This window comes from Rutidosis leptorrhynchoides, chromosome 8 (assembly GCF_046630445.1).
Source record: "Rutidosis leptorrhynchoides isolate AG116_Rl617_1_P2 chromosome 8, CSIRO_AGI_Rlap_v1, whole genome shotgun sequence".
Classification (NCBI taxonomy): Eukaryota; Viridiplantae; Streptophyta; class Magnoliopsida; order Asterales; family Asteraceae; genus Rutidosis; species Rutidosis leptorrhynchoides.
Window position 1 is genome coordinate 365,480,906 of NC_092340.1, and position 72,089 is coordinate 365,552,994.

Genomic DNA, 72,089 nt, shown 5'->3' on the forward strand with positions numbered 1-72,089 from the left:
TAATTTTACTAACAATGATGTTTTCAATAAAAATAATAGTTTTGTTAATAATGATTTACTAATAATAATAATAATAATAACTTTATTAATAATGATAATAATTATAACAAAAATGATAAAGATAATTCTTAATATTAATGATAATAATGTTAATAACTCTATTAGTGATAAAAATAATGATATTAATAATAATAATTGTAAAACTATAAATTTTACGGTTAATGTTAGTTATGATAATAACTTTAGTAATTACATAATAATAATACTAATAATCATACTAATAAAATAGTGATAATATTAATAATAGTATTTATGATAATAATAATAATCTTAATATTTAGAAAATGATACCAATACTAATATTTATGAAAATAATAATAAGTTGTTTTGTTTTTATAATAATAATAATAACAATAATAATAATAATAATAATAATAATAATAATAATAATAATAAAGTGGTAACTAATACTTTTACTAGTATTAATACTAGTTAATACTAGTAATAATAACAAAATTTTAATTGTATCAATAATAATAATAATAATAATAATAATAATAATAATAATAATAATAATAATAATAATAATAATAATAATAATAATAATAATAATAATAATAATAAAAGTAAATGAGAAAGGAAACTACCTTATATATAGCTTTTCTAAAAAATTATGGCAGAGATGGGGCTCGAACCCGTGACCTCTCGCTCACACGACACCCCTTTTAACCATTTGATCTGTTCTATCTTTCTGTTATAACCCATGCCCGTTTTTAATTAAACCTTTTATTTCTGTTTCACTTCCTTCTTCTTCTTCAATACATCGACTGGAACAAATCCCATTATAACAACAAAACACCTAATTTGTTTTGGACTTAATTAACCAAACGGAAATGATTTAGGAGATTTGATTTAACAGAAAAAAATAAAATAAAAGAAAAACTGATGCTGCTGTCGTCGAAGAAAAAAAATAAGAACTCAATGATTTAGGCTGTTTCAGATCCTATTTTCTACATGAAATATATTACAAATCTTTTTTAAAAACTTTATGAATCATCAATTTGACTTAAAACATCAACACAAGAACGAATTTCGTGATGAATACAGAGTTGACTTTTTTTGTAAAATATCTTTGACTCGTGAATTGAAGCTTGATATAATGAATTGGAACCTAAGATTTTACAGATAGATCGAGTGCATTATTACTAACAATATAGCATCAACACATTTTGATAAACGATTTGAATTCGAGTTTTTAAAAAATTAAACCATAACAGAGTCGTAAAAAATATATATATATTTCTGTTTTCAAACTCGAATTGCAGCTGCTATTAGTAATTACAATTGATAATGCTAGTTGAATGATTTATTTCTAATGAGATAACTACTTGTTTTATAGCAGAAGTGATCGACAAGAATCAAACCAGTAGAATAAATAAATATATCACGTTCACTAAAATTAAAAGCAGGTTAATCACGATAGATTTAAGAAATATAAAGCAGATCACGATGGGTTTAAAAATTAAAAATAGATAATAAAAAAATAGAATGAAGATATGGAAATCACGATTTGTAAAAAAAATCAAAAGCAGTTAGGGATAATACCTAATTTAGGTATTTGTTGTCTTTTTCATTTTATTTTTAAATATTATTATTATTAAATAAATACATTAATAATAATAATACCAATAATAATTATATTAATAATAATTATAATAATAATTATACTAATAATAATAATACTTTTATTATTATTTAATAATACTAATACTTTTAATATTATTAAGAGTAATAAAAATACTAATCAAAATAATACTAAAATTAATAATAATAATAATAATAATAATAATATTGGTAATATTATTTGATAAAAATAATAATCAAGATAAAATGATATCAATAATAATAATTTTAACAATAAGAATAATAATGCTTTTAATATCATTAATACTAATAAAATGATAACTAATAATAATATTAGTAACAATAACAATAATACTTAAATGATAATACTAATAATAATGATATAAATTATGTTAATGATATTACTAATCATATTAATCATAATAAATGATAAATGATAATAATTTTGATAATAATAATAAAATATTATTTGACAATACTGATAATGATAATTGTAAATGAAAATGTTAATATTGTTAAATATTATATTAATAATAATAATATTAATTAGTACTAATGTATTATTATTAAAAAAAATTGTTCGTGAATCGTCGGAATTTATCGAAGTTAGGTTTAAATTTAGTTGAAATTTTCCGGGTTGTCATAGTACCTACCCGTTAAAAGAAATTTCGTCCCAAATTTTAGTTGTTGCCATCAATCGGCGTTGTTTGTAAACAAGTGAGGACATTTTCGTTTTATTTGGTCTTTACGTTCCCAGGTATGCTCGGGGCCTTGCGTGAATTCCAACGGATAGAATATTATTTTGTTTCAAGAGTTTAAATCATACGAACCATAAATTCTACAGGTTCTTCGATGAAGTACATTTTATCATTAATGCAGAGGTTATCTAAAGGATTAACAAGAGTGTCATTTGACTAGGTTATCCTCAAAAGGAATGATGGTGCTATACAAGCATTTCAGTAAACTGAACACATGAAATGTGTTATGAATAATATTGAGCTTATTTAAAACTTTGAGCGTTTATGCCACAATATTAGGGCAGACAAAACAGAGAGTAGTTCATAAAAATTATAGTTATGAAACTTGATAGATATCATCATTGTTTACAACAAGAATATTGTAATGATGAATATAAGTTGAAAAATAAAGTTTTATCACTGTTGAATAATATGGATAAAACGATTCGATTATAGGAAGCGTATAAACGAAGCTATCGTAAAAGAGTGAATGAGAAAATTAAATGTTCGCCTTAACTTTTGACGTAGTCATGATTGATTTCCGGAATTCAAGGGATTAAAGGAAATCTTCGTAATCTATAAGATTTGATTATCCGGTATTTACGGAATTTTGAGATTTCTTTGATTAAATGCGGTGAATTGCCTCGATTGATGTGTTTGAAAATATTGCTATAAATTAGCTTCTTCCGTTTCATTATCTTCACCACTTCTATACTTTCTTCCTAAATTCATACTTCCAAAAGATTTGTTAATATGCTCAATCCTGTATTGATACTTGTTATTATATTGACCATATATGCAGTCATTCTTCTTTTTCTTTTACCACCAGAAGAATCTGTTTACTTCTACTATGCTCTTGGGGTTATAGTGTTTTTAATTCTCCCGTGTCTTTATGTTGCTATACGCATTGATATACACGGTTTGTAATTTCCATGTTGTTATCGGACTTTATATTTTCCCTTATATGTCGGAGCTCTTTACCTTTTTATTCTCCTCTCGACTCTAAGTAAAGCGAGTAATGGTCCAGAATTTGTAGGTATGAAGTTTCGAAAGGTCCTACTGTTCTAAGCGTAATATCACGATTTGATTTAGTAAATTATCAGAATTACTGAGGATGGAACTATCAAGAATATAGTTTCTTGATATGTTCAGAGGTTAAGTAGAATGTAAGAGTCGTGTAACATGGCAAATGATGATTATAAAGTATATGAATCATCATCTTACATTAAAAATTTAGCATGTCTTACTGTAATATAATCATGTTGGCCTGACGTCATTATATTATACTAACTCATGCTTCAATTCTCAACACTTCTTCAAAACATTTATAATTTAAACTTGAATTTTACAGAATATAGAAACTAAAACAGTTTCCTTTATGATGTGATAAAGATATCGCAAAGAGATAATTAATTGCGAACAAGAATGGTTATGAAGATATCTACAGAAATATAGAGGATATTTATAACGAAAGATATGATGATATCTTAGAATTTCTAAGATCGAATGATAATGAGAAAAATTCTTCTGTAAGGATTTAGAATGCGTAAGGAGATTATATGTCTTCTGTAATTTCCATCAGAAATTGAATCATCTGGATTCCTTGAGTGTAGGTTTAGTCCTTGTGATTTCTCCACAGCCTCCTTCATAGTTTGCTCAATCTTTTTTCCAGTTCCAAATCTGAGCTTATACCATTCTTTATTATCAAACTTTTGGCACTTAAGACCTTCTAAAATTTAGTTGTTTTCTCTGCATTTAATGCAGCCATATTTGAATCATCAGTTATCAATCCAAGATAGTTTCAAGAAATTTCGTTTTTAGATGATTAAACGCTGATTGTGGTCGTCAAGATACAAAGGATGTTTTCAAAAATTTTGAATTTGAGTGTTGAACGCTGGATGTAAGCGTTAACATACATTTAATGTTCTAGAATTTTAAACTTGAAGTGTTTAAGCTTAAGATGTATCCATCAATGGATCTAACTGTTGACGAAGAAATGTTGTGATTTTCAAAAGTAAGGAATGATAAGTTTGGTGGTTTGATGTGATAATTCATCATAGAATACGAATGAATATAATTCATGAATGTAGTGATCTTTAGGAGGATAACACCTGCTAAAGCTTTACTTGGATTCTGATATGTCAAAATCAGAATATGTAATTGAATTTGTATAAAATTGATTGTTCTTTGGTGAACGGATACATATATCTTGTGAATGTAAGTAGGATAGTTACTGATTATTGAATTAGAATTGAAGAATGTATAATGTAACATATTAATGTGAAATATAAATATTTCTCGGGTATTACCTACTCGTTAAAATATTTTCACAATTAACAATTTGTACAAAAGAGAAGATATACGTTCATATATGTATTCTTCAGATATAATATAGATTTAATGAGTTAATATAATATTAAACTCATTTGATTTGCGGTTGAAATGAGAATAAATAATCTCCAAAACCTTAGAGATATCATAATTGTCGCGAAATATTTCGCTAATGAAGTTATGAATCAATACTTCATCGTTTGTTGTTATTGATATACCTTGGTATATGATGTTGGTACTCGTGGAATCCTTGTGATCTTCGCAAGGCACGAATAATGTTTTCTAGAAAATTTCGAGTACATCGAAAATAGAAGTGTAAATTCAAACATGTATTTGAATAATACACTTAGTTTATTATGAAATGGAATTTATTGTGCTGAAGCAGTGATTAACGATTGTTAAGTCATTAACGAAGGATCTACATCATAGCATATTAGTGATATGAATTAAGTAGTACATACTAGTTAAGATTCACACGTAATAGCTTAGTACGAAAAGATTTATTATTGTTCCAAACCATATATATATATATATATATATATATATATATATATATATATATATATATATATATATATATATATATATATATATATATATATATAAAGTATACATATATAATTCTTCAGGAAGAATGAGTCAATACATCTTAACTCATTATTACTAATATTCCTTGGTATCTATGGGGCGTATGATGTTGATGTTTGAGGTACTGAGTGTGATGTTGAGGCGTGGAATGCAGATGTTGTTGTTGGTGAAGCTGATGCTGTTGGTGGTGATGCTGATGGTACTGGTGGTGCTGGTTATGCTGCTGGTACTGCTGATGCTCTTAGTTTTCGCACCATATTCTCCAGAGCCACTACTCGAGCGCGAAGCTCGTTGACTTCTTCTATTATTCCGGGATGATTGGCGGTTCGGACAAGCGGATGAAGAAGATCTAGAATTTTTGATATTATATATTCGTGACGGGATATCCTGGAAATGAGGGTGAAAATAGTGTTCCGAACGGGTTCGCCGGTAAGTGCTTCAGGTTCTTCGCCAATAGGACAATTTGGTGGGTGAAAAGGATCTCCTTCTTCACTTCTCCATTGATTAAGTCGACTACGAACCCATCCCCAATTCATCCAGAATAGATGATGGTTGATTGGTTCGTTTGTTCCGGTTACGCTGCCATTGGAGCTCGAGGATTTCGAAGAATCCATATTATGTGATTGGAATTAGGGTTTGATATGAAATAGGTGTTGAATATTGAATGATATATTCGTCTCCTTGAATAGTATATATAGCAAAAAGATTTTCGTAATTTACGGAGGAAATTTAGGAAAAGTGTTAGACAGAGTCTATTGAGATAGATATGATAAGATATAATAAGATATGATGTGTCTATACTCCAATAATGGCAGTATGGCGTGTCAAGATCATAAAATGATAAGTATGTAATCTGATAATCTTTCAATCTAAAGACTTTCAATTCGTAATGGCCTATTCAGGTCTAGGGGATCATAAAATGATAAGTATGTAATCTGATAATCTTTCAATTTAAAGACTCTCAATTCATAATGGCCTATTCAGGTCTAGGGGCTTGAGCTATAGGATCCTTTGTGACACCGCTGATTTTTTTTTTTTTTTTTATAAATACGTGGCGGAAGCATTAACGTTAATTAAACCATTATAATAATATACACATATCATAATTACATAACCAAAATAGTTGACAACTAGCATTTAACTAATACATATGGTGTCACGTGACGTTTCAACAAAAGTTTAGTTTTATAGGAAAAGACACATCAGAGTTGGCTCCTGTCAAACATAACATCAGCATGCCCCGTCTTCTCCCCAAAAGCATCATCTCTACGAAAGCTAATAACCTGCAGGGAGGAGATGGAGGGGAATTAGCACGAAGCTAAGTGAGTACGACTAACCACAGGCAATAGTATACAGAACAGTTATACTAATCATGTCACAAAGAGCTAACACACAAACATCACCCAAGTGCCGTCTACAGAGACTCTGGCGGCTCGGCCAAACCATTAACCACCAGTTGATCTGGCTGGGGCTTACCAGAAGTTCCTCCACCACCGTATGTATATACATAATCCACACGCGACGGACGCGTCGTTCACATATATATACACCACGGCTGTCTAGGCTACCACAGAGGAACCCAACCCGCAGGTTGATCTCTCCTACCGAGGCTACCACACAATAGGGACGCACTGGGCTCCAGCAGACAAGCATCAACTAACATGCAGTCATCACAATAAACTAACTAACTGTATCAATAAGTACAACTAACTAGCATGGCAGTCATAATATAACATGCTACTCTATACTATATTCCACAGTCAGTCCCACTCACCGATTACCAGCAAACGAGAAGGTGTTCAGCTATCTAATCACTGAACCTTCTCTTTCTCCTTTTCTCCTGAGAAATACATATACACGAGTTAGTTTATGTCCATAAACACCAAATAACACAAATATAGAAATTTTGTCAGAAAATCTGTCCGCTAAAATTTTTCTGTTTAACACTTATGCACTTTTGAAATTTTCATCAAAATCTCAAAATACAAACGGGCAGCATAACGGCTAGAAATCAACACTTGGTAAAAATTTCACTGTCTAAGACCATCGGTCGATCGTCAGAGACTATCGGCCGATCGTCACTACTCCATCGGCCGGTGGACTACACCATCGGTCGATCGTTAAATTTTCAACCGTTCGTCGAAGGACTTCCACCATCGGTCGATCGTCTAGTCCGTCGACCGATCGTCTCACTCCATCGGTCGATGGTCAGAGACCATCGGCAGAGGGTAGTTCATCTGCAGTAGCAGCTACCAAAGTGACGGGTTTCAACCAAATTCATCCAATTCTCGATCTAGAGCTCGTTTTTAACCTCAAAACTTACCAAATCTGATACACTAATCATCAAGAAACATAAACCCACAAGATTTGGACTCAAACAACATCAAATCAACCCATTTTGACCCAATTTATACTTTTAATAAAAACTAACACAAAAGCTTCAATTTCTCAAAGATTAGATCAAGAAATGATACAAACCTTACCTTAAAAGAATCAGTAAATCGTAGAGAACACAAAGCTATGAACGATTTGAGCTCTAGTACAAGAATTTGGAATTAGGGTTTGATAGGTGGAGAAGGTGAAGTACGGGTTATTTTGGGAAGGATCTGGAAACGAGAAGAGAGAGACAGCACACTAGTCACTTAATGGGTTTAATTCCCACACTGTGTGGCACACGGGTATTTATCAGTTATCTAATATCTTTCGTACATCATTTGGCGACCCAAACGAAGTCCAAATTAAATAAACAAACCTGTTCTGTGACCCTTGTCACAAACTGGTCCTAACCTCATCATTAATTAATAATAAACATTAAATAAAAATAAAAGCATATAATAACGCAACACCAACTTAAGGGCAATCTAGTAATCTTACATCTAGGCCCACTTGAGGATGTTACATCCTTTAAATCGGTAATCCAAACCCTTCCATTCTAGAGTTTCGTAGACGCCATCCGTAAAAAAAAATTCAATGATCAAAAATAACGAGAAATCAAAGATTTAAAAGTAATGAATATGAGTAGTTATGACATTATAATGTCCTTGAGATTCTCAATAACCCAATGACATTTTCTGGTTCACAAACCGATGCATAAAGGCATAAGGCATATAGGTACGTGATATAACAGGGAGTTATATACGTTTGAGTATGAATAGTAAAAAATATAGGAGTTTCAAAATTCATGGATAATATTTCATGTAATACATATGTAATACACAAACCATGATAGATGACTTAAGAATGTCAAGAATTTCAGAAATCATAGTGTCACATTTAGATGCGGTGGCGTAATTGGATAATACTTAGGGGAATTAGCAGAGTTCTTAGATTGGCTCGGCATTCTAAGATAAGTAAAGTTCCTAAAGTATAGTGTAGTATTTAACAATTAAAGGCAACAATTAAAGGCACTATAGTCAAGGAAAGTTGTAGTCCTACATTGCTAAGGTACCTAATTGTATAAGGCACACTTAAAATGCAATCCTGGTTCTCTACAATAGTACTGCTCTGATACCAATCTATCACACCCCCAAATAGGGCCTGGGGTATTTGTGACTAATTATATCAAATCACAGTTGTATAAACGAGAACGACTCTATATGAGACGTTTTATTGAGTTTTGCAGCGGAAGATAAATAGATTGCATTGTATTTAATAAACAACGCATTAAATAACTATAATTGATATGATATGTAATGAAGACTCCAAGCATATCAAGCAATCATCATCAAATTAGCAAATGCAAGTCCTTCAAATTATCCATGAATGACTCGTTGAAATGTTACTTTCAATTAGCAAATACACAGCGGAAGCATTATGTAGGACCTGAGAATAAACATGCTAAATAGTGTCAACCAAAAGGTTGGTGAGTTCATAGGTTTATCATAAATAATGATTTCAATAATAGTGTTAGACCACAAGATTTAATAAGAGTTGATTGATATAGAAATATCAATCTAAAAGTATTGCTGAGTTTGTAATATCGCGACTAAACAAAAGTTACCCCGTGACACTTGTTATTCGTGTCGTTGAATCATTATTATGTAGTCAAAGACCAACGGTCAACTGACTAGAGACGCCACTCTCAGTAGCGCTACTCACAATAACTAAGTTTGCATCTTATACCTCAGCAATTAACGATATTATGGTGGAGATTTAGCATGACAAAGCATGTATATAGCATAAAAGTTTGAGTACTTGTGTCTAAACGTAAAACAGTTATAAAAGTTGCGCATGTATTCTCAGCCCAAAAATATATATAAAAAAGGAGCTATGAAAACTCACGATACTGTATTTCGTATTTTACGAGTATGATGGCACTGAACAAGTGCAGAGTTGTCCTCGGATTCACGAACCTATATCAAGTATATATATTAACACATATACTCGTAATCGAATAATATATATATATATATATATATATATATATATATATATATATATATATATATATATATATATATATATATATATATATATATATATATATATATATATATATATATATATATTATTTCAATTGTTATATATTTCTGTGTATATACTTTTATACATATTCTATATATAAGTATTTATTTGATAAAATGATATTAATAATGTTAGTGAATAAAGAGTGGTATTATTTTGTAATAATAATATTCATAATGATAATGGTAATATTCATAACGATAATGATAACTTTAATAAAAATGATAATTTTACTAACAATGATGTTTTCAATAAAAATAATAGTTTTGTTAATAATGATTTACTAATAATAATAATAATAACTTTATTAATAATGATAATACTTATAACAAAAATGATAAAGATAATTCTTAATATTAATGATAATAATGTTAATAACTCTATTAGTGATAAAAATAATGATATTAATAATAATAATTGTAAAAATATAAATTTTACGGTTAATGTTAGTTATGATAATAACTTTAGTAATTACATAATAATAATAATACTAATAATCATACTAATAAAATAGTGATAATATTAATAATAGTATTTATGATAATAATAATCTTAATATTTAGAAAATGATACCAATACTAATATTTATGAAAATAATAATAAGTTGTTTTGTTTTTATAATAATAATAATAACAACAATGTAACATCCCGCCTTTTTTCCATTTACTTTTCCGTTATACTAATTTAAACTCCGTTATATGTTTATAACATCTCCCGTTAATACGCGTTTTAAAATATTCCGTTTAGGTATTTTCCGCACCCGACTACAAACTCGAGGGACTAAAATTGACACGGGGCAAACTAGTTGACTAGGTCAACTAGTCCACCCCAATCACCACCATTCAACCATCTCCCTCTCTCTCTCTTTCTCTCTAGCAAGAACATACACACATTTACCAAATTCATTCAATCATCATCTAAATTCGACCTAGGAGGCTTACAACAAAATAAATTACATATTCGTGATCCTCTCTTCATCCTCTTCATTTTGGTACCAACTTCATCTCGTTTGGGTAACATTTCTAAAACTCTAGATTTCTCTAAATTCGTGTTTTTTACTTGAAATGGTGTTAGTTAGTGTCTATGGCTCATTGTGATGTCGTGTATGTAATTTGTATGCTCGATCTCGTTGTTTTAGTATAACTAGCATGAACTTGAATTTTGGTGTGTTGTTCTTGAATTTTGGATGATCATATGTTGTTAGATGTTAAAAGTTCATGTTCTAATTGTGTTCCTAGTATCACTAGCTTCAATTTGATGTGTAGGTTGCTTGAGAAAACTCCATAAACTTGATTAGTGATTTTTGGTGAATTTGGGTTAGGGTTTGATAAGCTTGAAATGAATAGATGATACATTGAATGCCATGAATTATTGTTAGTAAGTAGTTAGTTGTATTGTATGCTCGATTACCTACAAAACGGCGTGTTGTATGTATGCATTAAATGCCCGAATCATAAATGTGCACTTATCAAATTCGAGTATTAAATGTGTGCATTAAGCGATCATTTATTTTGGAAAGCCGATTGTTACAAATAATGTTTTTGGTTGGTGAAATATATTTAGTTGTGTTCTTTGTCAAATTACCTTTCCAACGATATAAGGTGCGAGTTCTAAGAGTTAGCGGTTTGTAATTTATGCTTGAAAGAGTTTTAATTTGGGACTTGAACAATTGAGACTGACCAGGTACCAGTGCACGGCCAATGCCGCGGCGCGGCCAGCTTATGTCGCGGCGCGACATAAGCCGTGGTCAGGTTCTGACCTCCATGTCCAAAATACGAAAAATGTTTGGCATACTACGGACCTCCGATTCACATGAAACTTGTTCTAACATGCTCATATATGATTAAAAACCTCAGAAAAATAGTTCGGGACCCGACCCGAACATGTTGACTTTTTCGTTGACTTTGACCCGACCAAGTTGACTTTTAATCAAACTTAACCAAATGGTTGTGCAATCGTTCTAACATGCTTTTATACTTGTATCTTGCATGAAACGTGACAATTTGATTCACATGCTACATAATCGAGTCGTAACGAGCCATAGGACTAATTGAACATCTTTGACCTATCGTGTTTACCGTTATTGATACAACCTATTGTTTAGGTCAAGATTAGCATTGTTCTTTGCACACGTTTACTTGTTAAAGTACTTTACTACTCGTGCACTCAAGGTGAGATCATAGTCCCACTTTTACTCTTTTTGAACTTACATTTGGGATGAGAAAACATAAACATTTCTTTACTAAGTGAACACAAGTACAGGAAAACAAACATTCTACATACGAGTTTAGAACAAAATCCTCAATTCGATTATCATTAGTTACACTTGCCGGGTGTAAGCGAGAACTTATGTTGTATGGATCCATATGGGTTTGACAAACCCTCATTCAAACGGTTCGCTACCGTTTACGAATGAAATATATTTTCGAGAAACAGTGTATGTTCTAGCACTAAGTGATGGGGTTCTATGGAAGGAATGTTAAGCATTGATAATTGGGTGCTCGTGAAACAAACTTTTGGAATGTATTACTATTATTTCATTGATGCAAATCTTGTGGTTCACTTGTACTTACTTACTTAAACCTATGATTTCACCAACGTTTTCGTTGACAGATTTCTATGTTTTTCTCAGGTCCTTGAACGATACATGATACATGCTTCCGCTCATTATTTTGATACTTGCATTGGATGTCGAGTATATATGCATACACGGAGCGTCTTTTGGCTACTTTTAAATTGTGTCGCATAAGTTTCATTTGTACTTATAACTTTGTAACGTAACTTGTGGTGGAACTATTCTCGTAAACTTTGAACAATCTTTACATTTGAAATGAATGCGACATATCTTTTGGTCAAACGTTGTTTTAAAGACTTATGACCACGTAACGGGACCTAAGTAGACGGCGCCGTCAATGACGATTTTGTCGGGTCGCTACAGATGGTATCAGAGCCAGGTTTAACCTTAGCCGTAAAGGTAGTCACGCGCGCCGGCTGTCAGGCCGGGCACTCATACGGACTATGCTTTTTGGCGGGTTAATCGTAGAGGGGGTTCTCACAGTGTTACCTGTGACGAAGCATTGGCTCTTACCCCTTGCGATCCCTTGGAATTTGAGGGTTGGCAGTTTGGCAGAAATGCGGGCCGTAAAATCAGTGTCTGAGGTACACTCAGTGGTCACCAAGCGGTTAGCTGGAAAGGCACTGGGTGGGTTTCTACCCCATCTGTCGCTACAGATGGTATCAGAGCGTTGGTTGTAGGGATTTAGAGTTCATTGGTGTCGACCCCGAGTCATAGGGTACATTGGTGAATCTAGACTACAACCGGCATATAGACTTGAAGTAGGAATTACTTGACTACTTGTGCATTTATACTCGAACGCTTCTACTCATATATACTCTTAGTTCATCTTAATCTCACGTTGTTTAATTTGATTGACACGCCACCTTGACTATATGAAATGATGTCGAATGCACATATGAATCAGGGTAATATAATTTCCGGGATTATATTACGGTGACTCATATGAACATTCCGACATTATGACATAAAGAATTTAAGGCGAGTCGAGGGAAAACTTCTCTTTATCTTTATTCTATATCATGGTTAGTATTATTGAGAATACTAATCAATGATATTCTTGTGTCTTGAAGGAACAATGGCTCCTCGTCGTGTACGCCGCAATGAAACTCCCGAACAAGCTCTCGAACGGATGATAGCTACCGCCGTAGATGCGGCCATGGCCGGTCACTCATCCAACAACAATAATAATAACAACCACAAAAACAACAACAACAACAACAACAATGGAGCCGGTAACTCAAACGAAGGATGCTCCTATAAAGCTTTCATGGGGTGCAAACCTCACACTTTTGATGGAACCGGGGGACCGGTAGTGCTCACCCGATGGTTTGAGCAAACGGAAGCCGTCTTTAGCATAAGCGGTTGTCGGGACCAAGACAAGGTCAAATACTCCACTCACACCTTCGCCGGTGTCGCTCTTACATGGTGGAATACTTATGTACAATCGGTGGGTACCGATGAAGCTCACGCCCTCTCTTGGGCCGACTTGAGGGAAAAGATGATTGTCGAATATTTCCCGCGTGAAGAAACCCGAAGGCTCGAACAAGATCTAAGAACTTTAGAGGCGATCGGAAATGATCTCAAGGCTTATAATCAACGATTTTCCGAACTAGCCTTGATGTGCCCAAATCTTGTGAACCCCGAAGCTTTAAGGGTTGAACTTTACATGGATGGTCTTCCAAAGAGCATCAAACACGGAGTAATGTCATCCAAACCCCCTAATCATCAAGAAGCTTTGAACATGGCCCGCAAATTGATAGAGACAGTGGACGAAATCGTAGTACCGGCACCTAAATCCGAGGACAAGTCGGGTAACAACAAAAGAAAATGGGAAGCTCCCCAATCAAGCAACAACAACTTTGCCAAGAAATCTTTCACCTCCGACGGCAAGAAGGGTTATGCCGGAATTCTACCTCTTTGCAACAAATGCAACAAACATCACTTTGGCGAATGTAGTAAGCTAATTTGCCATCGGTGCCAAGGAATTGGTCATAAGGCCAACGATTGTAAAAGTGCCACTCCCGTCGCTCGAAAGTGGCCCAATGCACCAAAGACGGGCACTTGTTACGAATGTGGCCAAACGGGCCATTATAGAAATGCATGCCCGAAGAGGAAAGATAACCCCAATACGCGCGGCCGAGCTTTCAACATCAACACCGAGGAAGCCCGGGATGACACTGAACTAGTCACGGGTACGTTTCTTCTCAACAATTCTTATGTCTCTTGCTTATTCGATTTGGGGGCCGATAAATGCTTTGTATCCAAGACTTTGACTCATTCTTTTGGCACTCCACCTCTTCCATTAGATACCACTTATACCATTGAAGTGGCTAACGGGAAACTATTAAGTGCCGACACATATTACCGGGGGTGTACGTTAAACATTTTGGGTAAGGAATTTGAAATTGACTTGATACCCATGGAACTAGGAAGCTTTGATGTAATAATCGGTATGAATTGGTTAGTCAAAATGAAATCTCACATCCTTTGTGATCTTAACGCAATCCGAATTCCTATCGAGAATGGTGAACCTTTGATTGTTTATGGCGATAAGAGTTGCACCAGACTCAACCTCGTTTCGTGCCTTAAAGTTAGAAAACTACTCCGTAAGGGTTGTTTTGCGATCCTTGCCCACGTTAAGAAAGTCGAGTCCGATGAGAAGCATATCGATGATGTGCCAATTGTTAGTGACTTTTCCGATGTATTTCCCGACGAATTGCCGGGTCTTCCACCTCATCGACCGGTTGAATTCCAAATCGATCTTATTCCGGGAGCCGCACCCGTAGCACGTGCACCGTATAGACTTGCTCCATCCGAAATGCAAGAATTGCAAAGCCAAATCCAAGAACTACTTGACCGTGGTTTTATCCAACCTAGCCATTCACCTTGGGGCGCTCCGATTTTGTTTGTTAAAAAGAAAGACGGATCCCTACGAATGTGCATTGATTATCGTGAACTAAATAAATTGACGGTTAAGAACCGATATCCTCTTCCTCGCATCGATGACCTCTTTGATCAACTACAAGGGTCTTGTGTATATTCGAAAATCGATCTCCGCTCGGGTTATCATCAATTAAGGGTTAAGGGGGAAGATGTCTCCAAAACTGCTTTCCGGACTCGTTATGGTAGTTATGAATTCCTCGTCATGCCATTTGGTCTCACTAACGCACCGGCGGTGTTCATGGATCTTATGAACCGCGTGTGCAAATCGTATCTCGATAAATTCGTTATTGTGTTCATCGATGATATATTGATCTATTCTAAAAATGAAGAAGAGCACGAACAACATCTCCGACTTGTGCTTGAACTCTTGAGACAAGAACGACTTTATGCCAAATTCTCCAAGTGTGAATTTTGGTTGAAGGAAGTTCAATTTCTTGGTCATGTTGTAAGTGATCAAGGTATTAAAGTCGATCCCACGAAGATCGAAGCCATTAGTAAATGGGAGACTCCTACTACTCCTACTCACATTCGTCAATTCTTGGGTCTCGCCGGGTACTATCGTAGATTCATCGAAAACTTCTCTTTGGTTGCACGTCCTCTAACCGCATTAACTCACAAGGGAAAGAAATTCATTTGGGCGACCGAGCAAGAATCCGCGTTCCAAATCTTGAAGACAAAACTAACCACCGCTCCTATCTTGTCACTTCCCGAAGGCAATGATGATTTTGTTGTATATTGCGATGCCTCGAAACATGGTTTTGGGTGTGTATTGATGCAACGAAAGAAAGTCATTGCTTATGCCTCCCGACAACTCAAAATTCATGAACGAAACTACACGACTCATGATCTCGAACTCGGAGCCGTTGTCTTTGCACTTAAAATGTGGAGACACTATCTTTATGGAACCAAGAGTACTATCTTTACCGACCACAAAAGTCTCCAACACATTTTCGATCAAAAGCAACTAAACATGAGACAACGACGGTGGATTGAAACTTTGAACGATTACGATTGCGAGCTTCGTTACCATCCCGGGAAGGCAAACGTAGTAGCCGATGCCTTAAGTCGAAAAGAAAGAGCGGTGCCTCTTCGTGTCCGAGCTTTAAACATCACCATTCACAGCAACCTCAATACTCAAATTCGTGTAGCCCAAGATGAGGCCCTCAAGGATGAAAACCTTTCACACGAGCTCTTGAACATTCTCGTCTCTCGATTCGAAATTAGGGAGACCGGACTCCGATATTACGCTGGAGGGATTTGGGTGCCTAGTTATGGGGACCTACGAAGCCTTATTTTAGATGAAGCCCATAAGTCATGATACTCGATTCACCCCGGTGCCAATAAGATGTACCACGACCTTAAACAACTATATTGGTGGCCGAACATCAAAAGGGACGTAGCTACTTATGTTTCCAAGTGTTTGACATGTTCCAAAGTCAAAGCCGAACACCAAAGACCGTCCGGACTACTTCAACAACCCGAGATCCCGCAATGGAAGTGGGAAAGAATAACGATGGATTTTATCACCAAACTACTAAAAACGACGGGCGGTTATGATACCATTTGGGTTATTGTTGACCGTCTCACCAAATCCGCACACTTCCTTGCCATGAAAGAAACGGACAAAATGGAGAAACTTGCACAACTTTACATTAAGGAGATCGTAGCCCGACACGGTGTACCTTTATCGATTATCTCCGACCGAGATGGCCGTTTCGTTTCTAGATTTTGGCGTACATTGCAAGAAGCGTTGGGAACGCGTTTAGACATGAGCACCGCATATCATCCTCAAACCGATGGACAAAGCGAACGTACAATTCAAACCTTGGAAGACATGTTACGAGCTTGCGTGGTTGATTTCGGAAAAGCTTGGGACAAGCACTTACCTCTCGCCGAGTTCTCTTATAACAATAGTTATCACGCGAGTATTAAAGCCGCACCTTTTGAAGCGCTATATGGCCGCAAATGTCGTTCACCTCTTTGTTGGGCCGAGGTAGGCGACGTGCAAATCACCGGACCCGAACTCATTCACGAAACCACCGAGAAAATCGTTCAAATCCGAGATAGGCTTAGGACGGCCCGAAGTCGTCAAAAGAGCTATACCGACAAACGACGCAACGATCTTGAATTTCAAGTCGGTGACCGAGTAATGTTAAAAGTCGCACCTTGGAAGGGTGTAATCCGTTTTGGGAAACGCGGGAAGCTAAATCCGCGGTATATTGGTCCTTTCGAAATCTTGGAGCGTATTGGAACCGTTGCTTATCGTTTAGATCTTCCGCCTCAACTGAGTTCCGTTCATCCTACCTTCCATGTATCTAACTTGAAAAAGTGTCTTGCCGAACCCGATATCGTCATCCCTCTCGAGGAACTTACTATTGATGACAAACTTCATTTTGTGGAGGAACCGGTTGAAATTGTGGACACCTCCGTCAAGACATTGAAACAAAGCCGAATCCTGATTATTAAAGTCCGTTGGAACGCCAAAAGGGGACCCGAGTTTACTTGGGAAAGACAAGATCAAATGTAAAGGAAGTATCCTCATCTATTCGTGAATTCAGAAACGCAAGATCTCGAGGAAGAAACAACGACTACTACGCCTACTTAAATTTCGGGACGAAATTTCTTTTAAGGAGTAGGTAATGTAACATCCCGCCTTTTTCCATTTACTTTTCCGTTATACTAATTTAAACTCCGTTATATGTTTATAACATCTCCCGTTAATACGCGTTTTAAAATATTCCGTTTAGGTATTTTCCGCACCCGACTACAAACTCGAGGGACTAAAATTGTCACGGGGCAAACTAGTTGACTAGGTCAACTAGTCCACCCCAATCACCACCATTCAACCATCTCCCTCTCTCTCTCTCTTTCTCTCTAGCAAGAACATACACACATTTACCAAATTCATTCAATCATCATCTAAATTCGACCTAGGAGGCTTACAACAAAATAAATTACATATTCGTGATCCTCTCTTCATCCTCTTCATTTTGGTACCAACTTCATCTCGTTTGGGTAACATTTCTAAAACTCTAGATTTCTCTAAATTCGTGTTTTTGACTTGAAATGGTGTTAGTTAGTGTCTATGGCTCATTGTGATGTCGTGTATGTAATTTGTATGCTCGATCTCGTTGTTTTAGTATAACTAGCATGAACTTGAATTTTGGTGTGTTGTTCTTGAATTTTGGATGATCATATGTTGTTAAATGTTAAAAGTTCATGTTCTAATTGTGTTCCTAGTATCACTAGCTTCAATTTGATGTGTAGGTTGCTTGAGAAAACTCCATAAACTTGATTAGTGATTTTTGGTGAATTTGGGTTAGGGTTTGATAAGCTTGAAATGAATAGATGATACATTGAATGCCATGAATTATTGTTAGTAAGTAGTTAGTTGTATTGTATGCTCGATTACCTACAAAACGGCGTGTTGTATGTATGCATTAAATGCCCGAATCATAAATGTGCACTTATCAAATTCGAGTATTAAATGTGTGCATTAAGCGATCATTTATTTTGGAAAGCCGATTGTTACAAATAATGTTTTTGGTTGGTGAAATATATTTAGTTGTGTTCTTTGTCAAATTACCTTTCCAACGATATAAGGTGCGAGTTCTAAGAGTTAGCGGTTTGTAATTTATGCTTGAAAGAGTTTTGATTTGGGACTTGAACAATTGAGACTGACCAGGTACCAGCGCACGGCCAATGCCGCGGCGCGGCCAGCTTATGTCGCGGCGCGACATAAGCCGTGGTCAGGTTCTGACCTCCATGTCCAAAATACGAAAAATGTTTGGCATACTACGGACCTCCGATTCACATGAAACTTGTTCTAACATGCTCATATATGATTAAAAACCTCAGAAAAATAGTTCGGGATCCGACCCGAACATGTTGACTTTTTCGTTGACTTTGACCCGACCAAGTTGACTTTTAATCAAACTTAACCAAATGGTTGTGCAATCGTTCTAACATGCTTTTATACTTGTATCTTGCATGAAACGTGACAATTTGATTCACATGCTACATAATCGAGTCGTAACGAGCCATAGGACTAATTGAACATCTTTGACCTATCGTGTTTACCGTTATTGATACAACCTATTGTTTAGGTCAAGATTAGCATTGTTCTTTGCACACGTTTACTTGTTGAAGTACTTTACTACTCGTGCACTCAAGGTGAGATCATAGTCCCACTTTTACTCTTTTTGAACTTACATTTGGGATGAGAAAACATAAACATTTCTTTACTAAGTGAACACAAGTACAGGAAAACAAACATTCTACATACGAGTTTAGAACAAAATCCTCAATTCGATTATCATTAGTTACACTTGCCGGGTGTAAGCGAGAACTTATGTTGTATGGATCCATATGGGTTTGACAAACCCTCATTCAAACGGTTCGCTACCGTTTACGAATGAAATATATTTTCGAGAAACAGTGTATGTTCTAGCACTAAGTGATGGGGTTCTATGGAAGGAATGTTAAGCATTGATAATTGGGTGCTCGTGAAACAAACTTTTGGAATGTATTACTATTAATTCATTGATGCAAATCTTGTGGTTCACTTGTACTTACTTACTTAAACCTATGATTTCACCAACATTTTCGTTGACAGATTTCTATGTTTTTCTCAGGTCCTTGAACGATACATGATACATGCTTCCGCTCATTATTTTGATACTTGCATTGGATGTCGAGTATATATGCATACACAGAGCGTCTTTTGGCTACTTTTAAATTGTGTCGCATAAGTTTCATTTGTACTTATAACTTTGTAACGTAACTTGTGGTGGAACTATTCTCGTAAACTTTGAACAATCTTTACATTTGAAATGAATGCGACATATCTTTTGGTCAAACGTTGTTTTAAAGACTTATGACCACGTAACGGGACCTAAGTAGACGGCGCCGTCAATGACGATTTTGTCGGGTCGCTACAAACAACAACAACAACAACAACAACAACAACAATAATAATAATAATAATAATAATAATAATAATAATAATAATAATAATAATAATAATAATAATAATAAAGTGGTAACTAATACTTTTATTAGTATTAACTAGTTGTGGAGCCCTCGCTTCGCGTTGGGGGCTCCGTTTTGAATGCGAGTTAAAAAAAAAGTCTTGATCTATTTTGTAAAAAAAAAAAAAAATTTCGACATCTAACATTGAAGGGTTGTTCCTTTTGTGAAAGTTGCTTCTTTTAGCGTTCGGGTTTTATTTAAAAAAAAAAGTTAGTAAAGTGGGGGTTCGATTTGTATTTTAATAAAAGTTAGGGGTTAAGTTTGTGAAATTTGAAAAAAAATATACGTATAAAGTGGGAGTTCGATTTCTATTTTAATAAAAGTTAGGGGGTTAAGTTTGTGAAAATTGAATATTAGTAAAAAAAAAAAAAGTTAGTAAAGTGGGGGTTCGATTTGTATTTTAATAAAAGTTAGGGGGTTAAGTTTGTGAAATTTGGGAAAAAATATACGTATAAAGTGGGGGTGCGATTTGTATTTTAATAAGAGTTTAAATAAAATGGGGGTGCGATTTATATTTTAATAAAAGTTGGGGGTTAAGTTTGCGAAAAATGGAAAAAGGAATAGTACTATTCATTTGGCCTTTGTCTTTTAGGATTTATATTTTAATAAAAGTTGGGGGTTAAGTTTGCGAAAATTGGAAAAAGGAATAGTACTATTCATTTGGCCTTTGTCTTTTAGATATAGGTATATAATACTAGTAATAACTATAATACTAGTAATAATAAGAAAATTTTAATTGTATCAATAATAATAATAATAATAATAATAATAATAATAATAATAATAATAATAATAATAATAATAATAATAATAATAATAATAATAATAATAATAATAATAATAATAATAATAATAATAATAATAATAATAATAATAAAAGTAAATGAGAAAGGAAACTACCTTATATATAGCTTTTCTAAAAATTATGGCAGAGATGGGGCTCGAACCCGTGACCTCTCGCTCACACGACACCCCTTTTAACCATTTGATCTGTTCTATCTTTCTGTTATAACCCATACCCATTTTTAATTAAACCTTTTATTTCTGTTTCACTTCCTTCTTCTTCTTCAATACATCGACTGGAACAAATCCCATTATAACAACAAGACACCTAATTTGTTTTGGACTTAATTAACCAAACGGAAATGATTTAGGAGATTTGATTTAACAGAAAAAATAAAAATAAAAGAAAAACTAATGTTGTTGTCGTCGAAGAAAAAAAATAAGAACTCAAGGTCGAAATTTGATTTTAAGGCTGTTTCAGATCCTGTTTTCTACATGAAATATATTGCAAATCCTTTTTAGAAACTTTACGAATCATCAATTTGACTTAAAACATCAACACAAGAACGAATTTCGTGATGAACACAGAGTTGACTTTTTTTGTAAAATATCTTTGACTCGCGAATTGAAGCTTGATATAATGAATTGGAACATAAGATTTTGCAGATAGATCGAGTGCATTATTACTAACAATATAGCATCAACACATTTTGATAAACGATTTGAATTCGAGTTTTTAAAAAATTAAACCATAACAGAGTCGTAAAAAATATATATATTTCTGTTTTCAAACTCGAATTGCAGCTGCTATTAGTAATTACAATTGATAATGCTAGTTGAATGATTTATTTCTAATGAGATAACTACTTGTTTTATAGCAGAAGTGATCGACAAAAATCAAACCAGTAGAATAAATAAATATATCACGTTCACTAAAATTAAAAGCAGGTTAATCACGATAGATTTAAGAAATATAAAGCAGATCACGATGGGTTTAAAAATTAAAAACAAATAATAAAAAAATAGAATGCAGATATGGAAATCACGATTTGTAAAAAAAATCAAAAGCAGTTAGGGATAATACCTAATTTAGGTATTTGTTGTCTTTTTCATTTTATTTTTAATTATTATTATTATTAAATTAATAATAATAATACCAATAATAATTATATTAATAATAATTATAATAATAATTATACTAATAATAATACTTTTATTATTATTTAATAATACTAATACTTTTAATATTATTAAGAGTAATAAAAATACTAATCAAAATAATACTAAAATTAATAATAATAATATTGATAATATTATTTGATAAAAATAATAATCAAGATAAAATGATATCAATAATAATAATTTTAACAATAAGAATAATAATGCTTTTAATATCATTAATACTAATAAAATGATAACTAATAATAATATTAGTAAAAATAACAATAATACTTAAATGATAATACCAATAATAATGATATAAATTATGTTAATGATATTACTAATCATATTAATCATAATAAATGATAAATAATAATAATTTTGATAATAATAATAAAATATTGTTTGACAATACTGATAATGATAATTGTAAATGAAAATGTTAATATTGTTAAATATTATATTAATAATAATAATATTAATAAGCACTAATGTATTATTATTTAAAAAATAATTGTTCGTGAATCGTCGAAATTTATCGAAGTTAGGTTTAAATTTAGTTGAAATTTTCCGGGTTATCATAGTTATAAACAAAAAGGAGGATGCATCAACATTTATATTTTTATCTTGTTTATTAACTTATTTAAAATTCTAGATTGTAAATAACCATATCAAATGTACTTGTAAGTTTTTCTGTACGCATACATGACCTATGGATTGCAAGTCAAAAAACAAGTTGAGCGTCAAAGAGCGTGGATGCATTTTAGAATTCGGGCTACGAGTCAGGATGAATGTCAGAGTTTACATGCATATGCACCGGAACAAATGTGTTGATGCGTTGTTCTTATAGTTACATCAATAAAAATTGTGATGGAATAATACATCAAAACACCAAGGGATGCATCATCAAATTATTAAAACCTAGAAACAAAATCCAGTTTAGAGTCAAAGAACACTATCGGTTTCGGTTGAACAAAACGTGAAGCACTGGTGAGCAAAACTATATGATGCATATGGAAGCATTATCGATTTTTGACATTGGTGTAAAAATCGAAAGATTGTTGCATATGAAATTAATTGAGCGGACTTAGGACTTTGCAAGCTTTTTAAACATACACTATTTGGAATTTGGATCATGCATAAAAGTAGGATGAATACGTTTCATATTGTTGTCAAATGGAAGTTTCAGTGAAATATTTCAAGAGAGAGATCTGAATATGAAAGTATTAACCGTCCGTTAAACTTGGTGACAGTTACATATAATAATGTTGTATCCCTTTAATACCCTTTTGATTATTTCAAATAACAAAAATATATTTAAAATAAATTTTAGAGATGGATGGTCTAGATGTGTTCTCACCATTATTTATAATGAGAATGTTCTCATTTGAATACTCCTCTATCTCTCTCTCTCTCTCTCTCTCTCTCTCTCTCTCTATATATATATATATATATATATATATATATATATACTAGGTTTTTGAGCCCGTGCGTTGCACGGGTGTGTAAAAATTCATGCAAAAAAATGTAATTTGCAGTTCATATTGGTATTTAAAAAGAGATATAAAATATAGAAAAAGTATAAGAATTATTTAAGAGCCCGTGGTGTTGAAAAATTTTAAAAATTATTTTGAGTTTAAGAGCCAGTGGTGTTGACAAATTTTAAAAATTCCTTTTGAGTTTAAGAGCTTGTGGTGTTGACGAATTTTTAAAGCTCTTTTAAATTTAAGATCCCGTAGTGTTGACAAATTTTAAAAAGTTCTTTTGAGTTTAAGAGCCCGTAATGTTGATAAAAATTTATACGTGGATTTTAGTGATGTTAGTAACTTAAGGTCCACAAATTTTTTATTTTTCACAATTAATATCCTTATAATTATATATCCATTATATAGTACGTAATATTTAGAGAAAATACGAGTTATATATATATATATATATATATATATATATATATATATATATATATATATATATATATATATATATATATATATATATATATATATATATATATATATATATAACATAAGTTGTGAATTTATATTTCATTATCAGAAAATGCAAAATATTATTATATTACTTGCATTACAAATGCAATGAGAATTAAATGTGAAATGATAAACAAAGTATATTTTGAGAGTTCACAAACGTTAAAAACCTATAAAAATTCAACAAACATTAAAATATATATTAGAAAATGTGTAAACGTATCTTATCTATCTATATATTATCTTCGAGTTATATTGTATTTCACGTACATTATCAATTTAATTTAAATATTTTAATTTAACGTATATTTAGAGAGGTACGGGATATTTTGTTTAGATTTTTTATTTATTATTTTATATATAATATAATAATTGTAATAAATAATATATATCTATACATATAACAATCCATAAATAACTTTCAACCACAATCAAGAATAACTTTTTCTTTTATATATATGTATAGATATATACATAGAATAGTAATTTTAGTAACAAAAATTCTGAAGTTGTATACTACAACGGATCTTATAAACTTCAATGTATATTCAAAGACACGGAGTATATAAATTTTATATATGAGAATCTGTATCCATATATGTAATCTGAAATAACTGAACACCCATCCGAATATAAATTCGGATTCTTGAATCGTTGAATTCAGATTCGGATAGTATTATGTCTTATGTCTTACTTATTCAGTTACATAAACAATTCCAGTTAAAATTCAAAGCAAACCTTACCTTTTATTTTATTTTGTGGAATGCAAAACATCAAAACTTTACTACCACAAAAAAAAAAAAAAAAAAAAAAAAAAAGGCAATCTGTCCAACATCATCATGATTGTTAAAAACAGGGGAATTAGTTTTAACATTGTCATGAATGATAAAAACAAGATCCAACAACATGTTTGGTTTTCGTACTTGAAATTTAATGTTTTTTGCTTTATTATTGCAACTTCAGGAGTCTACCAAATCTCAAATGGTTGAATGTGCTGTGTCTAAATTTATATTAAAGGTTGACAAGATGTATGAATGAGTGAATGTGCATCCAACGTGACTCGACTTGCTTTAAATGTTCTGTACGAATGTTTCAAAATAGTCTTTAGTACGTACATGTTTTTTAAAGAGCCGAATTGAATTAAATGAATAATTGTCGCGAAACAAAATCATAAAAACATGCTAACAATACTAGTTTCATTTGCAACCTAGCGTACCAACTTCAGATTCAGCTACCGGCTTCAATCCAACTAATTTTCGATACAAAGAGCATTAACGATATAAATATTTTCGGATGCTATGGTTGGATGTAATTTAAGTTATACAAAAACACCTTTCCTCTCGAGCACACACCGCCACATAAGCGTCACTTCTGTTCTCTCTCTCCATTTTCTCCCAATCACATACCCTAATACTCATCACACACCACTACCAACCAAACCCCACAAAATTAATTAAATAAGCTATATTACACCTCTAAGCTATATGTACAAACTTTATGATGCATTTGGTTCGTCCTTCCAGGAAAATAGTCAAGGCGAAGCTGTAGGACAAGCCTGAGGGGAAGGCAAGAACACACCATTGCTAGCGGCGCCCTCGAGGACAAGCCGGAGCACGAGGCCCGTTGGCAATGCTCTAAACAATAAATAATTACTATCATACTTCAATAGTGCTTTAGTAACATTAAAAAGAAAAACACGCATGAATTTGAAAAGACGCATTACACAGAAATCAGTTCATAAGTTACCACACTCCAAAAAAATAAAAATAAAAGATTTATAACAATTTATAAATCCTAGTAAAATGTCAAAGCCTAAGCATATATAGACAATGAGATTATTAAAACCAGATGCATACTCAGAATCGATCATTTCCTCCATCATCCCCACCGTAACTTCGGTTATATCCACCAGTACGTGGGGCACGCTCAGTTGCTAAACTAACACGAACAGACCTCCCATTTAGTTCCTGAACAAACGACAAAAATATTAAAAAAAAAAAAAAATTAAGTAAAAACTCGTTAATTGATATGTGTTAAATTGTACATTTGTTGTTCTAAAAAAACGAATACGAAACAAAAACATGATTAATTGATTAAAAGCGCAGCAAAGTGATTTTGTTTCAAACCTGGCCATCCATGGCAGTCATAGCCTCTTTTGCACTGTCTTCACTTGAGTAGCTCACGAACCCAAAACCCCTTGACCTTCCAGAATCTCTATCGATGATAACTCTTGCTGTAACATCAAAACGCATATATTAAGCTAAACTTTCAAAATAATTATATTTAAGTCGTGACATTTTTAAAACAATCATGCCGCCTAACATTTTGATTACTATTATTTACATGTGATTCTCATTACCTTCAACGACATCCCCAAAGCCAGAAAATGCTTCCTTCAAAGAGTGATCATCAGTCTGATATGAAAGACCTGCACATTTACATATAATTATAGATCAACGTATATTATATATAGAAAACTCAGAAGGTGTATGATGTTATTTAGAGAACATACCGCCAATGAATAGCTTTGAAGACATGCAGCGAATAGCATTAAACATAGATAGTCCTGTAACGTTCCCATTGGAAACAGAGTTCTGGGAAATGTTCTGCCTCATAAGACTTCCGATTTTGTTGTAAAAAGCCATCTCAATAGTTTAAGTTTATATAACCTACAACTGTACATTTGAAATATCAATAAAAATGCTTATTCCATTAACACTAGATCACCACCACTAATACTTATACGAATTACATGTGGCAACCTTCCAAATGCTTATTCCATTACTATCCTTTAAACAGGTTATTACATGTTATATTCATACATTTTTTGTTTTATCTAGAGTAGTTGAACAGATACTGATGCAAAAGTGTCCCAGATTACTACTCCCTCCGTCTCAATTTAATAGTCCATATTTGACTTTCAAGTCTTTGTTTACCAAATTTGACTCAAAATAACTTTGTTTGTGTTTGTTACACAGAAACAAAAGCCAATGGTTTGGCGGTATCAAGGTCACCCTTACAACCTTGTGGTTGATGGTTCGAGTCCTGCTTTAGGACATTTCGTGGTGTATATATTCGCGTTAGTATTAGAGTGCTCCCATCGGTTTCCCCTTGCACCCCGCCCAGGCCACCGCCCAGGTGGGCGCCCTTGGTAGCAGCTAGCCCAGGCATCCGCCCAAGGGGCCGCCCTGCATTTCGTGTTCTACTTCGTGCTCTCTGGTAACATCTGTGGACGGAAGAGAGACGAAGAGAGGACTTGTACATTGTGTTCCAAAAATTGTACCATACAATAATTAATTAATTTAGTAAGTTTAATTTATTTGAGGAAGGAGTGTCATTCTTGGGAGTGTTTAGTCCTCGGGTTAGTCTTTGTGAGGAAGTGCTGATGTGGCGCTGATGTGACACCCAGGACTAAGCATGGAGGAACTACTCCATTGGGAGTGCTCTTAGGTGGGTGTGTGAGTTTGTCTATCAAAGGAAAAAGGACACGCAAGTATGAATAATTTTGGGCAAACCTAGCATAAAGAAAGATCATATACTAAAAACTGGAGCTTTTATTTTAATATACGTGTTTTTTAAAGTAGTTAAACAGGAGCTAAAAAGTGTAAAATAACATAATATGACAAGGTGTATGCAACTGAAAATATGTTCCATAAGCGTGAGACCAAATAACAACGCCGAAAGCTAAAGCTTATACAAAATATGGTCCATATGCAAGTGAAAAAAGTGTAAAATAACAAAACCGAAAGCTAAAACTTATACAAAATACAAATTTGAAGGTGAGACAAAGCAGCCTTTAATAAAAGAGCAAACAACACAAAAGAGAACAACTCTATACTATTTTTTGATTCTAGCAGCCAACTACAAATTAATCACTAAGCTAAACTACATTCATTTACAAGTTTTCAGATAATGAGTTATACTAAGTGGCCAATAATTGCTACAATTAAGAACTAACTGCAAGTCCGATGAAAACATTTGTAAGTTAGTTGCTAAAATCAGTGTCATTTTGTGTTGTATCGAGGGTAATTGTACCGAACAGATAACACTTTATCTTGATTTGAAACCCTAAAAAGATAGGAACTCCCACAAGTATACAGTTGCAAGTTCCTGTTTAGTTAGGGTTAAATCAAGAAAAAGTGTTATCTATTATGTACAATTTCACATATTAAATCACAAAATGAAACATTTTATTAATTATTAAATATTAAGCAACACCAACATGTACAAACTTTGGAAGACAAATATATGAAACATGATCAACATAACACAGTTAAAAAAATTAATAATAAAACAAAATGATAAAAAAAAATTCACAAATAAATATTCGTTGACATAAACGAAAACGCAGATCAAAAGTTACAGCATAAATCATGATCAATTAACTCAAGTAATATTTAATTGTATTTATCGGCAGTAATTAAAGTTAGAAAGACATACCTGCTAGTGAAGAGAGAAAGAAGAAGAAAGTTTAAGGTTTAAGAGTGGAACGGCTAGGGTTTATCGAACACCACTAACACTGTTTTCAAAATCGGAGTTTCCCCTATTTCCAACTCAGCACTGCTTTTGTAGTATTGGGTTTAGTGGGCCATAATAGGCCTATTGGGCATAATGATTTTTAACAAGGAATGGCTCCTTGGGCTTAATGGGCCAATTGGGCTTAATGATGTGAAATCTTGGATATTAATTGTTTAAATTCACACGATATTATTATTATTATTATTATTATTATTATTATTATTATTATTTGTTATAATTCAGTAGGCTTATAACTACCTTTAGTGGTTTGATTATGTTATAATTCAGTAGGCTTATAACTACTTTTAGTGGTTTGATTCTTGATTAAGAATACTAATAATGAAGTGTAAGAAAGTAGATGATAATGGAGAGAAAGAAAGAAACAATTTGTAAGTGTGAGAAATGGTGCAAGTTTAATGCTTGCATTCATGAGTATTTATAGCCTAAAATCTCAATATAAAAATACATACTTTATGTACCAAAATTGACTATATGTATACACCAAAATTGACTATCCATATCTATATTATTATTATTATTATAACACTCCCCCTTGGATAGCAATTTTGTTTTGTTGAAGATCAACTATAAATTACTGCCTCGTTAAAAACCTTGCTAAAGAAAACCCAGTGGGAAAAAACTTTAGCTAAGGGAAAAAGAGTGCAGCATGGAGTTGACTCCCCCTCAAGTAGACATCGCTTCAGCTGTTACATCTTTTGAACATGTCTCATGCCAATATTATGAACGTGTGTTCTGAAAATAGCAGTTGGAAGTGCTTTCGTGAAAAGATCAGCAGAGGTTTTGCTGGATTGCACATATCTCATTTCAATCTGGTTGTCCTTAATGAGATTTTGAGTGTATGAGAAGAATATAGGAGGTATGTGTTTTGTTCGGTCACTTTTGATGTACCCTTCTTTTATCTGTGCTATACAAGCTGCATTATCTTCATAGATAGTTGTTGAATTTTTATCGTGTTCTAGTCCACAAGAATCAGTAATAAGTTATGTCATTGATCTCAACCAAAAATATTCCCGAGTAGCTTCATGTAATGCAATCATTTCGGCATGATTTGATGATGTAGCAATAAATGTTTATTTTTGAGAACGCCATGATATTGCAGTACCTCCATTTAGGAATACATATCCAGTTTGAGATTTAGCTTTATGTGGATCAGCTAAATAACCTGCATCTGCATAATCAATCAAATCTTGTTTTGATTCGTTAGAATAAAATAATCCTAAATCAGTAGTTCCTCGAAGGTATCGAAATATGTGTTTGATCCTATTCAAGTATCTTTTGGTAGGAGCAGAGCTGAACCTTGCCAACAAATTAACTGCAAAAGAAATGTCAGGTCTTGTACAATTTGTAAGATGCATAAGAGCTCCAATTGCACTAAGATATGATACTTCTGGTCCAAGAATATCTTCATGATCTTCACATGGACGAAATGGATCAGCTTCAACATTGAGTGATCTAACAACCATAGGAGTACTTAATGGTTTTGCCTTGTTCATATTAAAACGTTTCAAAATCTTTTTAGTATATGTTGTTTGATGTGCAAGTAAACCATTAGGCATATGCTCAATTTGTAAACCAAGGCAATGCTTGGTTTTTTTGAGATCTTTTATTTCAAATTCTTTCTTTAGAAGTTGAATGGCTTCATGAATCTCTTTATTTGTACCTATGATGTTAAGATCATCAACATAAACAGCTATGATCACATATCTGGATGTTGTTTTCTTAATGAAAACACATGGGCAAATAAGATTATTGGTATACCCTTTGCTTATCAAGTAATCACTTAATCGTTTATACCACATGCGACCCGATTGTTTCAACCCATATAAAGACCTTTGTAACTTGATTGAGTACATTTCTTTGAGTTTTGCATTGGTTGCTTCTGATACCTTAAATCCTTCAAGTATCTTCATATATATATCACTATCAAGTGATCCATATAGATAAGCAGTCACAACATCCATGAGATGCATTTCTAAATTTTTAGAAACTGCCAGGCTGATTAAGTATCTAAAAGTAATTGCATCCATAACAGGAGAATAAGTTTCCTCATAATCAATTCCTGGTCTTTGAGAAAAACCTTGAGCTACAAGTCAAGCTTTGTACCTTGTAACTTCATTTTTCTCATTTCTTTTTCACACAAAAATCCATCTATACTCCACATGTTTCACATCTTTAGGTGTGAGAACGATATATCCGAAAACTTTTCTTTTATTAGCGATTCAAATTCAGCTCGTATTGCTTTTTTCAATGATCCCAATCATGTCTATTTTTTCATGACAGATTTTGGTTCTGGACCATCATCATCATTCATGATGTCATATGCAACATTATATGAAAATATATCATCAAGATTTTTCATGTCATTTCGATTCCATAATATTTTTTAAATGTGCATAATTGATTGCAATTTCCATATTGACATCATCAATCTCCTCTGCAGAAGAAGTATTGATTTGTGGTTCTTCGTGAACACTTTCTTTTACCTCATTATCAGCTGATTTTCTTTTTCAAGGATTTTTATCTTTGGAACCAATTGGTCTCCCATGTTTCTGGCGTGACAAAGACTCATGAGTGACATTATTGCCAGCTTTTAGAATTTCAATTCTAGCTGAAGCATTTACTGCTAGTATATATGATTTAGTCACTACTTTTTGTATCTGTAAATACATCAGGTAATTTATTTGCAAGTTCTTGCATATGTATTATTTTTGAACTTTCTTTTCGCATTCTTTTGTGCGATGATCAAGATACATTAATTTATGTTCACATCATGAAACATCTTTTTCTTTATTATTATTTTTGAACTTTCTTTTCTCATTCTTTTGTGCGATGATCAAGATACATTAATTTATGTTCACATCATGAAACATCTTTTTCTTTATTTTTCATTTCTCCCCCTAATATAGGGAACAATTTTTCATTATAATGACAATCAACAAAATGTGCTGTAAAAACATCACCCGTCATGGGTTCAATATATCTTATAATTGAATATGTTTCATATCCAACATATATTCTCATCCTCCTTTGAAGACCCATTTTAGTGCATTGTGATTATGCAACTAGAACATACAATGCACAATCAAATGTCTTAATGGTGTGAAATATTTGGCTCTTGGCCAAGATCAAGTTGTAGAAGAGAATATTTATGAGTCACGCTTTATTTAATGTGAAATAAAGTCGCAGCATGTAAATTTGCATGTCCTCATATAAATTCTGAGAGTTATGTACTCATTTTTAATGGTCTAGCTATTAGTTGCATGCTTTTAATTATTGATTCAGCTATACCAATTTTTTTATGCACATGAGCAACTGGATGTTCAATAACAATCCCTTTAGACATATAATAATCATAAAATGTTTGAGATGTTGACTCACCAACATTATCAAGTCTCACCCTTTTAATGGTGTAATCGAGAAATATGCTCTTAATTTAATAATTCAAACAAGAAACTTTCCTAATGCCACATTTCGATTTGATAATAAACAAATATGAGACCATCTGTTAGACGTGTCTATTAGAACCATGAAATATCGAAATGGTCCACATGATGGATGTATTGATCCATATATATCACTTTGAATTCTTTCAAGAAACATTTGTGATTTCTTTTCACAATATACTTTTCATTAATCACCATATGTGCTTTTCATTAATCACCATATGTACTTTTTCATTAATCATCATATGTACTTTTTCATTAATCATCATATGTACTTTTTCATTAATCACCATATGTGCTTTTCATTAATCACCATATGTGCTTTTTCATTAATCACCATATGCGCTTTTCATCATATATCCTTTTTACCATATGCGCTTTTAATCATATACGCTGCGCTTTTCATCATATGCGCTTTTAATCATATGTGCTGTGCTTTTAATCATATGCATTGTGCTTTTAATCATATGTGATGCGCTTTTCATCATATGCGCTTTTCATCATATGCGCTTTTAATCATATGCGCTGTGCTTTTCATCATATGCGCTTTTAATCATATGCGCTTCGCTTTTCATCATATGCGCTTTTTATCATATGCTCTTTTAATCATATGCGCTGCGCTTTTCATCATATGCGTTTTTTATCATATGCGCTTTTAATCGTATGCGCTGCGCTTTTCATCATATGCGCTTTTCGGTGCTACATAGGTATTTCTCATTTCCGATTATCATTGACTGATAATCATATCCATTATGATATATATCAGAGAAACTTAACAAATTTCTTTTTGATTTGGGAGAAAACAAAGCATTGTTTATCAGAAAATTCGTACCATTTGGTAATATGAATTTTTGTCTTTTCCGTTCCTTATATCAAGTTTGCAATACCTGATATAGTATTTATAATTCCTTCATTTGATTTAAATCAATGAAATATTTCTTAAATTTGAACATAGTGTGTATGTTACTGATAATGCTAAAAACGAACATATATTTCATAGCATTATTCCTCAAGAAAGACAAGCTTTTAGTTGCAATTGTTCTATTTAAAAGTGATATTCGTTTGAATAATAAAAGGTGAAGACAAAAGACAGATTCGACGAATTGAAGACGCAAACGACCAAAAAGCTCAAAAGTACAAAAGACAATCAAAGAGGTTCCAATTATTGATAAGAAACGTCTCGAAATTACAAGAGTACAAGATTCAAAACGCAAAGTACAAGATATAAAATAGTACGCAAGGACGTTCGAAAATTCGGAACCGGGACCAGAGTCAACTCTCAACGCTCGACGCAACGGACTAAAAATTACAAGTTAACTATGTATATAAATATAATATAATATATAATTAATTATATAAATTATATATATATATTATATTATATAATAAACCGTCGGCAGACTAAGATCCAATTTGGAGTGAGCTGGAATTTCAAACTCCGCGACTCGCGGAGTTTGAAGAGCAAAAATGCCGCGAGTCGCGGAGCCCCAAAAACTGAAACTCCCTATAAAAGCAAACGAATTCTGATCGCAAAAAAAATCAATAATCTATCTCTCTCTATCTATATACGTAATATTTATATTTATAATTTATATTTTAATTTTAATTTTAATTTTAATCCTAATAATAAGGGTATGTTAGCGAATGTTGTAAGGGTGTAAGTCGAAATTCTGTCCGTGTAACGCTACGCTATTTTTAATCATTGTAAGTTATGTTCAACCTTTTTAATTTAATGTCTCGTAGCTAAGTTATTATTATGCTTATTTATACCGAAGTAATCATGATGTTGGGCTAATTACTAAAATTGGGTAATTGGACTTTGTACCATAATTGGGGTTTGGATAAAAGAACGACACTTGTGGAAATTAGACTATGGGCTATTAATGGGTTTTATATTAACTAAACAATACCTTGTTAATTTAATATACAAACTTATAATTCGACGTATTTATATATAACCACATACGCTTGACTGGGTACGGTGGGCGGGATATCTATAAATACCAATAATTATTCATTTTACCGGATACGGAACTGGATTAATAGTTAATAGACTTGTTGAAACAGGGGTGAATTACATTCAAGGGTAATTGGTGTAATTGTTAATAAAGTAGTAAAACCTTGGTTTACACGCAGTCGATAACCTGGTGTATTCATTAAACAAAGTATTAAAACCTTGTTACAATTCGAATCCCCAATTAGTTGGAATATTTGACTTCGGGAATAAGAATAATTTGACGAAGGCTTTCGCTCTTTATATTTATGACTGATGGACTATTATGGACAAAATCCGTATGGACATATTAAATAATCCAGGACAAAGGACAATTAACCCATGGGCATAAAACTAAAAGCAACACGTCAAACACATTATTACGGAAGTTTAAATAAGCATAATTCTTTTATTTCATATTTAATTTCCTTTATTTTATATTTAATTGCACTTCTAATTATCGCATTTTTATTGTTATTGTATTTAATTGCACTTTTAATTATCGTACTTTTTAATTATCGCAAGTTTATTTTATCGCACTTTTATTATTCGCAATTTCATTATCGTTATTTACTTTATGCTTTAAATTAAGTCTTGTATTTATTTATTATTTTACATTTGGTTTTAACTGCGACTAAAGTTTTAAAATCGACAAACCGGTCATTAAACGGTAAAAACCCCCCTTTATAATAATAATATTACTTATATATATTTGTATTTTTATAAATTTAAACTAATATAGCGTTAAGCTTTGTGAAAAAGATTCCCTGTGGAACGAACCGGACTTACTAAAAACTACACTACTGTACGATTAGGTACACTGCCTATAAGTATTGTAGCAAGGTTTAAGTATATCCATTCTATAAATAAATAAATATCTTGTGTAAAATTGTATCGTATTTAATAGTATTTTCTTGTAAAAATTAAGAGTATTTTATACCCCTTAGCTTTAACTATCAAGTATTTTTGGCGCCGCTGCCGGGGAACTCTTAAACGCCGGAAGCGCAACGCCAATATAAAAAAAAAACATTTTTATTTTTAGTTTACTTTTATAAAAATACGTTTTTGTAAAAAAAAACGTTTTTAATTATTCGAAAATATAAAAATAAAACAAAAATATAAGTATTTTTAAGATTTTGTTAAATATTTAAGTTTTATAAAGTTTCTTTATTTTTATTTTATAAAAATATAAGTTTTATTTAAGTATTTTGTTTTTATTTAAAACATAAAAAAAAACCGAAAAAAAAATATATATATATAAATCTAGTTTTAAGATTTTTATTTATAAAATTATAAAGTAGTTCTATTTTTATTCTAGTTTTTAAAATATAAGTTTTTATTATATAAATATTTTAGATTTTAAAACAGAAAATATAAAACAGAAAATATAAAATAAAAAAATAAAAAAAGAAAAACGCGTCGAATTTCAAAACTGTACCTGAGTTGAATTTTGAAACCCCGCGACTCGCGGATTTTGAAGCATCGAATACCGCGACTCGCGGAGCAGACCTGACACGGGTACACAGGAACCCTAATTCGCATTAATTACGGGTTTTATTAATTTTAATTAATTTTAAACCCTAATTAGTTTATTTATATTATATTGTTTAGTTTAGTTTTTATTTATTTGTTTTATTTAGTTAAATTAGTTTAAATAAAATATAAAATTAATAGTTTTATTAAATAAATAATATAAAAATAATATTTTTATAAAAATTTGTAGCTTTTTATAACTTTTTGTATATTTTTATATTTTGTCCCTTTTTAATTATTTTAGCGTAATATTTGTATTTTTCGCTCATATTTAGTTTTAAACTTAGTTTTTGCCATAATTATTTTTATTTCTAGATTTTTAGGCTTTGCCGTAAAATCACTTAAGTGCTTTTTCTTTAGACTAAGATTTAAGTGCTTTAGAATTTTGCGACGCCTTTTTAAGTTTTAGTTTCTTTTTAAGTTATTTCCATTTGGGATATAGTTTTTCCTGTAAGCTTTAATATTTTTTAGACGACTTTTACCTATGTATCAATTATCATTCCAATTAGTAATCTCAATTTGCGATTATAATTTTAAGTTAGTTGTAGTAATAAGGTTAGGTTAGTCAAGTGTTTTTAAGTGTTATAAGTTTCTTTTATTTTTCCGTCACCTTTTATTTTTCAACCATTTTTCTTTTTCGACCTTTTTCGACACGCTCTTTTTCTTTCTTATTTCTCGCTATTCTAGTTTTTAGGACATAGATTTTTATTCTACTTCTTATCTAAATTTCTTAAAATTACAAAAATTTATTTTAAGTGGTTAAATTGATAGACATCAAAATTTTCTGGTTCGTAGTAATAGTTGGATTTGTACGTGGACCGGGTTATTGGAGCCAAACAGTCCTCAATTATATTGAGACCAAACGAATCCTGCCCCTCTGCTGCATCTTTTGGCTATTCAAAACGTGGGCAAAATCAGAAAAGTCTATTAATTGGATAACTTATTATAATTTTTCTTTCCTTTTAAAAACTATTAGGATATTCAGTGAATGCACCGAGCAAGACGTTCACCACCTTTTGTACGTTCACCACCTATAACTAGATCAAGACATTTATCAAATATTACCGCCGTTGATTTTTCTTTAGAATCGTCATCCAGTCGACCAAGTACTCCAGTTCAAATTTCCGATAATCCATTTTTTGAACCCGACCTCACAATTGAGAATCCGGAGAATATTCAGGGACGATTCATAGATCCTGAACCATTAAATTTTCCTCCATAACCACCAATCATTCAAACAGAGATTGTTGAGGAACGAACCATTAAATCAGAATCCTCTAGTGATTCCGATTCAACAAATTCAATTATGGAGAATCTGGAACCTTTAAGTATGGAAGACCGAATGAGAGCTAAACGCACTGGCCAAGGTCACGCAATTACTCATCCAGACATTAATGCGCCAGATTATGAAATCAAAGGACAAATTCTACACATGGTGACTAATCAATGCCAATTTAGTGGTGCGCCGAAGGAAGATCCAAATGAACATCTACATACCTTTAATAGGATCTGCACACTATTTAAAATCCGAGAAGTAGAGGATGAACAGATATATCTCATGTTATTTCCCTGGACTTTAAAGGGAGAAGCCAAATATTGGTTAGAATCGTTACCTGAAGGGGCGATTGATACATGGGACGTTTTAGTTGAAAAATTTCTTAAACAATTCTTTCCTGCATCTAAAGCCGTAAGACTTCAAGGAGAAATTGTTACATTCACACAGAAGCCGAATGAAACTCTATATGAGGCGTGGACAAGATTTGGAAAGTTATTAAGAGGATGTCCTCAACATGGTTTAGACACCTGTCAAATAGTACAAATATTCTACCAAGGATGCGACATCACTACAAGGAAAGACATAGATATAGCAGCTGGTGGTTCTATTATGAAGAAAACTGAAACTGATGCTTACAAAATTATTGATAACACTGCTTCCCACTCACATGAGTGGCACCAAGAAAAAGATATCGTTAGATCATCTAAAGCAGCTAGAGCCGATTCTAGCCATGACTTAGATTCCATTTCCGCAAAGATAGATGCTGTCGAGAGACGAATGGAAAAGATGACTAAAGATATTCACTCAATACGAATTAGTTGTGAGCAGTGTGGAGGACCACATTTGACAAAAGATTGTCTCAGTATTGAATTAACAATGGAACAAAGAGAGAATATTTCATACATAAACCAAAGGCCTGGAAATAATTATCAGAATAATTATCAACCGCCAAGACCAATTTACAATCAAAACCAGAATTATAACCGAAATATTCCATACAACAACCAACAAGGTCCTAGCAATCAACAAGTATCCAATAATACTTACAACCAGCAAAGACCTAATTTTCAAAACAAACCACCACAACAAACCGATGATAAAAAGCCGAATTTAGAAGATATGATGACGAAGCTAGTTGAAACTCAAACGCAGTTTTTCACATCTCAGAAACAAACTAATGAACAAAATGCTCAATCATTTAGAAATCAACAAGCTTCTATTCAAAATCTGGAACAAGAAGTAAGTAACCTAGCAAGGTTAATAGGTGAAAGAAAACCGGGAAGTCTACCTAGTGATACAAATGCTAACCCCCGGAATGAAACAGCTAAAGCCATTACCACAAGAAGTGGTACAACACTTAAACCACCTGAAATACCTGTAACTTCTGATGAAGCTATTCCTACTCCACAAGAACCACAACCTAATCAAGATAAGGAAAAAGAACCGGTAGTTGAAAAGGTTAATGAAGATAACACAGTTAAGGCTAAACCTTATGTTAAACCATACCAACCACCACTTCCTTACCCGAGTAAAATGAAGAAAGAGAAACTTGAAGCCGAGCAATCCAAATTCTTGGATATGTTTAAACAGATAAATGTAAATCTTCCTTTCATTGATGTGATTTCAGGAATGCCTAGATATGCTAAATTCTTGAAAGATCTGATCACGAATAGAAAGAAAATGGAAGAACTCTCGGCTGTTACCATGAATGCTAATTGTTCAGCAGTGCTGTTGAATAAGATACCAGAAAAACTATCTGATCCAGGAAGTTTCACAATTCCATGTTTTCTGGGTAGTCTTAGTTCAATAGAAGCATTGGCAGACTTAGGTGCTAGTATAAATCTAATACCGTATTCACTATACACTAAACTAGACCTTGGAGAATTGAAACCAACCAGAATAAGCATACAACTAGCCGATAGATCAATAAAATATCCTAGAGGGATAATGGAGAACATGCTAGTTAAAGTTGGTACTTTAGTATTTCCAGTAGATTTTGTTGTTCTGGACATGGAAGAAGATTCTCAAGTTCCTCTCATATTAGGAAGACCATTCTTAAACACGGCTAAAGCAATGATAGACGTGTTCGGTAAGAAATTGACCCTAAGTATAGAGGATGAGAGTGTTACCTTTTCAGTTGATAGAGCAATGCAACAACCACAATCTGCAGATGATACATGTTATTATATTCAAACTATAGATGCACATGCAGAATTATTAGAAGAATTTCCAGAATTACAAGGAACAGGAGAATGTTCTTTAGGAGAAGGTAATGAACCAATTGATGAAGCTGAAATGTTAGCTACACTTATAGCTAATGGATATGAACCAACAACAGAAGAAATTCAAATGCTAAAAGAAGAAGACAGATATCGATACAAATCATCGATAGAAGAACCACCAAAATTAGAATTAAAGCCACTTCCAAACCATTTGGAATACGCTTATTTACATGGTGAATCTGAATTACCTGTAATAATATCGTCTTCTCTTACTGAAAATGAGAAATCACAACTCATTTCTGTGTTGAAAGCTCATAAACCAGCCATTGCATGGAAGATTCATGATATTAAAGGAATAAGTCCTTCGTATTGCACACATAAAATCCTTATGGAAGAAGGTCATAAAACGTATGTGCAACGCCAACGAAGACTAAATCCTAATATGCAAGATGTAGTTAAAAAAGAGATTATTAAACTGCTAGATGCAGGTCTAATTTATCCAATCTCTGATAGTCCATGGGTAAGCCCAGTTCAATGCGTGCCTAAGAAGGGTGGCATGACTGTCATTACAAATGAAAAAAATGAGCTTATTCCTACTAGAACTGTAACAGGATGGCGTGTGTGTATTGATTATAGAAAATTAAATGACGCCACCAGAAAAGATCACTTTCCCTTACCTTTCATAGATCAAATGTTGGAAAGATTAGCCGGAAATAGTTACTATTGTTTTCTAGATGGATTTTCTGGATATTTTCAAATTCCAATAGCACCCGAAGATCAAGAGAAAACCACATTCACGTGCCCTTATGGTACTTTTGCTTACAAACGCATGCCATTTGGACTTTGCAACGCCCCTGCAACCTTTCAAAGGTGTATGATGGCAATTTTTCACGACATGATAGAAGAATGCATGGAAGTTTTCATGGATGACTTTTTAGTCTTCGGTGATACATTTGAATCATGTCTAGTTAATCTGGAATGAATGCTTATTAGATGCGAACAATCAAATCTAGTACTTAATTGGGAGAAATGCCATTTCATGGTTAAAGAAGGCATCGTTCTTGGACATAAAATTTCAAAAGAAGGAATTGAAGTGGATAGAGCTAAAGTAGATGTAATTGCTAAACTTCTACATCCCACCAATGTTAGAGGAGTTAGGAGTTTTCTAGGGCATGCCGGTTTTTACCGACGTTTCATAAAAGATTTTTCTAAAATTGCCACTCCTATGAATAAACTCCTAGAAAAGGATGCTCCATTCATCTTTTCAGATGAGTGTATCAAATCTTTTAATACTCTTAAAGAGAAACTCACTAATGCGCCGATCATGATAACACCAAATTGGAATCTACCATTTGAACTAATGTGCGATGCAAGTGATTTTGCAATGGGAGCCGTTTTAGGACAAAGGATTGAAAAACGATTTCAACCTATATATTATGCTAGTAAGACGTTACAAGGAGCACAAACGAACTATACAACTACTGAAAAAGAACTCCTTGCTATTGTCTTTGCTTTTGACAAATTTCGATCATATCTCGTTCTAGCAAAAACGGTGGTCTATACCGACCATTCTGCTCTTAGATACCTATTTTCAAAACAAGATGCTAAACCAAGATTAATCCGTTGGATCTTACTCTTACAAGAGTTTGATATTGAAATCCGAGATAAAAGAGGAGCAGAAAATCTCGCCGCTGATCATCTTTCTCGTCTTGAATATCCCGAATTAGAAGTTCTAAATGAATCGGCCATACAAGACAACTTTGCTGATGAATATCTATTGAAGATAGATTATAAAGAAATTCCATGGTTTGCAGACTATGCAAACTACTTAGTTTGTGGATTCCTTGAAAAAGGATTATCGTACCAAAAACGAAAGAAATTCTTCAGTGATATAAAACACTATTTTTGGGAAGATCCACATCTGTTTAAAAGTTGTCCTGATGGAATAATACGCCGATGTGTATTTGGAGATGAAGCTAGTAAAATTTTAAACCATTGTCACACAGGACCAATAGGAGGGCATTATGGGCCTCAACTAACAGCAAGAAAAGTTTATGATGCTGGATTCTATTGGCCTACAATTTACAAAGACTCACACCTTCTTTGCAAATCCTGTGATGCTTGTCAAAGGGCTGAAAAAATAAGTCAACGTGATGAAATGCCACAAAATGTCATCCAAGTATGTGAAGTATTTGACATTTGGGGTATTGACTTTATGGGTCCATTTTCAAAATCTCATAATAATCTATATATACTCGTAGCCATTGATTATGTATCTAAATGGGCGGAAGCACAAGCTCTCCCAACTAACGATGCACGAGTTGTAGTCAACTTTTTAAAACGTCTTTTTGCAAGGTTTGGAACACCGAAAGCTTTAATAAGTGATCGGGGAACTCATTTCTGTAATAATCAACTTGAGAAAGTTCTTAAAAGATATGGAGTAACTCATAAAATCTCCACCACATATCATCCACAAACAAGTGGACAAGTTGAAAATACCAACCGAGCTTTAAAATGTATTCTAGAGAAAACCGTAGGATCAAATCCGAAGGAATGGTCCATTAAATTGGAGGATGCACTCTGGGCTTTTAGAACAGCCTACAAAACTCCAATTGGAACCACACCTTTTAAACTTATTTATGGAAAAGCATGTCATCTTCCAGTAGAAATTGAACACAAAGCATTTTGGGCTTTGAAGACATGTAATCTTGATTTACACGAAGCCGGGCGTCTACGATTAAGTCAACTAAATGAATTAGAAGAATTAAGACATGAAGCATACGAAAATTCGTTAATCTATAAAGAAAGAACGAAGAAATGGCATGATAAAAGAATCAGAAGTTCAAAAGAATTTAAAGAAGGAGACAGAGTTCTTCTTTTCAATTCACGATTCAAGCTATTTCCTGGAAAATTGAAATCAAGATGGTCTGGACCATTCATAGTCAAAAGAGTTTTCCCATACGGAACGATAGAATTAATAAATTCAAATGGGATTGAATTTAAAGTTAATGGTCACAGAGTTAAACATTACATACATGGTCCGATGGAAGAAGACAATGAAGTTAATCACAATTTCGATACCACAGCTAACTAAGTATAGGGGATTTATGTATTTTTGTTAGAGTTAGATTGTCTGTTTTCATGCAGTTCTCGAAAATGGAACCCGAATGGTCTTTCCCTAGCAGACCCTAAAGAACTAGTCTTCTCCCCCCATTCTGAATTTTTATTTTTTTAGGTTTTTAGGAAATGAAGACTGCCTGTGAACTAAACCATGGTCTAATGCTACACGCTTTGATCACTAAACGTAATAATGACACACTTCCGAGTGAAATAGCATCAGTAATCAGAGAAAGATTGGACGGAGTTACAAAAGAATCCAGATGCGAAGATAATAAGTTACAATTTGGTAAAGGAAAATCAAAATCCGCAGCGAAAAGAAGAGCACGACACCTAGAACGATGTCACAAATGCGGAAAATGGTCACATGGAGGTAAATGTTCAAATAATCAAACCTATTCAAATACCGAATTTGTTACTTTATGCAGAGACGGACCGTTCATATGTTTAGAAGAAAAAACACTGAATGCTCGAGGTTACGCCTATGTAACCATGGAAAACCAATTAAACCGACTATCTTATGAATGGGATAGATCATATAACTAAGAAATCTATTTCACAGGTATGTTTGTACAGTTTTTATTTTTTTATTATTTTTATTTTTAACCTTTTGATAATAAACGCTAATTTGTTCGCTATAAAGTATTAAATTGGTATTGAATAAAATTAGGTTTGGCGACCGAAATTATTGATATCATTCAAAAATTTATTACATCACTGCGAAATTTAACGTTTATTCTTAAGGTATAAATATCTTTAATCAATCAACCCAAAATATTTCAAAAATTCGTCATGAGTTAAATTAGGTCTTGGAACCGAAATTACTTTACCGAAAAGAGGGGCGCATATTTTTGATAATATTTGATTGATTAAAGTGGGATAAAAAGCCAAAAAGATTTTTAATTTTATTTTTACCATATTTTTAAAATTAATATATAAATCTTAAATTAATATTGTAAACTTTGTAAAAACAATATATTTAAAATTGTAAATATTTGAAAAATTAATATAAGTTTGGTGTGAATTTATAATATGAATTTTTAAATTAAGTTTGGTGTGAATTTTTAATTTTTAAAATACGAATTTTATTTTTATGCATTTTAAATTGTAAGTTTGGTGTGAATTTTTAATATTAATTTTGAATTTTATATTTAAATTGTGTGAATTTAAAAACAAAAATTTACTTTATCTCATTAAGTTAAAAATATGATTTTTAAAATTCGTCGTAAGTTGAAGACTAGGTCTTTAAACCGAAATTGCTTTACCCAAGGGAGGGACGAGAACTTTTATTATCATTAGTTTTAATCTTATTGAATTAAAGTATGCCAAAAACATTAAAAAAAAAACCCAAAAATCTTAGCTTTTAAAACAATCGCTACAAAAAGACAAATTTTAAAATTTTGTCGAAGGACGGACTAGGACATCGATCCGAAACGACCTCGTCCTAAATAACAAGGGAAACAAAATTTTAAAATTAATTACTTAATTGTTTTAATTAGTATAAGATGTTAAAAAAAAAAAAATACAAACTCCGCGACTCGCGGAGTTTGAAGGGTAAAAACCCCGCGACTCGCGGAGGGACCGAATTACAGAAAAAAAATAAAAACGCAAAAACTGATCAGTTGAACATCCCCACACCACAAATACTACGAAACACAGCCGAAAAACCCCGAAAAAACACTCCCAAATTCACAATTTTTGACAGTTAATCATCAAATCTTTTACTAAAATCATGTTGAGAAGGATGCTATCAAGGAATTACTCAAGAAAAACGGTAAATTTCTACACCTAAACACCATTTAATCCGAAAATTAGTGTTCTTGAGCAATTTTATACCCAATTTGATTTTGATGCGTTTTAGTGTAATTATGCTTAAATTGCTTATGTATTATGCTTGTATAACCTAGATTGATGCTATTTAATATGATTAGAAGCCTTAAACTTCAAATTTTGAGTAATCTAGGGTTTGTGTTCTTGAGCAATTTGGGGCTTTTTGATATAAACAGGTTATGGCCGATATTTGTCATGAATTGTTGCTAAATTAAGTAGTGTAACATGTTTAGGTAGTTAAATGATCTAAACTTTGAGCCTAAACATGATTTTGAGAATTAAAGTGGACTTTTTCAAGTCTAAAATTCATGAACTTGATTTTTGAGAGATAATGCCATTTGAAACTTGTTTAATTGCTAGTAATGATTATTTTAACATGTTATTTGAGTTGAATGCTTATGAACTTGGCGAACATTTTCGTATATGCTTATTTGAAAAAGTGTAGATTTGATGAAAATATGAAAATGAGCTTAAGTTTGATATAAATTGATCATGTCATTGTAATTATTTTGATTGATGATTTTGCTGACACTAATGCATATTTGGATGCACAAAAATTGTGTTTGATGTGTTTTGCAGACTGAAAGGGGTGAATCTTCATCCCAAGCTCGCAATGCTCCTGCTGAGAATGCGGAACAACAGGAGGTGGATAACTACTACAAACAAGATATACCTCATCCAGTCATGACATTTTCTGATATGCACTTGGAAGATTTGCACCCGAACCTGAGATTGACAGACTTTGGATAGATTATCCAAAATACCAAAGGGGTTTGCATACTCTTCATTCTAAAGTTGTTGAGGTACCTAGGGTCATAGAATGGGGACCATTAGAAGCTGTAGAATTGGCCGGGCCAATTAGGGAATTACTTGCACAGAGGTATGGTAATTCTACTTTTAACGACTGGGTACGTTTATTCACCATGCGTAGACCTGTATATAAAGTATGGTGTGAAGAATTGTTGTGTAGTATAGAATTAAATGATCGGGTAGCTAGTTTAACTGATCGATCTTTTATTAGATTTTTGTTAGGAGGTTCGATGCGCCACATGTCTTTACTAGACATGGCTCAGGCTTTACATATATATACGCCTGAGGAGTTAGCATCTGCTGATTGTAGAGGGTTGATACTAAATGGTAGAAAGATAGATGAAAATTTTGATACACATGGTGTATGGAGTCAAATGACAAGCCATCACTAATTCAAAGGGGAAAATTACTCTTATTTGGATATAGATAGAGCTGAATTAAGAGTAATTCATAGGTTTTTAGCTAATTCGATTACACAAAGAGGTAAGAACAAGGAAAAGGTAAATGAACAGGATTTGTTTTACCATATGTGTATTCGAGACCCACAAAGCGCTGTAAGTATACCTTATTGTGTGGGTTATTATTTATCAGCTATGGTTAGGGGGATGAGACCGCATAGCATAATAGGAGGTGGTATATTTATTACTTTGATTGCTGAATATCTCGGTGTGGATATAAGTCGGGGGGGATTATTAGTCGAAGAACCAGAACCCCGCGATACAATAGGTTTAAATGTATACCATGGTGCGAAAGTTTTGAAGAGGCGAAATAACGCCGCAGTACAATACCATGGTAGACATCCACAGGTTGAGAGAAACCAACAGCAAGGTAATGTAGGAGGGGGAAATGAAATGCAAGAAATGCAAAGGTTTATAGCTTCACAGGAGTACGAAAATGCTAGACAAAGAGCATTTGAAGATTGGCAAGTTCATCAAAACCAAATCATAGCTTATTGCCAACATATAGGTAGAAACTATATTCCTACTCCAAAGCCCATATTCCCTCCCTGGTCTATAGAGATTCAACCACCGTATCCTACGTATAACCCAGCCGAAGCATTTTATAGCACCTATGGTTATGCATAGAACCCCTACTGGTATCAGTATCATCCCTAGTCTACTTAGTTTTATTTATTTTGTAATTTGTAATGTTGATACGTTTAATACTTATTTAATATTGTAATAGTTTTTATAATTTTTTAACTTTTATTCTTAGATTTTAATAATTTTTGAATGTGGGGTAATATACCAAACTTCAAAAATATGTATATATGTTTGCAGTTTATCTTATGTACACAACAGGGTAAAACAACACATTTTCAAAGACTGGCATTAAGTTCAGCAAAAGCAACTAATTTTGACGACAAGATGCAAAATATATGTGAAATAACAACAAGACGGAATGAACAAATGATATGCACCATTTATCATTCAGCAAGCAAACACAAATATGTTTGGAAACTTTGGTAAAATTTAATCATTTTCACACAAATCACCCTCAATAATTTAAATTGTTACTGATTTCTTGCAAATGAGGGCATTGCAAGATCTTAAGTGTGGGAAGGGGTTAAATTCTTTCGGATTTTTAAAATTTTTATCTTAAACACTTGGTTACCATTAAAAATACTAGTAACGTAGTAGTTGTATTAGAATCTAGTGCTCTCTGATAATAAAAAACAGCCCTAGTCTTATATACTGACTACCCAATTCTAGTAAAATTTTTCAAAATTTTCAACTAAATGAACTCAAAATCATGTTTATACATATTTATGAACGATAAAACTAGGTGTTAACACCGAAATTATTGTTACCTCGAAAAGGACATAAATTGAGAAACAAACCAAAATGTTAAAATTCATTTAAAATGGAATAGAGGACAATAAAAAGAAAAATAAAAGCCAAGTGTGGGAAAATTCTCCAAGTTATTCAAAACATATGTCACATATTTTTGTACAAATAACTGAAAATACTTTTGCTTTGGACTAAACTAAAATTTTTTTTACCTGATTTACTGTAAGAAAGATGGATCTACACGATGAATCAATTCCATCATTAAAAGGAAGTAAAGTCTTCCGAAAAAGAAACGCGCTTCTTGATTTAGGTCAGGAAGTTGTCGTCCAGACCAGCTGTAGGTTGACGAAAAACCTAGAAAAGTCATCACTAAAATCAGCAGGAAATCCACGGACCTCAGCATTAAACAGGGTCGCCAAGTGGTCAGATTTATCCTAATCATGAGAAGGATTTATCTCGTAAAATGGGGGGCACCATGCAAATTAGCTGGATAAGACTAATGAATCAGATTCCTAGAAAGGATAATCTCCTTAAAAGATCAAAAATCAGCTTTTAAGCCTGATATTACTCAATCCTTGAGATTGACCTTAAAGATTGAGAATTACAAGGAATTCAATGATATCTAAACTCGAGCCTGAACGAGAAAATATTTTGATCAAAATTACAAACCGATTTGTTTTCTAAAAATCCATTTTCAATGCGTTCATTACCATTGAACGTAAAATCCTAGGAATTCACCTGGAATTCATTAGGTCACCTGAACCAAATCGGGTGTCAACCGTAAGAACGGTGGTTGCATAGTGGTCAAAGACAGGACCTTGTGCCAAACCTACAAATTATAAGGGTGAGCTTTACTATTGCTCCTACCAAGGATAGTAATTGCGTCTGACACGTTATAGACCATAATTAAAAGCATGTCAAGGGACATTGCCTTAACAGTTGCTTGTTCAACGCTTTCCTTTACAACCGGAAGGTAGTTTACCGAAAGGTAATATACGGGACAAGTAAACTGGACGTGTTGCTTTCCAAATACAAGGTTAGCAAGTGGGTGACACAAAATCATAAGTTTTGAGCTAAACTTTTCAAATCTGAAACCCACCAAACCCACAAAAATATTTTGCAAACACCGGTGAAGGGTTATTCCGGAAAACTTATCTAGGGTAAAAACTAGATTTAATTTTCAAAAGATCAAATGTTTTCATAAAGATCCAATTTCTTTAATGGATCTAAATTTTTAGAGTCATGTGAGACTGTAAACCATATCGTTACTACCATTGTTTATACCGCCGTATAGAAATCACTGATGTACAAAGTGTGAAGAATAAAGAAGTGATTCTAGTATTTCAAGACTATATTGCTTGAGGACAAGCAACGCTCAAGTGTGGGAATATTTGATAATGCTAAAAACGAACATATATTTCATAGCATTATTCCTCAAGAAAGACAAGCTTTTAGTTGCAATTGTTCTATTTAAAAGTGATATTCGTTTGAATAATAAAAGGTGAAGACAAAAGACAGATTCGACGAATTGAAGACGCAAACGACCAAAAAGCTCAAAAGTACAAAAGACAATCAAAGAGGTTCCAATTATTGATAAGAAACGTCTCGAAATTACAAGAGTACATGATTCAAAATGCAAAGTACAAGATATAAAATAGTACGCAAGGACGTTCGAAAATTCGGAACCGGGACCAGAGTTAACTCTCAACGCTCGACGCAACGGACTAAAAATTACAAGTTAACTATGTATATAAATATAATATAATATATAATTAATTATATAAATTATATATATATTATATTATATAATAAACCGTCGGCAGACTAAGATCCAATTTGGAGTGAGCTGGAATTTCAAACTCCGCGACTCGCGGAGTTTGAAGAGCAAAAATGCCGCGAGTCGCAGAGCCCCAAAAACTGAAACTCCCTATAAAAGCAAACGAATTCTAATCGCAAAAAAAATCAATAATCTATCTCTCTCTATCTATATACGTAATATTTATATTTATAATTTATATTTTAATTTTAATTTTAATTTTAATCCTAATAATAAGGGTATGTTAGCGAATGTTGTAAGGGTGTAAGTCGAAATTCTGTCCGTGTAACGCTATGCTATTTTTAATCATTGTAAGTTATGTTCAACCTTTTTAATTTAATGTCTCGTAGCTAAGTTATTATTATGCTTATTTATACCGAAGTAATCATAATGTTGGGCTAATTACTAAAATTGGGTAATTGGGCTTTGTACCATAATTGGAGTTTGGATAAAAGAACGACACTTGTGGAAATTAGACTATGGGCTATTAATGGGTTTTATATTAACTAAACAATACCTTGTTAATTTAATATACAAACTTATAATTCGACGTATTTATATATAACCACATACGCTTGACTGTGTACGGTGGGCGGGATATCTATAAATACCAATAATTATTCATTTTACCGGATACGGAACTGGATTAATAGTTAATAGACTTGTTGAAATAGGGGTGAATTACATTCAAGGGTAATTGGTGTAATTGTTAACAAAGTAGTAAAACCTTGGTTTACACGCAGTCGATAACCTGGTGTATTCATTAAACAAAGTATTAAAACCTTGTTACAATTCGAATCCCCAATTAGTTGGAATATTTAACTTCGGGAATAAGAATAATTTGACGAAGGCTTTCGCTCTTTATATTTATGACTGATGGACTATTATGGACAAAATCCGTATGGACATATTAAATAATCCAGGACAAAGGACAATTAACCCATGGGCATAAAACTAAAATCAACACGTCAAACATCATGATTACGGAAGTTTAAATAAGCATAATTCTTTTATTTCATATTTAATTTCCTTTATTTTATATTTAATTGCACTTCTAATTATCGCATTTTTATTGTTATTGTATTTAATTGCACTTTTAATTATCGTACTTTTTAATTATCGCAAGTTTATTTTATCGCACTTTTATTATTCGCAATTTCATTATCGTTATTTACTTTATGCTTTAAATTAAGTCTTGTATTTATTTATTATTTTACATTTGGTTTTAACTGCGACTAAAGTTTTAAAATCGACAAACCGGTCATTAAACGGTAAAAACCCCCCTTTATAATAATAATATTACTTATATATATATTTGTATTTTTATAAATTTAAACTAATATAGCGTTAAGCTTTGTGAAAAAGATTCCCTGTGGAACGAACCGGACTTACTAAAAACTACACTACTGTACGATTAGGTACACTGCCTATAAGTGTTGTAGCAAGGTTTAAGTATATCCATTCTATAAATAAATAAATATCTTGTGTAAAATTGTATCGTATTTAATAGTATTTTCTTGTAAAAATTAATAGTATTTTATACCCCTTAGCTTTAACTATCAGTTACCACTACCTGCAATACATAGGTCTTTACCATTTAATTGATGTTGTATTTCAGCAGGATTCATACTAAAACTTCAGATAAGATAAACAAATAATGAGTTATATTTCAGCAAGATAATCAAATTATATTACCTGCAAACAAGTTACAATCTGAAGTACATAAAAGATAACACTTAATAAATATATGCGTTATGGTCTAAAACCATTTATTTATGATTGATACATAACAAGCTAGGTATCATAGAAAATTCAAACCAATTAAGTCTCAAGGTAGCTCAGGGTTTATTTAATCAAGATTTTTCAACAGATTCACTCTCGTTTTCTTTTCTTTTGGCACTTATTTGTAGAGATAAACAAGATGTTCATGTATTCAAGAAATACTAGACTGATGATCCACGTTACCAGATCATTAATAAGAATCTCCGGGATTCTTATAAGAGCGTCTACTAACATCTTCAATTTTATTCTTTCATGGATCACCGTTATTTCTTGATAATTAATATCGTATCTATCTTTGAGTATTTTCCATAATCACTTGGATCTTCGATCATATAATATGTTGTGATGATCCGAAAAATTTCGACTTATTCTGAACCAAATTCTCGATATGGTTTAATATTTCTGACACGATAAGCAAAGTCTGTTAAACTGAATCTCAAAACTTTTGAACTATTCAATTATCCTTCGATTGTTCTCAACGATTCGCGAACAATTATATGTAAATAGATACATATACTATAACTTGAAAACATAACAAAGTGTTGAGTATATGATACTGTGCATTAAACTTATTGGTTTGATTATCTGATTGATATATTTAACTACGAAGTTAAAAGATTATGCTAAATGATTGAATTAAAAGATATTTACTGAGTCCCTTAAGGATTATGATATTATTACGGGTCTCTGTTGTAAGGTCCACGTTGATTTGGGAAATCATTCATTTTTAACGATATTTGAAATAAATGTTAAAGTGTTTGTACACATACAATAATAAGAAATATTAACTGTTAGAATTAGATATATGAATAACGTACGGTGTGTAATTTAAAAACGTGTTTATGAATAATGAAAATATATATTTAATAATATGATAAAATGTAATATTAATTTGGTTATAAAACATTTTGATTTAAAATTATATATACTATGATAACGAGAAGATGATTTATAGAAGTAAATGACCAATACACTCGAAAGATTAAGATCTACTTTGAGTGGAATAATTTAGGGATAATTTAAGACTATATTTTGACAAAGGTACGAGTCACGAAACATAAAGTACAAGTTTTCTCAGCGTACGAAAGGACGTTCGAAAAACCGAAACCGGGACATAAGTCGCGTGATGACGTACGACTTATCGGAACAAAAATTACAAATCAACTATGCACGAGAATATAATATAATATATAATTAATTAATTTAAATTATATATATTATATTAATATTTAAATATGTCGACAAACTAGAAGTTAAAAGAATGTGAGCTGGATCAGAGGGCCATGCGATCACATGGCCTTGAAGCACAAATTCCATGCGATCTCATGGGGTGCTTTTTCAGAAAAGGTTCTATAAATTGATCGAGTTCTGGCTTAATTCTCAAACACACATATTTATCTATATTACTCCGTATAAGATTTATTTATTTATTATTATTATTATTATTATTATTATTATTATTATTATTATTATTATTATTATTATTATTATTCAGATTAATATTATTATTATTATAAGTATTTTTAGATATCGTTATTATTAGTATTATACATAAAATACTACGACGAGGTTATGAACGTGTCACTTTCAAAATGGTTTTCAAGCGGGATAGAGCTAAGGAAATTATGGGTTATTGCCAGGGAGGTTATGGGTAATGTTCGGGGGTATATTTATGAATCAAACCTAGTGTTTATCATCTCCGTTACGTCTACGTACTTTCCTACAATATTGAATCTCAATACTGATACATAAGCACTCATATCTTATCTTTTATATATTAATTATGTATCCATGTCTAGTGCTCGAGTATATATATTTATACATGCTTGTATGCTAAATTTCGTCGCTAAACAGTTTATAATGAATCACGAATTAAATACATATATTACTGGTAAAAGGTATATGATATACATGTTTTTGGAAAGCTGACGAAAAATCAATAACTTTTCATTTAGATATCGAATAGTTTCGATGAACGGATTAAAAGATATGATCAACTGAATTATGATTGACGTTAATTGAAATTTCTTTTGAATCTGAAATTAAGATTTAAACAACTTGTTTACGAGATTGATAAAATGGATTTTTGAATATTACCAACCGAGTAAATGAATCATAATATAAGGCACGTCTCTTTTGTTGAATAATTGTCAAAACTGATTGTTTTATCATATATAAAAGCCTTATAAAAACTATAGTTTAATTTTACAAGAATTGGAAAACTATGTGAAATATTAAAATGGTTCGATTGTCATGATCATTCAACTATTGTATTGAGTCAGATTGACTTTTTGAAACAACTTTGGATAACTTTTGTATGTCGATCTCGAGCATTAGGATTGTGATACACTATGACCTGACCTAGCTTAATAGACATTTATTGACCAACATATGTTCTCTAGGTTGAGATCTACGGTTATTTGGTAATCCGAGTTTCAGTCACATTTTGGTGAACGACTTTATATGCTGCTAAGGTGAGTTTCATTTGCTCCATTTTTAATTGCTTTTGCAATATATATTTTTGGGCTGAGAATACATGCAATTTATTTTAAATGCAATGGACACAAGTACATACTAAATTCTACACCGAGTTTGAACCGAAAATCCCTTAGCTTTGGTAACTAGTAACTGACGGTTATAAGAACTGGTGGGCGCGAATAGTTATATATGGATCCATAGGGCTTGACATCCCCGTCTGTTCCAGGTATAGAAACCCTGGCCTGAACTATAAAACAGACGTATGCTATTTGAGTTTAATATACATTGAATTACGTGTATTGTACATGTTGGTTGCATGTATGTTAAAATAGGGGTACTTATTATATAGACGTTAAAGCTTAGTTACCAGGGTGCTCAATCTTGCAGAATATTTTGATAAACGTTTCTGGATGAAACAACTGAAATCTTGTGATCCACCTTTATATACAGATTATGCGCAACATTAAAACTATGAACTCACCTACCTTTGTGTTGACACTTGTTAGCATGTTTATTCTCAGGTTCCTAGAAGTCTTCCGCTGTTTGCTTATATGTTAGACAAGCTATGAGCATGGAGTCTTACATGGCATATTTATCAAGGAAACGTTGCATTCACCAAATCATCACCATGTATCTTATTTTGACTGCATTGTCAATGGAAGTACTATTGTAAACTATTATTTACGGTGATTGTCTATATGTAGAAATCATCAGATGTCGAAAACCTTTGATTTAAATATTCATCTATGGTGTGCCTTTTCAAAAGAATGCAATGTTTACAAAACGTATCATATAGAGGTCAAATACCTCGCAATGAAATCGATGAATGACGTGTTTGTCCATATGGATTTGGAGCAATCGTCACAGTTGGTATCAGAGCGTTGGTCCTAGCGAACCAGGTCTTGCATGAGTGTGTCTAACTGATAGTTGTTAAGATGTATTAGTAAGTCTGGACTTCGACCATGTCTGCATGTTAAAAGTTTTGCTTATCATTTCTTGTCGAAAATTACATGCTTATCATTCTTAAGTCTAGACACGTTTTCCTGCATTTATTGCATAAATAGTGTATAGACAAAAATTCATATCTTAGCGTATCTGTTACTATAAACTTTTCCTGACATATTCCGAAAATTTCTCCGTGATTTATGGAATTTGGTATTATATATACATATGTAAATTATGTATTGAAGAATACCAAACTAAATTCTATAATCTAATTCATATCAAAAATCATCTCCCTAATTATACAAGATGGAACCCGTATCTAGTTCAAATTCCTTAAACTCCGACAGCTATTCCGATATGGATATTCACCTGAATTTCGAAGACAGTGTAACCAGAATGGATCAACCAATTAGCCATCATCTATTCTGGATGAATTGGAGATGGGTTCGTAATCTACTTAATCATTGGAGACAAGAAGAAGGTGATCCCTTCCATCCACCACATTGCCCTCTTGGCGAAGAACCTGAAGCACTTACCGGCAAACCTGTTTGAGACACCATTTTCTCTCTCATTTCTAGAGTATCTCATCACGATAATATACTATCTCAAATTCTGGATCTTATTCATCCGCTCGTCCGAACCATCAATCATCCCGGTGTAGTAGAAGAAGTCAACGAGCTTCGCGCTCGGGTAGTGGCTTTGGAGAATATGGTACAAAGGTTACAAGCACCAGCAGCATCACCGGCATCAACAGTATCACCGACAACAACACCAACAGTACCATTACCACCACCAACAACATCCGCATCGCAAACCTCAACTTTACAATCTGTTCCACGAGCATCAACTTTATACGCACCGTAGTTACCAAGAAATACCAGCAACAATAACCGATGAAGTATTAACTCATTTCCCCTGAAGAAATTTTGTGTATATTTAATATATATGAATTTTGAAATCAAAATAAATCTTTTCGTACTAAGCTATTACATGTGAATCTTAGCCGGTAGGTACTACTCGGTTAGTTCATATTACTAATATGCAATGATGTACATCCTTCCTTAACAACTTAATCATCGTTAACTACAATCTCTATTCCAATTCAATGAATTTAATTTCATAATAAACCAAGTGTATTATTCAAGTACATAATTGATTTTACATTTTCGTTTTCAATATACTCAAAACTTTCCAGAAAATATCATCTGTGCCTTGCGAAGTTCACTAAAATTCCACGAACATCAACATCCTTCATCGAGGAATAAGAATAAATAATGAAGTATCGATTACATTAGCGAAATACTCCGCAAAGATTAAGTAATCTTTAATGTTTTAGAGATTAATCATTTCTAAGTCAAGCCGAAAATCAAATGAGTTTAATATGATATTAACTCATTAAATATGTATTACATCTGAAGAAAATATACATACATATATTTTCATAAAGACTGTAATGAAAATTCTTTTGTACAAAATATTAATTGTGAAATCTTTAACGGGTAGGTAATATGAAATGTCCCGTTCTTATTGATTAAAAACGTTCCATATTAATTGATTTCGTTGCAAGGTTTTGACCTCTATATGAGACGTTTTTCAAAGACTGCATTCATTTTTAAAACAAACCATAACCTTTATTTCATAAATAAAGGTTTAAAAAGCTTTACGTAGATTATCAAATAATGATAATCTAAAATATCCTGTTTATACACGACCATTACATAATGGTTTACAATACAAATATGTTACATCGAAATCAGTTTCTTGAATGCAGTTTTTACACAATATCATACAAACATGGACTCCAAATCTTGTCCTTATTTTAGTATGCAACAGCGGAAGCTCTTAGTATTCACCTGAGAATAAACATGCTTTAAACGTCAACAAAAATGTTGGTGAGTTATAGGTTTAACCTATATGTATCAAATCGTAACAATAGACCACAAGATTTCATATTTCAATACACATCCCATACATAGAGATAAAAATCATTCATATGGTGAACACCTGGTAACCGACATTAACAAGATGCATATATATAAGAATATCCCCATCATTCTGGGACACCCTTCGGATATGATATAAATTTCGAAGTACTAAAGCATCCGGTACTTTGGATGGGGTTTGTTAGACCCAATAGATCTATCTTTAGGATTCGCGTCAATTAGAGTGTCTGTTCCCTAATTCTTAGATTACCAGACTTAATAAAAAGGGGCATATTCGATTTCGATAATTCAACCATAGAATGTAGTTTCACGTACTTGTGTCTATTTTGTAAATCATTTATAAAACCTGCATGTATTCTCATCCCAAAAATATTAGATTTTAAAAGTGGGACTATAACTCACTTTCACAGATTTTTACTTCGTCGGGAAGTAAGACTTGGCCACTGGTTGATTCACGAACCTATAACAATATATACATATATATCAAAGTATGTTCAAAATATATTTACAACACTTTTAATATATTTTGATGTTTTAAGTTTATTAAGTCAGCTGTCCTCGTTAGTAACCTACAACTAGTTGTCCACAGTTAGATGTACAGAAATAAATCGATAAATATTATCTTGAATCAATCCACGACCCAGTGTATACGTATCTCAGTATTGATCACAACTCAAACTATATATATTTTGGAATCAACCTCAACCCTGTATAGCTAACTCCAACATTCACATATAGAGTGTCTATGGTTGTTCCGAAATATATATAGATGTGTCGACATGATAGGTCGAAACATTGTATACGTGTCTATGATATTTCAAGATTACATAATATACAATACAAGTTGATTAAGTTATAGTTGGAATAGATTTGTTACCAATTTTCACGTAGCTAAAATGAGAAAAATTATCCAATCTTGTTTTACCCATAACTTCTTCATTTTAAATCCGTTTTGAGTGAATCAAATTGCTATGGTTTTATATTGAACTTTATTTTATGAATATAAACAGAAAAAGTATGGGTTTATAGTGGGAAAAATAAGTTACAAGTCGTTTTTGTAAAGGTAGTCATTTAAGTCGAAAGAACGACGTCTAGATGACCATTTTAGAAAACATACTTCCACTTTGAGTTTAACCATAATTTTTGGATATATTTTCATGTTCATAATAAAAATCATTTTCTCAGAATAACAACTTTTATATCAAAGTTTATCATAGTTTTTAATTTACTAACCCAAAACAGCCCGCGGTGTTACTACGACGGCGTAAATCCGGTTTTACTGTGTTTTTCGTGTTTCCAGGTTTTAAATCATTAAGTTAGCATATCATATAGATATAGAACATGTGTGTAGTTAATTTTAAAAGTCAAGTTAGAAGGATTAACTTTTGTTTGCGAACAAGTTTAGAATTAACTAAACTATGTTCTAGTGATTACGAGTTTAAACCTTCGAATAAGATAGTTTTATATATATGAATCGAATGATGTTATGAACATCATTACTACCTCAAGTTTAGTAGGTAAACCTACTGGAAGTGACAAGAATTGATCTAGCTTCAAAGGATCTTGGATGGCTTGAAAGTTCTTGAAGTAGGATCATGACACAAAAACAAGTTTAAGTAAGATTTTTACTCGAATTAAGATAGTTTATAGTTATAGAAATTGAATCAAAGTTTGAATATGAATATTACCTTGAATAAGAAAGATAACCTACTGTATATAACAAAGGTTTCTTGATCTTAGATGATTACTTGGAATGGATTAGAAAGCTTGGAAGTAAATTAGTAAACTTGAAGGGATTTTTGAAGTGTTCTTGAAGTGTTCTTCCTATGATGATTATAGCTTGATTCTTGAAGTGATTTTTGATGAAGATGATGATTAACTACTGAAAAATACGTTCATAATAGTGTGTGTGCGTTGAGATAGAATTAGAAAGAGAATTGGAAGTGAAATGGAGTGAATGATGAGTGGTAATTGGTGAGTGGTGAGTGGAGTTAAAAGGAGTTCTAGTTAGTTGACTAGCTCATGGTAGAAGTTAAAATTGATTAGTCATACATGACATAATCAAGAGTGGAATCCCATGCTAGTTCCTATTGGTATATACCCATAGTAAGTACGTTTTGAAGCTGTGTATAATATGGGTAAGAATACGACTAGAATTCTTGATGAAAGAAAAGAATGGAAAAGTAACTGTAACCATTTTCGTTAAGTATGAGTGTTTTGATATATGTCTTGAAGTCTTCCAAAAGTATTTTAATACATCTAAATACACTACATGTATATACATTTTAACTGAGTCGTTAAGTCATCGTTAGTCGTTACATGTAAGTGTTGTTTTGAAACCTTTAAGTTAACGATCTCAATTAATGTTGTTAACCCATTGTTTATTATATCTAATGAGATGTTAAATTATTATATTATCATGATATTATGATATATTAATATATCTTAATATGATATATATACATTTAAATGTCGTTACAACTATAATCGTTACATATATGTCTCGTTTCGAAATCCTTAAGTTAGTAGTCTTGTTTATATGTATATAACTCATTGTTAATATACTTATGGAGATACTTACTTATCATAATCTCATTTTAACCATATGTATATCCATATATATATCGTCATGTCGTTTTTACAAGTTTTAACGTTCGTGAATCGCCGGTCAACTTGGGTGGTCAATTGTCTATATGAAACATATTTCAATTAATCAAGTCTTAACAAGTTTGATTGCTTAACATGTTGGAAACATTTAATCATGTAAATATCAATCTCAATTAATATATATAAACATGGAAAAGTTCGGGTCACTACAGTACCTACCCGTTAAATAAATTTCGTCCCGAAATTTTAAGCTGTTGAAGGTGTTGACGAATCTTCTGGAAATAGATGCGGGTATTTCTTCTTTATCTGATCTTTACGCTCCCAGGTGAACTCGGGTCCTCTACGAGCATTCCATCGAACCTTAACAATTGGTATCTTGTTTTGCTTAAGTCTTTTAACCTCACGATCCATTATTTCGACGGGTTCTTCGATGAATTGGAGTTTTTCGTTGATTTGGATTTCATCTAACGGAATAGTGAGATCTTCTTTAGCAAAACATTTCTTCAAATTCGAGACATGGAAAGTGTTATGTACAGCGGCGAGTTGTTGAGGTAACTCAAGTCGGTAAGCTACTGGTCCGACACGATCAATAATCTTGAATGGTCCAATATACCTTGGATTTAATTTCCCTCGTTTACCAAATCGAACAACGCCTTTCCAAGGTGCAACTTTAAGCATAACCATCTCTCCAATTTCAAATTCTATATCTTTTCTTTTAATGTCAGCGTAGCTCTTTTGTCGACTTTGGGCGGTTTTCAACCGTTGTTGAATTTGGATGATCTTCTTGGTAGTTTCTTGTATAATCTCCGGACCCGTAATCTGTCTATCCCCTACTTCACTCCAACAAATCGGAGACCTGCACTTTCTACCATAAAGTGCTTCAAACGGCGCCATCTCAATGCTTGAATGGTAGCTGTTGTTGTAGGAAAATTCTGCTAATGGTAGATGTCGATCCCAACTGTTTCCGAAATCAATAACACATGCTCGTAGCATGTCTTCAAGCGTTTGTATCGTCCTTTCGCTCTGCCCATCAGTTTGTGGATGATAGGCAGTACTCATGTCTAGACGAGTTCCTAATGCTTGCTGTAATGTCTGCCAGAATCTTGAAATAAATCTGCCATCCCTATCAGAGATAATAGAGATTGGTATTCCATGTCTGGAGACGACTTCCTTCAAATACAGTCGTGCTAACTTCTCCATCTTGTCATCTTCTCTTATTGGCAGGAAATGTGCTGATTTGGTGAGACGATCAACTATTACCCAAATAGTATCAAAACCACTTGCAGTCCTTGGCAATTTAGTGATGAAATCCATGGTAATGTTTTCCCATTTCCATTTCGGGATTTCGGGTTGTTGAAGTAGACCTGATGGTTTATGATGCTCAGCTTTGACCTTAGAACACGTCAAACATTCTCCTACGTATTTAGCAACATCGGCTTTCATACCCGGCCACCAAAAATATTTCCTGAGATCCTTGTACATCTTCCCCTTTCCAGGATGTATTGAGTATCTGGTTTTATGAGCTTCTCTAAGTACCATTTCTCTCATATCTCCAAATTTTGGTACCCAAATCCTTTCAGCCCTATACCGGGTTCCGTCTTCCCGAATATTAAGATGTTTCTCCGATCCTTTGGGTATTTCATCCTTTAAATTTCCCTCTTTTAAAACTCCTTGTTGCGCCTCCTTTATTTGAGTAGTAAGGTTATTATGAATCATTATATTCATAGATTTTACTCGAATGGGTTCTCTGTCCTTCCTGCTCAAGGCATCAGCTACCACATTTGCCTTCCCCGGGTGGTAACGAATCTCAAAGTCGTAATCATTCAATAATTCAATCCACCTACGCTGCCTCATATTCAGTTGTTTCTGATTAAATATGTGTTGAAGACTTTTGTGGTCGGTATATATAATACTTTTGACCCCATATAAGTAGTGCCTCCAAGTCTTTAATACAAAAACAACCGCGCCTAATTCCAAATCATGCGTCGTATAATTTTGTTCGTGAATCTTCAATTATCTAGACGCATAAGCAATCACCTTCGTTCGTTGCATTAATACACAACCAAGACCTTGCTTTGATGCGTCACAATAAATCACAAAATCATCATTCCCTTCAGGCAATGACAATATAGGTGCCGTAGTTAGCTTTTTCTTCAATAACTGAAACGCTTTCTCTTGTTCATCATTCCATTCAAATTTCTTCCCTTTATGCGTTAATGCAGTCAAGGGTTTTGCTATTCTGGAAAAGTCTTGGATGAACCTTCTGTAGTAACCAGCTAGTCCTAAAAACTGGCGTATGTGTTTCGGAGTTTTTGGGGTTTCCCACTTTTCAACAGTTTCTATCTTTGCCGGATCCACCTTAATACCTTCTTTGTTCACTATGTGACCGAGGAATTGAACTTCTTCCAACCAAAATGCACACTTTGAAAACTTAGCGTACAATTCTTCCTTCCTCAATACTTCTAACACCTTTCTTAAATGTTCACCGTGTTCTTGGTCATTCTTTGAGTAAATAAGTATGTCATCAATGAAAACAATGACAAACTTGTCAAGGTATGGTCCACACACTCGGTTCATAAGGTCCATGAACACAGCTGGTGCATTAGTTAAACCAAACGGCATGACCATAAACTCGTAATGACCGTAACATGTTCTGAAAGCAGTCTTTGGAATATCATCTTCTTTCACCCGCATTTGATGATACCCGGAACGTAAGTCAATCTTTGTATAAACAGACGAGCCTTGTAGTTGATCAAATAAGTCGTCGATTCTCGGTAGTGGGTAGCGGTTCTTGATGGTAAGTTTGTTCAACTCTCGGTAGTCGATACACAACCTGAATGTACCATCTTTCTTCTTGACAAACAAAACAGGAGCTCCCCACGGTGATGTGCTTGGTCGAATGAAACCACGCTCTAAAAGTTCTTGTAATTGGCTTTGCAGTTCTTTCATCTCGCTGGGTGCGAGTCTGTAAGGAGCACGAGCTATTGGTACAGCTCCTGGTACAAGATCTATTTGAAATTCAACGGATCGCTGTGGGGATAATCCCGGTAATTCTTTCGGAAATACATCGGGAAATTCTTTTGCAATGGGAACATCATTGATGCTCTTTTCTTCAGTATGTACTTTCTCGACGTGTGCTAGAACAGCATAGCAACCTTTTCTTATTAGTTTTTGTGCCTTCAAATTACTAATAATATGTAGCTTCGTGTTGCCCTTTTCTCCGTACACCATTAAGGGTTTTCCTTTTTCTCGTATAATGCGAATTGCATTTTTGTAACAAACGATCTCTGCTTTCACTTCTTTCAACCAGTCCATATCGATTATCACATCAAAACTCCCTAACTCTACTGGTATCAAATCAATCTTAAATGTTTCGCTAACCAGTTTAATTTCTCGATTCCGACATATATTATCTGCTGAAATTAATTTACCATTTGCTAATTCGAGTAAAAATTTACTATCCAAAGGCGTCAATGGACAACTTAATTTAGCACAAAAATCTCTACTCATATAGCTTCTATCCGCACCCGAATCAAATAAAACGTAAGCAGATTTATTGTCAATAAGAAACGTACCCGTAACAAGCTCCGGGTCTTCCTGTGCCTCTGACGCATTAATATTGAAAACTCTTCCGCGGACTTGTCCATTTGTGTTCTCCTGGTTCGGGAAATTTCTAATAATGTGGCCCGGTTTTCCACATTTATAACAAACTACATTGGCATAACTTGCTCCGACACTACTTGCTCCGCCATTACTCGTTCCGACACCATTTGTTCCTTTCGTTCTATTAACCCCTGGTCCGTAGACCTCACACTTCGCCGCGCTATGACCATTTCTTTTACACTTGTTGCAAAATTTGGTGCAGAACCCCGAGTGATACTTTTCACACCTTTGGCATAGCTGCTTCTGATTGTTGTTGTTGTTGCGGTTATTATTGTTGTTGGGATGATTGTTGTAGTTGTTGTTGTTGTTGTTGTTGTTGTTGTTGTTGTTGTTGTTGGGTCGTTTGTTGTAGTTGCGATTGATGTTGCGATTGTTGGGATAATTGTTGCGATTATTGTTGTAATTGCTGTTGTTGTTGTATTGGTGATTCTTATCACCGTTTTCCTCCCACTTTCTTTTGACTTGCTTCACATTGGCCTCTTCTGCAGTCTGTTCTTTAATTCTTTCTTCAATCTGGTTCACTAGTTTGTGAGCCATTCTACATGCCTGTTGTATGGAGGCGGGCTCGTGTGAACTTATATCTTCTTGGATTCTTTCCGGTAATCCTTTCACAAACGCGTCGATCTTCTCTTCCTCATCTTCGAATGCTCCCGGACACAATAGGCACAATTCTGTGAATCGTCTTTCGTACGTGGTAATATCAAATCCTTGGGTTCGTAACCCTCTAAGTTCTGTCTTGAGCTTATTGACCTCGGTTCTGGGACGGTACTTCTCGTTCATCAAGTGCTTGAATGCTGACCACGGTAGTGCGTACGCATCGTCTTGTCCCACTTGCTCTAGATAGGTATTCCACCATGTTAACGCAGAACCTGTGAAGGTATGCGTAGCGTACTTTACTTTGTCCTCTTCAGTACACTTACTTATGGCAAACACCGATTCGACCTTCTCGGTCCACCGTTTCAATCCGATCGGTCCTTCGGTTCCATCAAATTCCAAAGGTTTGCAGGCAGTGAATTCTTTGTAGGTGCATCCTACACGATTTCCTGTACTGCTAGATCCAAGGTTATTGTTGGTATGTAGCGCAGCCTGTACTGCGGCTATGTTTGAAGCTAGAAAAGTACGGAATTCCTCTTCATTCATATTCACGGTGTGTCGAGTAGTCGGTGCCATTTCCTTCAAAATAGTCAAATGGAACAAGTTAATCATACAGAATATTAAGAGTAGTTAATAGTATTTCGTAGCATAATATGAACTCATTTATAAAAGCTTTTTCTTCATATTAGCGTTTTATAAGTTTAAATTCGGGTAGTACCTACCCGTTAAGTTCATACTTAGTAGCTAATATACAATTCAACTACTACAATTCTATATGAAAAACTGATTGTAATAATATTTCGCGTTCAAACTTTTACACAATATTTTACAAACTTACAATACCGCTTATTTTACATATAGCATGAAATATAGCACACAATAAATTTGATACAAGATGGTTGTGAAGATAATTCTAGCTAGTACACAAGTCATTCAGCAAAGGCAATAAAGACACGTAATTCATACATCCAGAAACAAGTCATGCATTCTGGTTTTACTAGGATTACTTCCCATCCTTGGTCTTGTGGAACATAACCGTTATGGCCGTTGATAAGACAGCGTGTTGTAACGTCGTCAAAGGGACGAGGGTTACGTAATGACCAACAGTCTCGTAATAACCTAAAAACCTCATTTCTTACCCCAATTACCGACTCCGTCACTTGTGGGAACGTTTTGTTTAATAGTTGTAGCCCGATGTTCTTGTTCTCACTATGGTGAGAAGCGAACATTACTAATCCGTAAGCATAACATGCTTCTTTATGTTGCATGTTAGCCGCTTTTTCTAAATCACGAAGTCCAATATTCGGATATATTGAGTCAAAATAATTTCTTAACCCAATGCGTAAAATAGCATTTGGGTTCCCCGCAATATATGCGTCAAAGTAAACACATCGTAACTTATGGATTTCCCAATGTGATATCCCCCATCTTTCGAACGAAAGCCTTTTATAAACCAAGGCATTCTTGGAACGTTCTTCGAATGTCTTACAAACTGATCTCGCCTTAAATAGTTGTGCCGAAGAATTCTGACCGACTCTAGACAAGATTTCATCAATCATGTCTCCGGGTAGGTCTCTTAAAATATTGGGTTGTCTATCCATTTTGTGTTTTTATACTGTAAAATAGACAAGAGTTAGAATCGTACAAAAAATACTTATTAATACAATCAATTTTTACATATATCATAAAGCATAAGCACACTATATTGCATATATTACACCACACGAATACAACTATCTTATTCCGACTCGCTTGTTTCTTCTTGTTCGATTTTGGTTCGTTTTGCCAAGTTTCTAGAGATATATGATGTTCCCCTAATACGAGCCGTCGTTGTCCACAATGGTTTAGAAAAACCTGGTGGTTTAGAGGTTCCCGGGTCATTGTTACAACTTAAGGACTTCGGGGGTTGACGATACATATAAAGTTCATCGGGGTTGGAATTAGATTTCTCTATTTTTATGCCCTTTCCCTTATTATTTTCTTTTGCCTTTTTAAATTCAGTTGGGGTAATTTCTATAACATCATCGGAATTCTCGTCGGAATCCGATTCATCGGAGAATTGGTAATCCTCCCAATATTTTGCTTCCTTGGCGGAAACACCATTGACCATAATTAACTTTGGTCGGTTGGTTGAGGATTCTCTTTTACTTAACCGTTTTATTATTTCCCCCACCGGTTCTATTTCTTCTTCCGGTTCCGATTCTTCTTCCGGTTCCGATTCTTCTTCCGGTTCCGACTCTTCTTCCGGTTCCTCTTCGGGAACTTGTGAATCAGTCCACGAATCATTCCAATTTACATTTGACTCTTCATTATTATTAGGTGAGTCAATGGGACTTGTTCTAGAGGTAGACATCTATCACATAATATCAAACACGTTAAGAGATTAATATATCACATAATATTCATATGTTAAAAATATATAGTTTCCAACAAAAATGTTAAGCAATCATTTTTAAAGAAAACACGGTCGAAGTCCAGACTCACTAATGCATCCTAACAAACTCGATAAGACACACTAATGTAAATTTTCTGGTTCTCTAAGACCAACGCTCGGATACCAACTGAAATGTCCCGTTCTTATTGATTAAAAATGTTCCATATTAATTGATTTCGTTGCGAGGTTTTGACCTCTATATGAGACGTTTTTCAAAGACTGCATTCATTTTTAAAACAAACCATAACCTTTATTTCATAAATAAAGGTTTAAAAAGCTTTACGTAGATTATCAAATAATGATAATCTAAAATATCCTGTTTACACACGACCATTACATAATGGTTTACAATACAAATATGTTACATCGAAATCAGTTTCTTGAATACAAATATTTACACAATATCATACAAACATGGACTCCAAATCTTGTCCTTATTTTAGTATGCAACAGCGGAAGCTCTTAGTATTCACCTGAGAATAAACATGCTTTAAACGTCAACAAAAATGTTGGTGAATTATAGGTTTAACCTATATGTATCAAATCGTAACAATAGACCACAAGATTTCATATTTCAATACACATCCCATACATAGAGATAAAAATCATTCATATGGTGAACACCTGGTAACCGACATTAACAAGATGCATATATATAAGAATATCCCCATCATTCCGGGACACCCTTCTGATATGATATAAATTTCGAAGTACTAAAGCATCCGGTACTTTGGATGGGGTTTGTTAGGCCCAATAGATCTATCTTTAGGATTCGCGTCAATTAGGGTGTCTGTTCCCTAATTCTTAGATTACCAGACTTAATAAAAAGGGGCATATTCGATTTCGATAATTCAACCATAGAATGTAGTTTCACGTACTTGTGTCTATTTTGTAAATCATTTATAAAACCTGCATGTATTCTCATCCCAAAAATATTAGATTTTAAAAGTGGGACTATAACTCACTTTCACTGATTTTTACTTCGTCGAGAAGTAAGACTTGGCCACTGTTGATTCACAAACCTATAACAATATATACATATATATTAAAGTATGGTCAAAATATATTTACAACACTTTTAATATATTTTGATGTTTTAAGTTTATTAAGTCAGCTGTCCTCGTTAGTAACCTACAACTAGTTGTCCACAGTTAGATGTAAAGAAATAAATCGATAAATATTATCTTGAATCAATCCATGACCCAGTGTATACGTATCTCAGTATTGATCACAACTCAAACTATATATATTTTGGAATCAACATCAACCCTGTATAGCTAACTCCAACATTCACATATAGAGTGTCTATGGTTGTTCCGAAATATATATAGATGTGTCGACATGATAGGTCGAAACATTGTATACGTGTCTATGGTATCTCAAGATTACATAATATATAATACAAGTTGATTAAGTTATGGTTGGAATAGATTTGTTACCAATTTTCACGTAGCTAAAATGAGAAAAATTATCCAATCTTGTTTTACCCATAACTTCTTCATTTTAAATCCGTTTTGAGTGAATCAAATTGCTATGGTTTTATATTGAACTCTATTTTATGAATCTAAACAGAAAAAGTATGGGTTTATAGTCGGAAAAATAAGTTACAAGTCGTTTTTGTAAAGGTAGTCATTTAAGTCGAAAGAACGACGTCTAGATGACCATTTTAGAAAACATACTTCCACTTTGAGTTTAACCATAATTTTTGGATATATTTTCATGTTCATAATAAAAATAATTTTCTCAGAATAACAACTTTTATATCAAAGTTTATCATAGTTTTTAATTTACTAACCCAAAACAGCCCGCGGTGTTACTACGACGGCGTAAATCCGGTTTTACTGTGTTTTTCGTGTTTCCAGGTTTTAAATCATTAAGTTAGCATATCATATAGATATAGAACATGTGTGTAGTTAATTTTAAAAGTAAAGTTAGAAGGATTAACTTTTTTTTGCGAACAAGTTTAGAATTAACTAAACTATGTTCTAGTGATTACGAGTTTAAACCTTCGAATAAGATAGTTTTATATATATGAATCGAATGATGTTATGAACATCATTACTACCTCAAGTTTAGTAGGTAAACCTACTGGAAGTGACAAGAAATGATCTAGCTTCAAAGGATCTTGGATGGCTTGAAAGTTCTTGAAGTAGGATCATGACACAAAAACAAGTTCAAGTAAGATTTTTACTCGAATTAAGATAGTTTATAGTTATAGAAATTGAATCAAAGTTTGAATATGAATATTACCTTGAATAAGAAAGATAACCTACTGTATATAACAAAGGTTTCTTGATCTTAGCTGATTACTTGGAATGGATTAGAAAGCTTGGAAGTAAATTAGTAAACTTGAAGGGATTTTTGAAGTGTTCTTGAAGTGTTCTTCCTATGATGATTATAGCTTGATTCTTGAAGTGATTTTTGATGAAGATGATGATTAAATACTGGAAAAATACGTTCATAATAGTGTGTGTTTGTTGAGAGAGAATTAGAAAGAGAATTGGAAGTGAAATGGAGTGAATGATGAGTGGTAATTGGTGAGTGGTGAGTGGGGTTAAAAGGAGTTCTAGTTAGTTGACTAGCTCATGGTAGAAGTTAAAATTGATTAGTCATACATGACATAATCAAGAGTGGAATCCCATGCTAGTTCCTATTGGTATATACCCATAGTAAGTACGTTTTGAAGCTGTGTATAATACGGGTAAAAATACGACTAGAATTCTTGATGAAAGAAAAGAATGGGAAAGTAACTGTAACCATTTTCGTTAAGTATGAGTGTTTTAATATATGTCTTGAAGTCTTCTAAAAGTATTTTAATACATCTAAATACACTACATGTATATACATTTTAACTGAGTCGTTAAGTCATCGTTAGTCGTTACATGTAAGTGTTGTTTTGAAACCTTTAAGTTAACGATCTCAATTAATGTTGTTAACCCATTGTTTATTATATCTAATGAGATGTTAAATTATTATATTATCATGATATTATGATATATTAATATATCTTAATATGATATATATATACATTTAAATGTCGTTACAACTATAATCGTTACATATATGTCTCGTTTCGAAATCCTTAAGTTAGTAGTCTTGTTTATATGTATATAACTCATTGTTAATATACTTATGGAGATACTTACTTATCATAATCTCATGTTAACCATATGTATATCCATATATATATCTTCATGTCTTTTTTACAAGTTTTAACGTTCGTGAATCGCCGGTCAACTTGGGTGGTCAATTGTCTATATGAAACATATTTCAATTAATCAAGTCTTAACAAGTTTGATTGCTTAACATGTTGGAAACATTTAATCATGTAAATATCAATCTCAATTAATATATATAAACTTGGAAAAGTTCGGGTCACTACATAATACTCGGAAAATATATAAGTTCACAATTAATATATTACACTGTACATTCTTCAATTTTGATTCAAAAATCATTAACTATACTCACTATCTTCACAACGATATACCATCGTTTTAATATCAATTCAATTACATTTTCTGATATTGACGGATCAGAACCCAAGTCATAAATCTGAACCGGTGACATCATTCTTAGATCTCTACATCTTTCAAAGCTATACTTTGACTTCAAAACTGTGCAAGATCCTTTAGCGTTGTTTTTACCGAAAATAATCTTGCAATCCCTTTTCAAAGTATCTAGTATTATCAACCATTCAACTAGTCAACGACAACCTTTCAGACTTGTAACTTTGACATATACGATATTGTTACCGGGGAACCTTTCATGTTCTAACACATTAGCAGTAAATTTACCAACAACTTTATTAATCCTTGACCTTTCGAAAAATCCTTATACTCATTGAAACCCTATCATGTACTCATCCACATCTTGTAACAATAATTTCCATACCAACCACCAGGAATTAGCAATCAGTATTTTGAATCTCGCAGCATTTTCTACGACAACAGTTATATATAGATAACATCTATCTTCTAGACTTACATACTTCGAATGTGAAGTTTCTGAAAAACATCCCAAACTATGAACTAGTTCTCTGAAATTGGAAAAATGCTGATGAAGCAGCAAAAACTGTAAACGACCTTAACAGTCAAAAGTTTGATGATAAAGAATAGTGTGGTGGTAAAGCTGAGAAAAAGAGAAGATTTGGAACTGAAAAATGGATTGAGTAAAGTATGAAAGAGGCTGTGGATAAATCACAAAGACTGAACCTGCCTTCAAAGAATCCAAATGATTCAGTGACTGCTGAAACCATTAGTAAGAACCTTACTTATTATTCTAAACCTTCACAGACAGATTTTTCGCATCATCCTATGATATTATAAATTCTAAGATATCATCGTATCTTTCATTATAAATATCCTCGATATTTCTGGAGATATCTTCATACCTATTCTTATCAGAAATCATTCATCTCTTCGCACTATCTGTGTTACATCATAAAAGAAACTATTTTAGTTTCTAAAATCTGAAAAATTCGAAAAAAAAATGGATGTTTTGAAGTAATGTTGGGAACTGAAGCATGAGTTAGTATAATATAATGACACTTGATCAACGTGATTATATTACAGTAAGTTATGATGAGTTTCTAATGGAATGTGATAAAGGTTCACAGATCCCACCCTCATCATGAACCATGTTACATAACTCTTTCATTCTATATAATCTCTAAATATATCAAGAAAACATATTTCTTGATTATTCGGTCTTTTCCAGGATATTCAGGTAATTTGACAAAACAAGATCGTGTCATTACAATTTCTTTCTTAGAACATTAATTATGTTCATTCCAAAATCCATACCTACGAATTCTGGACCATTATTCGCTTGACTTGAAACCGGGAAGAGAAAACGAAAACATGAAGCTCCGAAATATAAAGGAGAATATAAGCCCGATAACCACCCCGAAATATACAAACCGTGTATATCAATGCGTATAGCAATATAAAAAAATTGGAGAATGAAAAACACTATAACCCCAAGGTAATGGTAGAAGAAAATAACTTCCTCTGGTGGTAGATGAAAAAGAAGAATGATAGATATAAAAGTTAGGAGTATATCAAGAATCAGAACTGGATGAAGCATTTCACAATCTTTTGGAAGTATGAATGAGGAAGAAGATTATAGGAGTGGTGAAAATAAATGAAATGGAAGAGGTCAATTTATAGAAAAATATCAGACATAACACTCGAGGCAGATTACACATTTAATCAAAGGAAATCATAATTTTCTTAATCACCGAAGAATCAAATCTTATCTAGATTACAAAGATCTTCTTTAATCCTTGAATTCCGGAAATTAATCGATACTACGTCAAAAGATAAGATGAATTCCTATTTTACTCTATTACGATAACTTCTCTCATACACTTCGAGTAATTGGATTGCTTTATCCATATTATTCAATGGTGATAAAACTTTACTTATCGACTCATATACGTCATGAAAACATTTTTATTGTTAGCCATGACAACCTCATTCAAATTTCGGGACGGAATTTCTTTAACGGGTAGGTACTGTGATGACCCGAAAAATTTTGACTTATTCTGAACCAAATTCTCGATATGGTTTAATATTTCTGACACGATAAGCAAAGTCTGTTAAACTGAATCTCAAAACTTTTGAACTATTCAATTACCCTTCGATTGTTCTCAACGATTCGTGAACAATTATATGTAAATAGATACATATACTATAACTTGAAAACGTAACAAAGTGTTGAGTATATGATACTGTGCATTAAACTTATTGGTTTGATTATCTGATTGATATATTTAACTACGAAGTTAAAAGATTATGCTAAACGATTGAATTAAAAGATATTTACTGAGTCCCTTAAGGATTATGATATTATTACGGGTCTCTGTTGTAAGGTCTACGTTGATTTGGGAAATCATTCATTTTTAACGATATTCGAAATAAATGTTAAAGTGTTTGTACACATACAATAATAAGAAATATTAACTGTTAGAATTAGATATATGAATAACTTGCGGTGTGTAATTGAAAAACGTTTTTATGAATATTGAAAATATATATTTAATAATATGATAAAATGTAATATTAATTTGGTTATAAAACGTTTTGATTTAAAATTATATATACTATGATAACGAGACGATGATTTATAGAAGTAAATGACCAATACACTCAAAAGATTAAGATCTACTTTGAGTGGAATAATTTAGGGATAATTTAAGACTATATTCTGACAAAGGTACGAGTCACGAAACATAAAGTACAAGTTTTCTCAGCGTACGAAAGGACGTTCAAAAAACCGGAATTGGGACATAAGTCGTGTGATGACGTACGACTTATCAGAACAAAAATTACAAATCAACTATGCACGAGAATATAATATAATATATAATTAATTAATTTAAATTATATATATTATATTAATATTTAAATATGTCGACAAACTAGAAGTTAAAAGAATGTGAGCTGGATCAGAGGGCCATGCGATCGCATGGCCTTGAAGCACAAATCCCATGCGATCGCATGGGGTGCTTTTTCAGAAAAGGTTCTATAAATTGATCGAGTTCTGGCTTAATTCTCACACACACATATTTATCTATATTACTCCGTATAAGATTTATTATTTATTATTATTATTATTATTATTATTATTATTATTATTATTATTATTATTATTATTATTAAGATTAATATTATTATTATTATAAGTATTTTTAGATATCGTTGCTATTAGTATTATACATAAAATACTACGACGAGGTTATGAACGTGTCACTTTCAAAATGGATTTCAAGCGGGATAGAGCTAAGGAAATTATGGGTTATTGCCAAGGAGGTTATGGGTAATGTTCGGGGGTATATTTATGAATCAAACCTAGTGTTTATCATCTCCGTTACGTCTACGTACTTTCCTACAATATTGAATCTCAATACTGATATGTAAGCACTCATATCTTATCTTTTATATATTAATTGTGTATCCATGTCTAGTGCTCGAGTATATATATTTATACATGCTTGTATGCTAAATTTCGTCGCTAAACAGT

At 32.8% G+C, this 72,089-nt stretch overlaps 1 protein-coding gene across 1 annotated transcript; it reads right to left on the bottom strand.

Moving 5' to 3' along the window:
* Positions 1-26,104: 26,104 nt before the first annotated feature.
* Positions 26,105-26,893, bottom strand: LOC139864705 (glycine-rich RNA-binding protein 4, mitochondrial-like). Its single transcript, XM_071853276.1, has 4 exons — positions 26,761-26,893; positions 26,608-26,676; positions 26,375-26,481; positions 26,105-26,215 (listed from the first exon to the last, which is right to left on the bottom strand). Exons 1-4 carry the CDS (start codon positions 26,891-26,893, stop codon positions 26,105-26,107), a joined length of 420 nt encoding a protein of 139 aa, XP_071709377.1.
* Between the last annotated feature and the right edge of the window lie 45,196 nt (positions 26,894-72,089).

Bases quoted from the DNA above. Each gene is read 5' to 3' on its own strand.
- LOC139864705 (XM_071853276.1), bottom strand. From the start codon at position 26,893: ATGGCTTTTTACAACAAAATCGGAAGTCTTATGAGGCAGAACATTTCC. The intron at 26,677-26,760 runs GTATGTTCTCTA...GTAAATGTGCAG, and splicing joins TTCAAAGCTATTCATTGGCG to GTCTTTCATATCAGACTGAT. The intron at 26,216-26,374 runs GTTTGAAACAAA...TCGTTTGTTCAG, and splicing joins TGACTGCCATGGATGGCCAG to GAACTAAATGGGAGGTCTGT.